Here is a 72,089-nt window from a genome sequence, read left to right as displayed (position 1 = left end):
AAGCAATTATAGGTAAGTTCAGATGTTATGTTAACCAAACAATGTCGTTAAGTTCAGGGGTGCCGAAAACCAAAAGAAAATGTCGGTAAGTTCAGGGGTGCCGAAAACCAAAAGAAAAGTTCAGGGGTTGAAATCATAAAACTTTGATCAGTGCTCGGAGCACAAAAATCATGCTAGAAACATGAATTCCAGTATTTTGATTGGTTTATTTTGGAGCATGAGTACAAACAACTGACTCGAAAGTTTTATGACTTCAAGGCCAGATGTGACGTTAACAAATTTTCACCACAAAATTGTAGAAAATTCAGATGTGACGTTAACCAAACAACGTCGGAAAGTTCAGAGGTGACAAAAACCAAAAAAATGCCGGTAAGTTCAGAGGTCAACAACACTCAGTCAATCAATCATAGCTGATTACTCACTAGTGTTTGTTTTGCCATGTTACGTTACGTTATGTTATGTTATCTTTTATTTTATTTTATTTGTTAGTTCTCATTATGGCTTCAATGAAAAAAAAAGGGAATTAAAAGGTGCAACCAGTACATCTTTCCTGTTGTTTTAACCATCGATATATGTATACGATTAATATTGTAATCAAAATCAAACAGGTGCTTTCGAAGGGCAATTTATTCACCGCTAAACCAGTTGCATTAATAAAAATCAACATTACTGTATTTTATATTTATATAAATAAAGGCAACAGTAGTATACCGCTGTTCAAAATTCATAAACCGATAGAGAAAAAACAATTCCAGGTTACAAACTAAAACTGAGGGAAACGTATCAAATATAAGAGAACTACGACACAACAGAGACTCAACACCGAAATGTAACACACACACACACATAAACGAACTATAATGTAACAATGGCCATTTTCCTGACTTGGTACAGGACATTTTATGAAAAAATGGTAGGTTGAACCTGGTTTTGTGGCATGCTAAACCTCCCGCTTAAATGGCAGTGGGAATTATAACATTAAGATGACAACATTACACGACAGGGTTACAATAAATAAACAGATAAATGGGAGAAAATATAGGACAGATATTTAGTTTGAAACCATTTACAAAAAGTTGCTTGTCATATATACTGTAACAGTATGTAATTCTACGCATGTGGCTATGAATATGTTAGGTTTTATTACAAAACTTTCGGCCTGATCAAAATTGTAAGATGAGATATGTTTACCACTGAGCCAATTCTTCAAATGACATAGAACGTTAGCAACTTAAATTCCCCATTCGGACTTCAACAATGAGAAAAATCTAACCCTAGTGGCAATCTTTAAAAAGGCCTTGAAATGAAAATACTGAACTAGCAAAAAGCAACTATTAGGTGTGAAATTTCAATAAAAGGTATAAAGAAATACAAAATTGATCTTTATACCCTAACTATAATATTTCAAGTTATTTTGATGCACTATGTTGTGTACAAGAATACAAATGACATCAAATATAGAACATGTAGTCTTTTTTCGTGAAATAACAATAAAATAAATTACTTTTCTAGGTCAGTATATTTGCCGGATCTGTTTTTATAGAACTTTCCCTAGGATGGAATACCTACGTATCAATCATTGCATTGTTAGTCATCACTGGATTTTATACAATTTTAGGTAACATCCTATAATCTTTCGTAATGAATAAAGCGGTTTGCAATTAAATTAGGTAGGCGTGGTAAAGTTTAATAATTGGATATGGAAAATATGTCATAGAGAAAACAACCCTGTCAAGGAGTAAATAACGGAGGCCATAAAATTGGTTTTCAACGCAGCGAGAAAAAAAAACGCAAACGGAGGTAGGCCCCAGCTGTAATGTATGTTAGTTCAGTTAAAAAGGACGTCATACAAAACTCCAAAACATATAACTGAACTAGGATTAAAAAAAAACATACAAGACTTACAAAGGCCAGAGGCTCCTCTCTTGGGACAGGCGCAAAACTGCAGCCCGGTTAAGCAAGTTTTGTGAGGTCTCACCTCTCTCCCTATACATTCAGCAAATGTAAAATAAAGAAACACACATCTTTAATACGCACAGTAACAGTTCAGTTTAAAAGAAGGTCCGATGTCAAAATAGGTAACAAAAGAAACTATGCAAAATGACAATGAAACATAAATTAACAAAGGATTTGATTTTTTTTTGATTTTTTGTGTTTTAGAGCCTTTTTAAAGCACCGCTTTTCGGCTATTTCCTGGGGACAGTTTTGTTGTTTTGGTGTTTTGTTTGGTGGGGGAAGCCGTAAGGCCCGGGGAAAACCGCAGACCTTACATAGGAAATCTTACAATTCTAGTCAATTAAGATTGGAGTCGAGTGCACCCCCGCGAGCGGGTTTTGGACTCACAACCTCAGTGTTGACTGGCTAGTAGTAACTACTTCGACCATTCGGTAACTGAGGCCCCTTATTATCTAAGTCCTACTAGCAGTTACTGACACGCCAGCTCCTGACCACAAATAAACTGATTGAAAGATTATGTCTTCATCATATGAAAATAAAACACATGTCGTTATTTCCGATGCAAAGACCCTATGAGTGAATTAATATTAATACCAAAATATGCCATCCTACAGACCTGTAAACAGTATCGTAACTATATCTCTTCTTCATAAGTCTGACAAAATGTATAACATTTTGATTTGTCAATAAAGTATATATTTTAACTAGTTATGGTACGTTTTAGGTGGTTTGACAGCAGTGATGTTTACAGACACACTACAATCATTAATAATGAACATTGGAGCTTTTATAGTTACTGGAATCGGTAAATTATATACAAATAGTTGTCCCCTGGTTATCTATAAACAATTTTATTTTTGTATGATTCAAAAGTTAGCTGGCATTTTTTCCGTATTCCTGAAAGAAGATTTTTAAGTCACCTGAATAATGATTTAATCGAATTTGGCTGATTGAACCATTATCCTGTACGAAGTCGACTTCTTTAATAGTAAAAACCTTTACAGAAACGACACAAAAGAATCTTTTGTCATCTTTGGTCACTAATAACAATCAGTCTAGATTGTTATTAAAATTGAAAATCAATTGAAGACATAAATCATATTTGGAACTTTCAATTCAATGAAAACTTAATAAGATTTATCTTATATATAGTAATAATTTTTTCAACTTCGAAATTTGTTGATCGAGCCAATATCCTGCAAAATATCTTAACAGGGAAATAGTGAGATCATAGCTTACGTATAACTTTGATATATGGATATTTAAATGCATTGTCGACGTCTCAGATGAGTTGGACAAACGCGTCCGTTGTCGTCCGAATCCACCGATTAACCCCGAAAAAAATGGTATCATGACAACATAAGACCAGGAATGGTAATGATCCCTCAGTAAAATAGTCAGAAGTCTTTGTCAATCAATGATCAAAATAAAAAGCTGTACATGTCATAAAGAGAAGTAAAGGACATATTCGATACTGAAGACAGAAAACCATACAACAATATATTACCTCAGTACGGACAATTGCGTCATTGGTTTTTTAATTGACACATATTGTTGTGTATAATGTTGTAAGATGTATTAAATATTACAGTTCATTGAATTATGGTCCTTTGGTTTTGTGTTTCTAAAATCCTTTAGCTTACAAAGTTGTTGTATCATTCTCAAATTCTGGATGAATCTATGAAATATGAAACTTGCATAAAACGTTTTGTTCGTTGATCCTCAGAAATGTATCGTTCTAACAGGCTTTTACAAAGTTGGTGGATACAACGCAATGACGGAAAAATATATGATGGCTATTCCGAGTGAACGAACTGATAATTCAACATGTGGTTTACCTCGTAGTGACGCCTTTCATTTGTTTCTTGATGCTGATGGGGCAATATTTCCATGGCCAGGACTTGTAATGCAAGCAACCATTGGATGCATATGGTATTGGTGCTTTGATCAGGTAAAGCTGGCATAAAGTCATGAACGTTCGGCCTGAATAAATACCGAGTGTTTTATAAATATATGTATCAATATGTTTTTACGTAAAGCGAGGATTCCATAGAATTATTGGAATATTCAAATAAATTTACTTTGCATGATCGTCGCTGGAGATCGTTCAAATTCGATTTTTTAGTAGAATGGAAATTAAAGTTCTAGGATATTATTTTAAGAAATGTTTGGGAGTTTTTTATTTCATAGTTGAAATATATCTGAAAGTTAGTTAAGCAACCAGTAAGAGGTAATATCTCATTTTTAGCAAATCAATGCATCTTAAAGAAAGGTTAGTTAAAAGTTAAAGCTTAAGTTTCAAAATATGCAGTTTCAATAATATATCAATTTAGGTTGAAATATTTAGTATTTGAATGTTAATAAAAGAAGGACAACAGAACCAAACGGACAATTAAAATTTACGAGCCGAAAAGTAACCAACATAATTACGAAATAGACGAAAAACAATAAAACATCAAAGACAATAGTCTACAAAACACTTCATCGAAAACTAAATCATTACTGTTCCAATGTTTTGCCTCCAGTCTGGAGACAAGAAAAAAATGTCCATGTTTCATAAAATAAAAAGATATAGTAGGTTGCAAATAAGATAAGTTTACAGTAATTTAATGTTAAATGATTTATTAAGTTATTTCTTTGTTTCAAAAGTTTTCTTTATTATTGAGTTAGCTTGAGATACATAATATTACTGTGAAATCCGCTGTCTGTTTTTTTTTCGAACAGACGTTTAGAAACCATAAAACGAATATTTTTCACTCCAACAAATACATATTTTGGCGACTGTTCTTGTTGTTGAACAGTCAATGTATTAACAAACCGTTCGCCAAGTCTCCAGAGATTGCTTTGTAAACCAATTCTGGAATATTGATTCTAATATATTAATTTTTGATGGATTTAATCGTAATCTAGAAATTGTCTTATAAATATCATAAATTAGCATTGTCTTCCTCAATAGTATATGTGTGTAAAACAAACTTCTTTTGAACTGAGTATATGAGTAGGGTTGAGATCTCAAAACACACGTTGAACCCCGCCGCATTTGCGCCTGTCCCAAGTCAGGAGCCTCTGACTTTTTTTAAGTTCATTATCACTGAATTAGTATATATTTGTTTAGGGGCCAGCTGAAGGACGCCTCTGGGTGCGGAAATTTCTCGCTACATTGAAGACCTGTTGGTGACCTTCTGCTGTTGTTTTTTTTCTATGGTCGGGTTGTTGTCTCTTTGGCACATTCCCCATTTCCATTCTCAATTTTATTGTATCATTTTTGATTTTAGTCTCTTGTGTAGATTCCGGAGTTTAGTATGATGTCCATTTTCACTGAACTCGTATACATTTTTTTAGGGGCCATATGAAGCACTCCGACGGGTGCGGGAGTTTCTCGCTGCATTCAAGACCCATTGGTGGCATTCGACTGTTGTCTGTTCTTTGGTCGGGTTGTTGTCTCTTTGACACATTCCCCATTTCCATTCTCAATTTTATTTTATTGCAGGTGATGGTTCAAAGAACGATAGCAGCTAAGAATATATCTCATGCAAAAGGTGGTGTGCTGATGACTTGTTTCTTGAAGGTGTTGCCGCTCTTTACCATGGTATTTCCTGGAATGATTAGTCGAATCCTATTTACAGGTATATTGTTTTGAACAACTATGGATTACATTTTTGTATTTAAAATAAAATAACGGAAACGTATTGTTGATCTAAACTTGATATTAAAAAGAAGTATGGAATGAAGCTGTACTTTATGAGAATATCTAGATGACTTTATGTTATTTTTGTCATATTTTTTTTTCTTTCTCGTTAACATATACCATTATTATATTTCTGAATTCTTTTTAATTGATTAAGTAAATTATATATTCTTTTATTAGATGAGGTTGGTTGTGCAGACACAGAAGTGTGTAAAAAGGTGTGTGATAATGAAGTTGGATGCTCAAACATCGCTTATGCTAAGCTTGTTATGGAAATTTTACCAAATGGTAAGTTTCTTATTATACATGTGCATGCTTTTCGATAACAATGTGACAAGACATCAACATTTTGATAGATTTGCGTGTGCCCTTAGTTTTAGGATCGATCAAATTGAATTATTTTCCAAATTAGGCCTCCAGAGAGGGGAGCATATAATAAACCTAAACTTTTTATATAAAGTCATACAGGATATTATATATTAGATATAAAAAGTATTAAAGAGTTTCAACTCCAGAGATGTAACAAACGTTGTTTCTAGCTAGACTTTATGATATTTGTGCTGTAAATGTAAAAATATAACTGATTGTTTACCTGCAACAGGTACCAAGGGATAATATGCTCTAGGATTTGAAATGTGGTTCGGTCAGAAAAAGAACAACAAAAGATATCGGTACCATTAAGGAACAGAATTGTTAATTCATGGGGGGGGGGGGTGGAAGATGTGGTGGTTACCAAAACCTTTATCTCACGTAGTCATCAAGACATCTTATTATTACTCAGTTATTAAGTGTTAGTTACTCTTAATCTAAAACGTATCAATATTATAAAACTAGTGCAAGCATGAAACTGGACTTTGACAATTATTATACTTACATTGGAAATATGGCTTCCAAAGGTGACTGATAACTAGATATATAATCACTTTTGGCATTCTTCCTACCGGCAGTTAAAACCCTTGCCGATGTAGGACGTCTGTTTGACTGTGTCTGATGTATACATACCCACCCTTGTCCGGTCAGATTTCAGACCCAATGGCTCATATATAGAGCGTTATTTGATACACATTATATATTGTCAACGAAAACTGCAGAGTTACCTGCTTAAACGATGGGGTTCATGTTGTTAGTCGGTTAAATCTGAATTTTATTTTAGAAATTGTGTTTTAAACATAAACATAGTATTGCTTGTTTTGAGGAATGTAAGATAATAGTAGTTTATGACATGGGGGTAAATTGGAACAGCTAAAACAAATTATGAAGTTGTCGATCAGCTGACATAAACTTTATTTGCATCTTACCTTTAACCATGGTGCGTCATGCAAGAACGTTTTTAAATGTAAATATAACAACAGATTAACATGATATAACTTGAATGTTTCAGGTCTACGTGGCTTTATGATTGCTGTGATGCTATCAGCTATTATGAGTTCCCTTACTTCAATATTCAACAGCGCAAGCACAATCTTTACTATAGATGTATGGCAGAAAATACGAAAATCTGCAGGAGAAAAAGAGTTACTTATAGTAGGAAGGTATGATTTATTGAAAAACTAAGGATTTTCTACTCAGGAATAGCTTGCATAGCTGTATATAGCAAAACCTTTCGAAATTTGCTCTTCAATTTCGTTTTTTTTTTGTTGTCTTTTTACCTCATTTTGTATTGAGCATCAGTTATGAGTCTTTTGTATACGAAACGATCATTTGGTAGGTTTGATGAGCTTATATACATAACTTGTTCTAAATTCAAATGCACCCGATATTGTAATTAATAAATTTGAATAATAATGTGGGTATTAAAACAAAATATAAAGTCAATTTCCCTTGTAGGTGTTTCACTACCGACAGTTTAACATTTTAAATAATTTTTACTTATAAATAAAGGCAACAGCTTATTTAGAGCAAAACCAAGGAATCAATTTTTTTTATTAAATTATACGGCTGATTAATTTTTCTGTAAACTTGCTTCAACCGATAATTCTCAACTTTCGAAATAACACTATTCAGTGACAGTTGAATCAAGATAGGTAAAAAAAGAGGCCAGATTAAGTACAAAATCAAAGAGCTTTAATGACCTAAAACTAAAAGCAGTTTTGCCAATCACAGCTAAGATAATCTTTTCCTGGAGAAGATTATTCTTGTAACATGTAATTATTTTTACAGGGGTGCGTTAACTGAATGATTTTTAATTATTTCACTCTCCAATCCCGCCGTTGAAGACTTCTCGTTTGAAATGCATAGAATGGGAGGAGCTTAAACCGGTGCATTAACTTCCATCTCAAAAGTTGTTAATGCACAGTCTGGCTCCGCCTCCTTGGGGTAGTAATAAGGGAGCAACCATTTAACTCAAGGGGGTATATTGGTTTTTTTTTGTCTAAGTCGAGAATTTTGCGCATAACGCGATCGCTTTTTTATGTTTTTTCAACGCTATTAATCAAATAATTTTTTTCAATATTTAACACTATAAGGTAAGGAGGGGGAATCTGGATTTAAAATATTTTTTTTTGTCATCTGCTTGACCAGAAGATTTTTTTTTATCAAATTGGGGATCATTCCCTTAATGAAAGATTAAAACAAAATGAAATAGAAATGACTATATATTTCCCTACAGTTTTTTTGCTTGGATACCTGTTTTATCGTGTTGAAATTAATAATAATCGAAAAAAATATATAGCACTTGATATTTAGTAATTTTCTTTATTTCATAAAGGTCTCTTTCCGTGTATTGATCATGCTTCAAATATTTGACCCTGACCCCTACACGCATTCAACACGCAACCATTGCAATCAATTAACCGATCTTTTCTCAGATGTTAGGAATGAAAGAAGATTATTTCAAATTACCTTCATCAGGAAATGTTTCCTTTTTATCACAACGTCCTTTAAAGCTACACGTCTTTTTTTTTCTGATTTGAGGGCAAATAAACATTGAATAAAATTTCAATTCCAATCAGAAGTATACATCAACGTCATAGTGCAGAAATATACATGGTCTTGAACAATGTCAAAAATGAAATTGTGTTTCTAAGTTCAATACAGATATAACTTAATAATCAAGCAAAAGTTGTTAATATTTCTTCAAAGAAAGCAATCATTGGAAAATTTTGAGAGGGTACACGAGGTTTTATTTTTTCAGAAACAACGATAAGAAGGATAGTGTTTTTGTTTTGTAAATAATATGATCTCGGGGAGAAAATTATATAGGACAACTGTTTAAATTTAAAGCTGAATCATATTTTTTGTGACTAGTATCTTTTGTTAAATAGGTTTTAAATAACAGTAGTATACCGCTGTTAAAAACTCGTAAATCTATGGACAAAAAACAAAAGTAAACAAACTAAAACTGAGGGAAACGCATTAAATATACGAGGAGAACAACGACACAACATTAAAATGTAACACATACAGAAACGGACTAAGCATTAGACAAAATCCGATGAGAATAACAAATATAACATCAAAACCAAATACATGAATTTGGGATAGAAAAGTACCGTGACACGGCTTATAGTAATGTGAATTCACACTCAAATATAAGAGAAAACAAACGACACAACGAAACACAACGTAAAAATGTTACACTCACAGAAACGAACTATGATATAACAATGGCCATTTTCCTGACTTGGTACAGGACATTTTTAAAGAAAAAAATGGTGGGTTGAACCTGGTTTTGTGGCATGCCAAACCTCGCACTTTAATGGCAGTGTTAAATATAACATTGAAATGAAAATATAATATTACAGGACTGCAATACAAATAAATAGGAGAACGTATTAGGCAAAGAAACACATGAATTTTAAAATCAACATAGTAAAAGAGGAAATCAACAGACATGAATATGCTCGAGATTGGCCGGGGTTTTTTTTATTTATAAACCATGCATATTTCTTTTATTTTGATCATAACAAATTCAAATGTATATTTATCAGGCTGTTTGTTACACTTATGTGTGGTATCAGTATTTTATTTTTACCTCTTGTAAAAGCTGCTGAAGGCGGAATGATTTTTGCTTACATCAATGCAGTTGATAGTATTTTGGCATATCCTATTGGCATGATGTTTCTTTTATCTATATTTTGGAAAGGCGCAACCGAACAGGTATAGCTTAATATAACAGTGTTGATTTTAGGAATTAACGTACATTTTTTCCTTTATTGCATATATTTCATGCACATTGTATAGTTGTATACATTTGACAAAACATGTTAGAAATGGGATTATTTCATGTTATCATGACAGTGTAAATCAAAGTAACTTTGCCTATATATATATGTATATATATATATATATATACTTACCATCGAGACTCATAATAGACACAAGGATTAAAACTGTTTAGGCCAGTCGCGTGTATCACACCTTCAAAATATTCATTAGTGACGCTCAAATAAACAAAAGTTAAAGAGACCAAATAAAGTCAGAATTGAAGAGCATGGATGACTCAAAATTTCGATTTGTTTTGCCAAATACAGCGAACGAAACCTTGTATTCGAAATATTTAAAGTTTTGTTAACAGTTAATTTATAATTTTGAAGATATAAATGATAATTCATATCAGCACAGAACTGCTCTTCAACTATTGTGTATGTGCAGTCAGTTTATTGACTGAGTGTAGGATATTTTAAAGGAACAAGTACAATAGTTATCAAAGGTACCAGGCTTATAATTTAATACGCCAGACATGCAATTCGTCTTCATCAGTGACGCTCAGATCAAAATAATAAGGTTGACCAATTAAAGAGTGTGAAAATACAGCTATATCTCTAAATTGTGAATCAAAAATGAAAATCAAGGAGCCACTTATCTTGAAACATTTTTTCCGTTTGATCTTTTTTTAAACAGATCATATAAAAGATAACAAAATACATAATATACCACAATCTCCAACAGCGAATCAGGCATTCAAATATTTTTTTTAATGAACTGGCAATCATACCTCATCTTCTTTGTAATATTTTTACAAACTTTTATCTCGATTAATATTCATATGGTTACGAACGATCACCAACAACAGTAAAAAGACGAATATGAACGTTACAAAAAAATTTTCACTATGACAAGCCAGAGACCAACTAACAATGCCAGTGCTAAAAATGAGAAGTAACAAATTAATACATAGTCTTACATAACACAACGTAGAACAAGCTAAGAAATGATTAAACATATAAAGATATTTGTTATATTGTAGGGTTGTTTCAATTGTATTCGTCTTTTGTATTATAGGGTTGTTTCTATGGTTTGCTTCTAGTAAATTGTGTTGGACTTGCTCGTCTTATATTAATGTTTGTATATCCTGAGCCTGCTTGTGGAGAACCGGACACAAGACCAGCTCTGCTGTCCAAAGTGCATTTTTTGTACTTTGGTGTTATTATCAACAGTATCACTATCATATTAATTATCAGCATTAGTTTCATTACAAAAAGTAACAGACGGACAGACAAAGAGGTATGGAACAATAACCAGAAGAAACAACCTTTTAACTGTAGAAAAATATATACAAATGATTATTTCCTATGTTCATTGTTTTGTGTAGTAAATGTGGGTTGTTGTGATGATATTCGGTTATTCAATCGTTCATATTCCCGTAAAATGTTTATTTTTTAACATTATCGTTCTACGAAGTCTCGTAGCTCAATCATAAAAAAGAATATGCCGTGGGATGATCGAAACAGCTTAAACATACATTCATAATTAACCATGTGTGTGTTCTCAAAGAACGTCTTATTAAAATGATAATTATTTTACATTTGATTGAATACGTGATTGCTAAATAGATCGAAATGTAAATTTGGATTTTCTTTCCAATTTACAAACAGCATATGAAAAAAATTACAATTGTTATTTTTATGCCCCACCTACGATAGTAGAGGGGCATTATGTTTTCTGGTCTGTGCGTCCGTTCGTCCGTCTGTCTGTCTGTCTGTTCGTTCGTTCGTCCGTCTGTCCCGCTTCAGGTTAAAGTTTTTGGTCAAGGTAGTTTTTGATGAAGTTGAAGTCCAATCAACTTGAAACTTAGTATACATGTGCCCTATGATATGATCTTTCTAATTTAAATGCCAAATTATAGTTTTGACCCCAATTTTATGGTTCACTGAACATAGAAAATGATAGTGCAAATTTCAGGTTAAAGTTTTTGATAAAGTAGAAGTCCAATCAACTTGAAACTTAGTATACATGTTCCCTTTCATTAGATCATTCTAATTTTAATGCCAAATTAGAGAATTTATTCCAATTTCACGGTCCACTAAACATAGAAAATGATAGTGCGAGTGGGGCATCCGTGTACTGTGGACACATTCTTGTTTTATTATATTTTTAATATGTTTTCAAATCCTCATTTATAGTTAAAAAGAGGCGAACGATACCAACAGGATAGTCAAACTCATAAGACGAAAATACAAACAGCAGTACTAAAAACACAAAATAGAAAACTATCGCCGGAGCAATACAAATCCAATCAAAAACCGGTAGTTATGTCATATGTTTTGGCAGGGTTTGCAGATCATGCGCTACATGTGACACCCGTCATGTTACTCTTAAAAAACTGTGTTCATAAGTTATATAAAGGGATTAGTCATCATATATAAACAAGTAAATATGTTTTCCATTCAGCTGCATGGATGCACGTGGTGGACAAGAATTCGACCAAACCAGTACGATGTTAAGCGATCAGATCAAACAGTCACGGCGGTTTTTTCTACTCAAATGGATATAGTTAATTCAGATATGTCAGATGGCGAGAACAAATCAACATCTGCAGATCATGCTTCAAGACCAAAAGGTTTGTACAATATTATGCCTTTCGTCCTCAAACTTTGATATTATTGCCAAAAGGAAAACATCTATATTGATAGTCGTCATCTTTTTTCTAGATCAAACTTCAAAATTGCCTTTCTGAAAAAGATACAAAACACGGTCAGTGAATTTTTGTGGTTAAATAGGAATCTTTACCTCAGGAATAGATTACCTTAGCTGTATTTGGTCAAAGTATTGGAATTTTGGTCCCTAATGCTCTTCAACTTCGTGGTTTATTTTGCCTTTTTAACTTATTGGATTCGAGCGTCACTTATGAGACTGTTGTAGACGAAACGCGCATCTGGCGTATTAAGAAAAAAATAATCCTGGTATATATGTTGAGTTTATTTACAAAATAATAATTAAAAATATCATTTATGTAATTTATCTTATCCTCAACAAAACAAAACAGGATAATAAGTGATTTTTTAACATCGTTAAAGGTATTGTTTACAACTCGCGACAAGTGCAGAAAGTTAACCGTTTCTTTCGTAAAAAAGGATAAAAGATACTAGACATTCAAACTCATGGCTAAAAAAGAAAAAGACAAACAGATAAATAATAGGACATAAATAAAAATTAAAGACAAAGCCCCACCAAAAACAGGGGGTCTCAGGTGGGTAAGCAGATCATGTTCCACATGTGGCAACTTTACTTAATGCCTTCAGTTTATGTATTTATTGATCACGATTATGATGAAAATTAACCTATAACTTACAATTATCATTATTAGAATAATTATTATCATTAATAATATTTCTTATAATTTAGAAGTAAGCGAAGAGATCAGACTCCCAGTTCTTCGACGACTAACGAATTTCCTGTTTGGGAACATGTCTTCCAGTAAATCGTCAGAATTCGGTATGACCCAGAGAAAAGAATTTCTCACTGAAAACAATTTTATAAAAAATATATTAAATGTGCTAGTGGTACTACTATTTTGTATAATAGCGCTCTTAATTGGAATATATCGGTAACATTTCTATACTGAGTTTATTTATTCAAGACGTCAAATACTTAATTTTAAGGGAAACATTAGCGCAGAGATGTAAGAATTGTTACTGGCCTGCCTAACTATGACATCAGAGAAAGCTTTTATTTTTGGAACCTTTGTCTGTTATTATCAGTTTATCCCGCGTTTTTGGCGGAGTTTGTGTTGCTTAATCTTTAGTTTTTGTATGCTGAGTCTCTTGTTCTATTATTTGTGTATATGTCTTTTTTCATTTTTTTTTTGGCCATGGAGGTGTCAGTTTATTTTCGATCTATGAGTTTGTGTGTCCCTCTGGTAACTTTGACCCTCTTTTATCATAGACACGCTCCTAATTATTTATGAACAATAATACCACTTCATGTAACAACTACTAGTATTTATGTATACAATCTAGGAAACTACACTGACTGCAGAGTACTATTATGAGATTAAAAAGTATCCAACAAAATATTTTTTCACTTCTATAGGATAATAGCATAAAATCTATAACACAATTAAACATCAGGTAAGGTTTCAATCTCCAAATTTAAGTATTTCCCAAAAATGAAATGACATCAGTTAAAGTCTCTATAAAATTTTATGGTAATATAAAGAACGTAAGGAATATACCATATTAACTAGAATTCGACATAAGTATTTAACTCTATGACACCTATCTATCCTAAGATACATTTTATATTTTCTTTGAATATCCATGTATGCACAGAGTTCACCTTCTAGATGAAAAATAGATTTTGTTCCGTCTTTAGATCTCGTTAATTTATTCGATTAAACGAAAAATTGATCAAAATTCGTCTTTTATTTAAAGAATAACTACTTGCATACTGCTCGAAGAAGTCAACGTTTATGAAGAATACATATAGTAAATTATGTCAGTGAATAAGTATTTTGACGAAGCTCTGTTGTTTATCTTTTTGGAAAATTGTGAACTATTGTTACAGTTCCAAAAAAAAAGTAAAATCACAAAAAATACTGATTTCCGAGAAAAATTCAAAAGTGAAAGTCCGTAATCAAATGGCAAAATCAAAAGCTCAAACACATCAAACGAATGGATAACAACTGTCATATTCCTGACTTGGTAAAGGCATTTTCTTATTTAGAAAATATCGGGTTGAATCTGGTTTTATAGCTTGCTAAATCTCTCACTTGTACTTCGAATTCGGTTTTAGAATGGCTTTACACTTATAAATTATAACTCACTACATTTTTGAGAGGACTGTCTAAGATATTTTTTTATTGATTAAGCAAATATAATATATCTGAATGAGAATAAAACGTATGTATTACATATTCTTAAATTTCTTATCTTTATAAATTCTCTGTTACATTGTTTATGAGAATAAAGAATCCTTTTCTTCTAATTGTTAAACTGTTTTCGCAAAATCACCGTATTGATCGTCTTTGAAAATAAGCTAGTCAAGAAGTATTGAGACAAGCCCTATAACAATTCGTATATATAGGTTCTTTGTAAATTTTACTGCCGAAAGGCTTGAAAATTGGAATAACAATATCAAACATATCAATAACAGCAAGTGCACATTTTTATATTCTGTGCAGTTCCTGTTTGAAGATTAGTTTTTGCCTTCTGGTGTTGTAGTTACCCCTTAATCTAATAAAACGACTTTCTGTTAGGACATTAATTTCATATTCGAGGTAGACGAAATAGACATTTTCGATTTAAAAACCCATAAACCTATTTTGAAAGCGGTTAACAAGAGAAAACCTCTAAAAGAATCCAAACGGAGCAAGCCAAGGGGATTTCAGACGATAATCAGCATGTATTGCTATTCGTGTCTTAACACACATGGTCCTACATTCTGTCGATATCAATATTTTTACATCCCATGATTATATGTTTATTGGTCTGTTTATAACGTCTTTTTTTAATTTTCAAAGGTGATCTTATGAATGTTTTCTGAAAATAAATTATTTATACATGTATGTAGAAATTGGGCTTTAAACTTACTTAGGAATTTTGAGTATTTCGAGATCGATAAATTGTGTTAAGCATCAATTTATATGTCAAATTACTAGAAACTGGTATATTTTAAAGGGGTCAGCTGAAGGACGCCTCCCGATGCGGGAGTTTCTCGCTACATTGAAGACCCATTGGGGGCCTTCGGAAGTTGCCTGCTCTATGGTCGGGTTGTTGTCGTTTTGACACATTCCCCATTTCCTTTCCCCAATTGTATTTCCTAGTTTGTTTTTATGTCACGTTGTTACATCACTATCCGAGGTTTAGAGAGCCGGCACAAAAATGCATAATCCAGCATTTTATTTGTTTATATATCCTTATTTAGTTAGGAGTGGAAAATTTGCGGTTATCTTCAGTTGATGTCTGTCATCATTTTGTTTGGTTATTCTTTAGAATAACTTGAAATGATGGACGAGTAACTCTTTAAATTGTTTCCCATTTTTTGTCATTCCTGTCTTATTTTGTATGTCCCACCTACTATAGTAGAGAAGCATTATGTTTTCTAGTCTGTTCGTCCGTTCGTCCGTCCGTCCGTTTGTCTATTTGTTGTTTGACCGTCCGTCTATCCTGCCTAATGTTAAAATTTTTGGTTAAGGTAGTTTTGGATGAAGTTGAAGTCCAATCAACTTGAAACTTAGAACACATGTTCCCTATGCTATGATCTTTCTAATTGAAATGCCAAATTAGATTAATGACCCAGATTTTACGGTCCACTAAACATAGAAAATGAAAGTGTGAGTTTGAGGTTAAAGTTTTTGGTCAAGGTAGTTCTTAATGAAGTTGGAGTCCAATCATCTTGAAACTTAGAACACATGTTCCCTATGATATGATCTTTCTAATTTAAATGTCAAATAACATTTGAATTCGAAATATTGTTTAGAAAAAAGTTTGAACACATTAAAACATGTTTAACTCGCATTCCTCTTTGGATATATATATAAAGGTCCTAACCAAGGAACCTGTGTTGATGTAGTTGATGTAACTTCAATCCCGTTCTTTTTTTCCGAATGTGACCTACCGAATTAGACTATTTACCGGGTTTTTAATAACATGAGCAACACGATGGGTACCCAATGTTGAGCAGGATATGCTTATCCTTCCGGAGCACATAAGATCAGCCCCAGTTTTTGATGGGGTTCGTGTTACTTAATCTTTAGTTTTCTTTGTTGTGTCTTATGTACTTTTATTCGTCTGTTTGTCTTATTGTTTTTTAGCCATGGTGTTGTCAGTTTATTTTCAATCTATGCGTCTGAATGTCCCTGGTAACTTTAATTTCGCTCCTTTTTTCTGTCTTCTATGCTAGCTTTTTAATTATTGGATTTTAAAATCAGTCGGTTTTTTTTCTTTTGATGCGTTTCATATTTGTCATCCTCCCATAGCCTTTTATATCTAACTATATGGTATACGTTTTTATTAGGGAGGGGGTTGAATATTATTCATAATGTCTCAATTCTTTAAGAACAAAAGAACAACGTTTAGGACTGCAATGCATGGTTAAAAACATTCTCAGTCGACAAAAGGTAACTGAACAGATTTGAAATATCTTGATATTGAGCTCTTGCAATACATTGCTAAACTCTTTCTGAATAATAATAAAACAATAATAAGTACAATTTCTTTTAATTTCTTTAAAGCATTTAGACGTGTGAAAATATCAATTATCAGTCGGATTTACATCTTTTAATAAATAGCAATATTTACATAAAATACTGACACAAAACAGAAATAAGACAAGTAATCATAATTCAGGTAAGCAATTTTTGTTCATACGTTTATCAGTTATTGTATGAGAATTAAATTATATATAAAGAGAGAGAACAGATGTGTTGCAAATAATTAACTGTAGCGACCGCATTTAAAAAGGCTAAATACCTCGTTTACTATTTTTACATGAAATGTTGGTTGTTCAGGCCCAAACAAATAATATGTAACAACAAATGATTCGTAAGCGTGTCTATCAAAAAACAAGGAAATCAGACTCTTTCAAATATGTTGTTCTTGTAGCCTTAAAATGTTATTATTAAGGTGGTACCAAACAGGTTGATCAAAAATAATTTGGCTCTTTTAATTTTCATAATATTTTGACAACATATTTACCTTGACACTTTGACATAAATATAAAATTTTGAAAAAAAACATTTAACCACACACTTTATCGATTATATTTCATTGAATATTTAGTGGTTTGGCACTATTCTTTATCATTGAGAAGCTTACTATTTCCTTAACAATGGAAGGTGATTAAAACGTTCAGATGATATTACAGAGTTATCTTGCTGTAGTGTTGCGTACCAACTTATTCAGAACACAAACAATCAACTTCCCTGTAAATATTATTCCATGCTAAACAATATCAGACCTGAACAAAAATATTTGAATATTTCATTGATAGCACAATTATTGAATGAAATGTTCGAGTTATAATATTTAATAGCAAAATATGAGAAAAATGCACACACTTCAATCTTAATTCCATTGTATACTAAACAAAAATACCCTCAGTGTCTTGATTCAAACACAATTAACAAATAAACGATTTCAAGTGATAAGTGTCTTACACAAATCCAGCAATCATGGAACATACAAAAATATCACATTCTTTTATGATAACATATTTATACATAATGAAACAAGCACTCAAACATATATGTAAAAATATTAACATGAGTAAAAATGGAATGTAAAAATAAATAGATAACAAATAATGAAAGGTATTTTTATCTGCTGCCTTTACTTCTACCTCGACTTTTCCTGTGAGAACCTGAAAAAATCATTTTAAGTTTCAATCACGTGGTTGACCTTTTATTATTTAATGTATTTTAAGATGGAAAAAAACACAAAGGAGGTGTTTTTCTAAACAAAATAAATTTGAGTGAGCCACGTTTCTAAAATCTGCAATTTAAACTTTGATGTCGATGAAAGAATGCGTTTACCCGATGACATATTTGACAGTGAGATATGTCTATTTGCATAAAATTCAGAAAAATCAATCTGATGTACAGTAACATTCCTTATTAGTCATTCATTGGATCATGATATGATGATCTAGTGGACAGGACCTGAAAATGGTCGACAAAATGAGATTTACATACAGTAACATGAGTAACGCTACTTTATAGAAAGTATCGTAGTGTATTGTAAGTAGTTCCCATCAATATAACTTAAGCAGAAAAACTTAGCATTCGAACTTGCTATTTTATTCCAAGTCACTAGACCATTTCTTAAGTGACAGGGCCTAAAAATAGTCGTCATACTAGAATGTACTGATAGCAGGGCAACTTCGTACAAAATATCATTTATCTATAACAAGTAGTGTCTATTAGCATCACTTAAGCAGAAAAACTAACATTAAAAGTTGCTTATTAATTCAAAGTCACAGAACCAGCTCATAGGGGTACATCTGTGATATGTAATGAGTGATTATCTATTCGCATCTTGTACCATTTCAAATACAGAGATGCAACGAAATTCCTCTCATTCGAGTAGATGTCATGTCATTTAATTCCTTTGTAGTTATTGACTTTAGCCTCAAAAGTTAAGAGCATTTTAACTGATGTGTTATACATTCACTAATTATATCGCTTTTCTTTCTTTTCACCTTGAGAAAATAATTTATTTGCAATCAGTAAAACAATAGTTAAATAATTTTACATACCTGGACATTGGCAACATTTCTCTACATTTTTGTTTTTCGTTCTTCTACAATCATCAGGTGTACACTTCTTCCGCCTGCATTTTACTTTCCCATTCTATAAATTTACAAAACAAAAGTTACAACCTGTATCTTTTTTATTCTTAATCAAACATTCATATATTTTTTGTATCGTGCTTCCACAATGTGTAATAGATCTCTATTAATCTACTGCACTGAAAAGGCAATAGCACATTGCTGGCAGATAATGAAAATATATTTCTATTTGAATACAACTAAATAAAGACTGTTTCCTAACAATTATCTCTGATAAAAAAAATAAATGGTACTAACCTTACATCTGCATTTCACACATGCTACTTCTTCATTATCAGACAGTTTAGGGTGCCATTTCGCTCTATGCGGAAAAACTTCGTCTCCAAACTTGCATGCTATAATTCAAAGTAGGTATGACTAAAACAATCGTCTACAAAAAAACTTATATCAAGCAATTTTTATGCCCCACCTACGATAGTAGAGGGGCATTATGTTTTCTGGTCTGTGTCTCCGTTCGTTCGTCTGTTCGCTTGTTCGTCCCGCTTCAGGTTAAAGTTTTTGGCCAAAGTAGTTTTTGATGAAGCTGAAGTCAAATCAACTTGAAACTTAGTACACTTGTTCCTTATAATATGATCTTTCTAATTTAAAAGCCAAATTAGACTGTTGACCCCTATTTCACGGTCCATTGAACATAGAAAATGAAAGTCGGAGTTTCAGGTTAAAGTTTTTGGTCAAGGTAGTTTTGATAAAGCTGAAGTCCTATCAACTTGAAAGTTAGTCCACTTGTTGCTTATGATATGATCTTTCTAATTTTAAAGCCAAATTAGATTTTCACAGTCCATGGAACATGGAAAATGATTGAGTGGGGCATCCGTGTACTTTGGACACATTCTTGTTTTCTATTTCGCTCAATTTTGGCAATTCTGTTGTATGTTTGTTTAAATTGTTTAAGTAAGATGGGTACCATGTCTGCGATGTATATTTTTACAATATTCGCTGATCGATTCCAATTACTGTCACGTTAATAAATAAATTCATCATAGATACCAGGATTAATTTTTTGTATTTTAACGCACAAGACACCTTAAATAGACTGATCAGTGACGCTCGAAACAAAAAAGTTAAAAAGGCCAATAAAGTACGAAGCTGAAGAAGCCTTCATTCATGTGAGCTAAATTGGTTATACAAAATTTGGAATTAAACATTATTTTACAATTTGTCTTACTTTACTTTAAAATGTCTACATGATTATACAAACGTACATTTTTCTTTTGATGCAACAGCGTGGTCAGCTTGACTTTCACTATTTGATATCACAAGTGTTTGTTTATCTGGAATAGAAAGATAAAGTTATTTTAATGATTCATGAAAACGTTACTTTTTTGTAATGGACTCATAATATATAGAAATCCTAAAACAAATATTGTAACATTGGTAACGCTCCTTAGTTTTACAGCTAAGAAAATTGAGAAATAAACTCATAAAATTTTACTCAATCTAAACTCATAAAATTTTACTCAATTTATCAAACCATCACAACAACATTTTTACTTATGCAGTTTCAGATGAGAATATAACTCAACTGAAGAAAAGTGAAAAGTATATTGATCATATTTTCTGGCCAAATGTAAGAAATTTAAAAAAAAAAAAAACAATTGAAGCCTTTATGAAAACATTTATCATGCTACATAACATTCTTACCTGGACAAACCTGACAACAATCGTTTGCTTTGATACGAACTGCCTCAGATTTAGAACAATTCAATGCAGGACATGGAGATCTTTTACAATCATAGCTACCATCAGTCTGAGTTAAAAAAAAAATAGAAATCGTTTTCAATCTACTGATTTATTGTGACACAAATGACTGTTTAATGTTGATGGTTTTGTACGTGTTGCTCAGACTTTTTGTATGCTATGTTGTGTTCTTCGTATTGATTTTGTGTTTTGGTCTTTTTCGGTTTGTTTATTGCCATGGCGTTGTCGATTTATGAGTTTGAATGTCCTTTTGATATCATTCGTCTCTCTTTATCTCTAAAACTCGGTGTCTCATGTATGCATACGTTATTGATAATAAAAGGTTCGTTCGGTAAGTTCCTTCCTTCGTTCGTTCGTTTGTTAGTTAGTTCGTTTGTTAGTTAGTTCGTTCCTTTGTTCAGTCGTCCATTTATTCGTTCGGTCATTCAGTCATACATTCATTCGTTCAGTCATTCATTCATTCATTCGTTCAGTCATTCATTCATTCGTTCAGTCATTCATTCATTCGTCCATTCATGTATGTAGTAATTAATGTATAACTACTTTTGAAAAAAGGCAATGGCTGTTTTCAACATTATGTTAAATTTTCAGAAAAAAAAAATAACAAAGAGTAGACATAGCTTTAGCCACTAAGAACTACTGTATTATTTGAATCGTAACATGGATACTCCTGCTTTCGTTTTTGAAGAAAAAAAAACAGATTAAAAATCTCTCTTATATTTTTCGATTTCAAATATGTCAAGTTAGCATCGGAGTCCACCTAACAAAATATGGCAGTGTTTGTGTGGGCGTGCGCGTATTTCTTGTTTAAACTTATAAATGTCTTACCATACAGCTACACACAGCACATGTGACATAGCCAAATGGTGGCACATAGGGATGCCACTTGGTTCCAGCGGCATGCCATCGTTTATCACCATCATAATAACAGGAACCTTCAGAGTGTGTATTGTTTTGTAAGGTTAATGGTAAACGTGTTTTGTCTGGTTTTTCTGTAATTATAATTGCATGAAATTAATGAAAAAATCAGTTTTCCATATCTTTGCTGATTGCCAACCGGTTTAAATCGTATCTAAGTTTTCCCAAAAATTAATAACAAAAGTAGTATGTAAAACAACGTGTACTCTTTTTAAAACGTAAGAAGCATTCGATTACATGTGATTCAGATTATAGCACAATATTGACTGCTGTACCCCAATTTTTGACATTTTTTTTTGTCTGTTTGTTTTTCTCTCAAATCATTTCGATATAATGGAATTTGATGAGACTTTCGTACAAGTGAGTGGTTTACCTAGCTTTAAAACCAGGTTTCATCCACAATTTTCTACATTAAAAAATTCTAAATAGATGCCGTGTCAATTCGTGAATTATTTTCTTTTTTATAATCGTTAACATTTTTATTTCTTTTTAAGGCTGATTGAGACTGAAAGATAAGTAAATACTTGGTTGATTTGGCCTTGCAATAATTCTATTCGATTTTCAATGACAGTGGTTCTTGGAATTGTAGACAAAACGAGCGTACCAAATAACTAGGTATAATTGAAAAGTTTCCATCTCATTTTAGTCAAGTTTCAAGCTACAGTACAAGATTAAAAGGTTAAAGAATGAATTCGGTAAATTAAATACGCCCTAATTTGAAATTTTGCTTAAAAACAATCATATTGACTATCTCTTATTCGTTTACAACAAGTCAATCAATAAATATAGAATAAAGAACTTTTTGTTTTTGATACACACTTTATCACAGTGAAATATCAGGTGAGCCCGAAGCCATATCTTCTTTATATTTGTCAGATGGTTTCACAAAAATGTGGGAAATGTTTTTTTGTTTTTTTTTCTAGCGGCTCTGATGCGATAGTGTTGTGTTTAAATACGAATTGTAACACTTTATAGTGGCTGAACAGGTTAAACAAATACTTCCCAAGAAACAGAAAAAGACGACACATAGGAACAGCACCAGACTATGAATGAATAAAACCTCGGAGCCTAGCATGGACGATAGTGAGTACGACCTCCTTGTGAATAGTAAATAATTTTGACAAGTGTTTCATTGATTCACCAAAAAACTCGTGCGTTTCTGCGAAAACAACCACGCGCGATTTTGTGTATGAAAGGGAAAGTAGATCCTTACGCGGTGCATTCGCGCATGTCAATTGGGAACTAACCCAATAATTTTATTATCACCACCATTCCACTGATACTGACAAAATCAGCGAGTACACATCAGAGGAAAAATGCACAAATTACCGATAAAAGAAGTGAAAACATACCTGCACACTTTGGACAACAAAGTCCTGGAACTTTGACTTTATATTCACATTTAAGTCCAGGACACACAACAACATCACATAGTATTTTCTGTTGCTTTAAAAAAAAACAGAATTTGTAAAAAAACATGTTTAAATACTTTGTTTTTTTTTAGACGTGACTGTAAATAAGCACTAAAATAGTACTAAAATATATTACAAGTAAAGGGGCAATGCAAAAGTAAAACACCTGCAGTTAAATCTTCAGCCTCCTCATCAGGTTTTTGATTGTGTGATTACTTTTTATAATGATTATTTGATTACAAGACCAAATATTCCATGATTATCTGATTATTTGATTATCTTGTTTAAAAAATATTTAATGATTATGTATTGGCAAATTGTTTTTGATTATTTGGTTACTTGAACACCCCATGAAGGGTCTCACTTTTATATATGGCAAAACAAAAAATGTTGGTATGAATCAAGGCGACAATACACCTTATTTCTATGTGTCCGCTATTACTGGATATCACACAGGTTCCCGTAAAATTTTGACGTCATAAAACAAAATATCTGACGCCACAATGGAAAAGTGATTGTTGTATGCGTCAAAAGTTCAAGCGGCCGGGTCTGCCGGCCGATAAGGCTAATAGCGATAAGGTGTATAGTTTAACCAATGTTCAAATCTCGTAAATTGATGGGAAAACGACAAAGCGTTAAAGAAAAAGGATTAATGGTAATGATACTATACAAAAACTATTTGCTATGAAACAAATGTTAAACAGTGGTAAACAAACGATACTCAAAACTTAAAAATTAATTTGAGACACCAAAAGGTAAGTTCTCGTTGTCTGTAAGTAAACGAAGTATTTTTAAAAATTCAAAGTAAGAAATATTCGATGCAGTTAATAAAGGCAACACTAGTATACCGCTGTTGCATCGTAAAAGATGCAATGATTGCGCATAAAAGGATAGTAACGTCGCACAGAGGCTGATAGAACAAGGTACACATTGACGTTCATAGTTAAATCGAAAGCTCATACTGAAAGAGCAATAAAAAATGAGCTGCGTCGGATAGAAATCGACCTTATGCAAACGAAAATTAATACCTCTGTTAACCTATTTTGGGTTGAAATAATTTTTACGGAAAGTCTTTAATTGTTCCAAAGGTAGATTTGCAGAAGAAGACAACCCTTTTAAACGGACCAAAATGCATCTTTTATATCTAAAATTATTCCAAAATCGATCAAAGTCTTATACATGAACCTGTGTACTTCCACTTGCATAAGGTCGATTTCTATCCGACGCAGCTCAAATGATAGTTGAGTCATTAATTATAAATCATAATTAAACACATGTAAACCAAAAAACAAACCCAGTATTTCATTTAAGTAAGGAATGCAAATGAATGCATCTTTCAACACTTCTTTTAGATATTGATTAAAGAGCTATTAATTTGAATATGTACAGATAATAATCAATTGATATTAACTTTATGTTATGCCTCTTTCAATGGAGAACTGATGGGTATAGATCTAGAACTAAAAGCAAAGCCATAGCGCTTTTATTGCTTTAAAGATGTTTTCATATATTGACCTACAAACCGAAAGACAAATGAACACACAAAAGTAACGTAATGAAAGTATCTGATTTTTAGTTTCACCACAATTTATATAAAACAATTAATAAGAAGTGCTTCAATGGTTAACTTTTGATTGAATAACTTTAAGTCATGAATATGACAGTTGTTATCCATTCGTTTAATGTGTTTGAACTTTTTAATTTGCCATTAGATTAGGGACTTTCCGTTATGAATTCGAAGTTCGGTATTTTTGTGATTTTACTTTTCATTTGAAATGTCTATTGAACAGTAACTTAGCATTATCAGTGCAATCATCTATAAATTTCTCTGTTCTAAAATAATTAGATTTAATGTTTATTTTAACTCTCATGTCTGCTTTTATGAATAATACAATACAGAATAAATCATGAGTGAATTGGTATAATCGACGATTGATGTAAAATTTGAAGTTTCAATCTTATAATTGTACTTCATGTTCTTTAAAAAAACATATATACGCTCAAGTCTGACAGAGATCATTTCGTATTTCTAATATATACACCTGATCACACTCAATATCCGACAACAAAAGATGCTTAATTGATTCTTCTTGGACATAAAATAATCAAACAAAGAGTCATTATTCTGAAATTTAGTGGTTGTCGTTTGCTGCTGTATATCGTATTTGTTTTTCGTTTCTTTCTTCTTAACATAAATCAGATCTTCAGTTATTTTGTTTGAATTGTATAACATTTGTCATTTCATGGCCTTTAATAGCTTGCTATCCGGTATTGGTTTTGCCATTATTTAAGGCCATTCGTTGACCTATGACACATATAGTTGCTAACCTTCTACACAGTGTAATCTCTTGTGGAAAGTTGTTTAAATGACAATCATACCACATGTTCCTATTTTCACAAAGAGACAATGCCAGCACAACAATATTCTAGACCGGAACACTCACCTGGCACGTGCACGTATAACACGAATCATTTCCCACTGGAATCCATGTTGATCCGTCATTGTAGATTCGACCTTCATAATTACACGACGTAATAGGATTTCCGACCGGAACTTTGTAGCCCTCATCTAATAACATGTTATAATTATTTCCACTCGTCTTCTGCCAGCAATCATTAACAATGCTTAACTAAAAAACGAAAATATATAAACATCTTCATCTATAGCCAAATAACAATTATAAAAAAGTATAACACACAAGTTTTCTGAAAATTGACATAAAAAATCATTGAACATTCTATACAATTGAAACGTCATGATTGTTGAAATTAAGTCCAACAACTGACATATTCAAAAGGATATTTGACTCTAACGAACATTCATTAGTTAAACGCTAAGAGTAATAAAACGTAAGAATCTTACTAAATTATCAAGAGACATCTACCTTCATTGTTTAGAGTATGATAGTATATCAATAGATTAAAACAGTTAATGGGTTTTAATTCGATGGGACAACAAAGATGACATTTCATACTTGTATCAATTGAGTGTACGCCCTAATGTAATTATCTTGATCAAAGTGGCATGAAAAACTGAAACACTAATAGGTGCAATTAATTCAACGTCTGTTTCACCAAATACAGTTTGTGCTGATTGAGATTACTACATAAAACATATCTTAATGGATGAAATAAATTGCAGGCGAAGTTTCTGAAAAAATTAGTAGACGTGATAGGGTTGACAAAGAGACTATAATCCACCAAATACTCAATGGTGAAGAATTTAAACAACAAAAGGACGTTGTACCGTCTCAGACAAACAAAAGATACAATAACGTAAAATATCAAAACCCAGCATTCGAAATGTAAATCAATTCCAGAGATATCCAATGACCAGATTAAAGATAATGTCACTAAACATAGAAAAAAATATATATAAGACAGCCACCACCGACAATCATTGAATTAAAGGCTTCTGACTGTAAGGTGTTAAACATAACTAATAGGATGTGGCTTGATTGCAAATGATTAAATATCTAATGGAGACTAAAGGGCAATGATGCTAACATCTGATGGTTGCCATACGAACTTTAGCAACATAACGTATAGAAAGCTGTAAACGGTCCCGGCAGGACAGAGTGTGAAACAATTCAAAATAGAAAACTAACCGACTGATATAAGTTAAAAACACTTGACCAAGAAGGTGACATGCTGTACATGACTATAAAAAGTGCAGTTTTATTCTTCATTTTTTGGGGCCCTTAATAGCTTACTGTTCGGCGTGAGCTAAGGCTCCATGTTGAAGATCGTACTTTGACCTATTAGGGATTTCTTTTACAAATTGTGACTTAGATGGAGAGTTGTATCATTGGCACTCATACTACATCTTATATATATATTTACAAATGTACTGAGAGAAACATTTTGCTATTTTTCGTCATTTTCCAAACTATAACAAAGTTATCATAAACATTATGATTGTACAAATCAGTGATTCTTATTTTTTTAATTTGCACTTACATTTGAATATATACTCCCTTTTGTCACACCAACAACATCTATTTGCATAAAGGAGGTTCCTCTGTCAAGACTTTGGAATACTTCTCTAGAGATGTCAGAAATACGCCCGCTAGCCTGAATAAAAAAATCATATTAATCTCTAATTAGCACATGACAACATACGTACTGCAATAATGAATTTAAAGAAACAAAATTAAGGAACAAAATTATCGGTTAACAAATAATATACTTATCGTTCACAGATAGCAATTGATTAAGCAGGAGCTGATAAATAAGACAGACTAAATTTATAAGAATTTGACATATAATTTAAAAGTTATTACCAGTACAACTATTTACTACAATTCGTGTTTTCCTTGTTTTTTTTTATCTTTTTATACCTAATTTTATTCAGCAAATCAACGAGAAGCTTTAAAAAAGGGAGGTTATAAGGTGATATATATAATTTTCGTTCAGAATATTATGTTATTGGTCATAGTTCCTAATTTATAAAGGAAAATAAAATTAGATTTGAAAATCCCTTCAATTCTCTACCGATACTGTTTCTTACCCAATTCTTTGTATTTATTGAATAAAAAGTAAAATCACAAAAATACTGAACTCCGAGGAAAATTCAAAACGGAAAGTCCCTAATCAAATGACAAAATCAAAAGCTCATACAGATCAAACGAATGGATAACAACTGTCATATTCCTGACTTGGTACAGGCAAATAAACAAATACTCACTATTCCATTTTTAAAATCCGTTATGATAATTGTGTAAATTGCGTTTCCACTATATGATGGAGCTGAATCATATTTTCCTGTGATGAGAGCTGTAATTGTAGTGTGGTCTCTTAATCCGGACAGCAATATCTGATAATGCAATACACATTTATCAGTAACAGCTAACCATGCATGACCAGCGACACCAGTTGATTGAGTCTGTGGTTGTGCCATCAGAATAAAAGGCGCATCTAAAACGGTACCATAATTTATATAAGTACAATTCATTTTACAAAACTTTGCATTTTTGAAATACTAAGGCTTTTCTGCCTCAGGAATAGATTACCTTAGCTGTATTTGGCAAAACTTTTAGGAATTTTTGGTTCGCAACTTCGAACCCTATTTGGCCTTTTTCACTTTTATTTATTCGAGCGTCACTGATGAGTCTTTTGAAGACAAGACGCGCGTCTGGCGCATATATAAAATTTCAATCCTGGTATCTATGATGAGTTGATCATTAAAATTGGTCAAAGTGCAAGTGTATTACGTATATCTTTAAATCATCAGGGGCCGCGGTGGCCGATTTCTCAAAGTAATGTATATGCGGTATCACTATCAAATCAGCATTAATGTTGCTAGTTTGAACCTCACAGTTGCGTTCGAGTCCTGTCTTAATTGCCCAGGATTATTAGTTCAACTGCCGACGGTTGGTGGTTCTCTCCGGCTTCCTCTGACAAGAAATATCTTTACCCTTATGTTTCACATGTATAGGACTAAATAAAACGTACTTTTTTTTCTTAATCACAAAATTACATACTTCTTAATATATCAATTGTACTGTCATGCTCAGTTCTTTCTATCTTTCCACGAAGAGCACTTATTTGTCTGTAAGATGTTCCCACGTTAATGTACAACTTTCCGGTCAAAAACATTGTTAGGTCTTTTGCTGTTGGTTTCTTGAAAATTCCAACGGCCTTTGAAACAAAAAATATAAATTGCATGTAATGTTAAAAAGATTAAACGTATATGCGTATTTGAGGGATCATACAAAATTCTATGTAATTTTTATTGTTTCATATGCAATTAAATTATATAATTATCATCATAACTTATTTCATGCTGGTGTTATCATTTGCAACTAATAGAATTTGCATTTTTTACTTGGCATAAAACAGTTTTGACAATTTATTGTAAGTAATGTTTGATATTATTTGCAGAGGTAAACAAGTTTTTTTTTATTTTATCCGTCATCTTTTGATTTCATTTTTAATGATAAAGATTATGTCATTTACCATTTGCTTGGTACCTTTGATGATTCTTTTTGGTGAAATGAAGTAAATTAAATATGACATTATAACATTCGTTAAAAATAACTTACAAAACCGTTATCCGAGGATGTGTTATATCTGAATGTCTTTGTCAGATCTTGTATAACCCTTCTCCTTCGCCGGCGTGTTGGTGTTGATTCTAATGTTAAGGATACTAAATTCTGTTTCATACTATACAGCCGTATCTTTAAAAAAAAAATACATAGTTATAAAAAGTAACTTCGTAAATACATTTGTTCTATTGTAAACATTGAAATCTTGAGTGGAAAACAAGAGTCACCTTTTTCCAGTTGATGAAAGGAATAGTGGTCAACCCATAACAACCTGTTCAGTTACTCATGTAGGACATATCAGATACACAATATGGTATACGACTTCAACGATTTGTTTGCAGTTCTCAGTTACTTCATTTCTATGTAAAAGCTTCGAAGAACAATTTACGATATTCAATTCGAAACTTATTATATAAATACCACCCTATTCCTTCGTTATTATCGATATCTCGTTGTTTCAACTTCGGAGAAAAGCGCGAATTTGTGACATTTTGACTACGTATGTTTTCAAGTCAGGAATATGACAGTTGTTATCCATTCGTTTGGTGTGTTGAGGCTTTTGATTTGTCATTTGATTATAGACTTTCCGTTTTGAATTTTCCTGTGAGTACTTTTGTGATTTTACTTTTTTTGCACGGTGGGTGATGCAGGCACATAACAGAAACTCTAATGACGTCGTCGTACCTAGACTGACAAATTTTGCGATTCGCACTATCCCCTCGATGTTTTGTGATTTACATTAAACTTCTTCCTATTAGAATTATGAGATTTGAACATCGTTTAACAACTGTTGCATTAAGTTAAAATGACTACTTTGTTGTATGCGATTTTCAAAGGTCTGACTTTAACAACAAAAATGATGCCCTCGTATTGTATTTACGTGAAATCTGGTCAACTGATCAGAGAGAACTATCGTACATACCATGTATGCTATTTGCCCATTATCATGAAGCTGGAATACAGCTGATCCAACACTGGTCAGAGGGTGGACTGAGTCTGTCAATGCTTCACTGCTAGACAACACTGCCTGAAAAACTATTTTAATTAAAATTAATGACAATTAATGTGACTAAAATATATTCGACGAACTATTCGACAAGTATAATTCTTAAACGTATTTTTTATGATAATTTGTGTATTGTTTTGTTATTTTCCTTTGGTCTGTTTTGCTTTGATAAATTTGAGTAACTCTTTTTCAAAAACTAATAACAACTACATTTTTGCACAATCAATGTTCACGTGATTTTTATATAATTTCCTACAAATGTGTATCATATGATAAAGTCTAGTTTAATCACTCCACAAATATATGAAAGGTTTACAGAACATAATTACTAACATAAAAAGAATGAAGAATAAGAGCAAAAATAGTAAGTAAGAGAAAAGTCCCCAAAAAAATAATGAAGGACACCCTCTTTATTCACGACACGAATATATATATAAATCCGAAACAAGCACCTACTTTGACATGTGAGTACTGGTGTTATGTCCCCAATCATTGTTGTCCCTCCTTTAGAAGTTAACCTTAGGCGAAGTTTTCGTCTCGTCATCAATCGCCTTTCTCTTTTATTTGGTCGCTTCCAAGATCCATTTAAATTGGCTTTCTAAAACGAAGTGGTAACATAAGGTAAAAACGTAATTTTCAAACGAACTCAAATTGTTTCTGTAATCTCCAGTTAGTAAATTAAATATTTAATGTCTAATAACACATAAATTTATGATGTTTTTATGGTGCCTATTTCTATGTCAAACAATTAGGAGTCATGGTATTGTGTTTCAAGTACTTGCAACAATCGTTTACCTTGTTTGATTTGTACCGTATTCGTCGTGTATCTTGATGGATAATTTTCGTATTTTTCTCGATGGTCACAAAATATTCAAGTTTTCTTCCTATAAAAATAAAAAAAATACAATTGTATACTTAAGTTTTAGTTCATGACAAAGGTATGTTTATATTTGTTTAACAAAACTCAGACATGCAGTAACACTGAGTCTAGTATAATTTTAGAAAAAAAGCAAAATATTCGGACATTATACTTTAAGATTAATATTTCAAAAGAAAGCAAAATATCAATGTACATATTCCTTTGAAGAACTGCATCTTCTAATCATTACTACTATCAAAGACTGTGGAATGTTCGTGCATATAATCATTCAAGTCTTTTAAGATAGAGAAATATGCCAATACTGCCTGCGACACATTTTTGCATCTAAATTGTATGTGTTTAATGTTCTACAACTCTATATTGAGTTTTGCCCTCAACGTATTATGAACTGAGCGCCACTTTTTGCATTAGTTGAAACGCACGTCTAGCGTACTTTTCATAAGCAATGGCGTGTATCTTTGACAATCATGACGCAGAAACTTCCTTAAGTTTGCTTACGGAACAAATGTAACACAATGTAATTATCAAACTTACTTTTATTATCCAGAAATCCATCCTGATAGATAAGATAGTCAATAACCTTTCGTCTGCTGGAATAGGAATATCTAAACTCAACATAAGCTCCTATACCACGTGGTATTGGTGATATAAGTAATGCTCCAAATGTTCCTAAAACCATTGAAAATAATATTAAAATTTGAAAGCTTAAATATTGAGTGATCAAATGTATTAATTATTGAAATAAATGCTGTTTAAGTCGTTAACTCTACATAAGATTCTTAACCACGTGGTATTGTCGAAATAAGTAATGTTCTAAATGTCCCTAAAGACATTGAAAATAATATTAAAATATGAAAGTATATATATATTGAGTGATCAAATTTATGAATTATTGAAAAAATGCTGATGAACTCATACATTGTAAGTGCATGATCAAAAACATAACCTTTCTATCAATTTACTACAAAAAATAATAGAAAGAAATCTGTCAACATTGCAGGACATGCAAAAGACAAGAAGAATCACATTATCTTATATAGTTTTAAATGATTTTCTCAATAGTTAAAACAAAAGCAAAATATAATTCCATCAATGTGTATAAATCTTTAATAAGTATTGCATGAATATCGGTAAATATGACCCCGGTTGGATTCATTGCAAGACGCATTTATATATAAAATAAATCGCATGATGCAGTTATATATGAAATAATTTACAAGACTTAGTTATATATGAAATAAAATGCAATACGCAGTTATATATGAAATAAATTGCAAGACGCAGTTATATATGAAATAATTTACAAGACTTAGTTATATATGAAATAAAATGCAATACGCAGTTATTATATATGAAATAAATCGCAAGACGCAGTTATATATGAAATAATTTACAAAACTTAGTTATATATGAAATAAAATGCAATACGCAGTTATATATAAAATAAATCGCAAGACGCAGTTATATATGAAATAATTTACAAGACTTAGTTATATATGAAATAAAATGCAATACGCAGTTATATATGAAATAAATTGCAAGACGCAGTTATATATGAAATAAATTGCAAGACGCAGTTATATATGAAATAAATTGAAAGACTCAGTTATGCATATATGAAATAAATTGCAAGATGCAGACATATATGAAATAAATTGCAAAACGCTGTTATATATGAAATAAATTGCAAAACGCAGTTATATGTGAAAGTAATTACAAGACGCAGTTATATATGAAATAGATACCGTGATCAAATGACGTGTCATGTTCCGGAATACCAGCTACCTCTCCACGAGGGTATCTTTTGGTCGTTATCGTCAGGTGAAGTTGCTTTTTAGCTATATAGTTTAGGTAATAGGATGGGACATTATACCATTCTCCACAGAACTTTCTGTCTCGTGATTGTTTGAAGTCATGTGACAGCAGTATGTTTCCGTTACTATCGACAACATTTATTTGTTTCGGATTCTGTAATCTGTTTCAAAACAATATGAGTAAATTGAGAATGGAAATGGAAAATGTGTCAAACAAAGAGACAACAACCCGATCAAAGAACAACAAGAGGCTGTCACAACGACAGCAAACCGGATTTATTAATATTTATTTGTGTCCTGGCAATATCACAAGAACCATTACTGATGAATGGTGAAAGTGAAAATCGTAAATATCAAATTTGACCTCCATTTTGTCATCAGTATCAACATCTTAAAATTTGAAAAGCTTAGATTGAATGGTTCATGAGTAAATGCAACAACGTGAATGGAAACGCCATTTCACAATCTTTCAAGAACCATAACTCCTGAACGGTAAAAGTCAAAATCGTCATTATTGAACTTGACCTCTATTTTGTCATCAGTAACAACATATTAAAATTTGGGAAGCTTTGGTAAAACAGTTCATGCGTAAATGCACGAACACGACTGGAAACACCATTTTTCAATCTTTCAAGAACCATAACTCCTGAACGGTAAAAGTCAAAATCGTCATTATTAAACTAGACCTCCATTTTGTCATCAGTAACAACATATTAAAATTTGGAAAGCTTAGGTAGAACAGTTCATGCGTAAATGCAGGGACACGACTGGAAACTCCATTTTTCAATCTTTCAAGAACCATAACTCCTGAACGGTAAAGTCAAAATCGCCATTATTGAACTTGACCTTCATTTAGTTGTCAGTAACAACATATTAAAATTTTAAAAGCTTTGGTTGAACGGTTCATGAGTTAATGCACGGACAACATTTGATTCCCGCCCGCCCGCCCGCCCGACCGACCGACCGCCCGCCCGACCGACCGCCCGCCCGACCGCCGTACATCCCCAAATCAATAACCGACATTTTTGTCACAAAAATCCGGTTAAAAAACAGATGTCTAATGAAAATCGCTTATCAAAACAGATGTACATGTACTTAAATCAAACACAGTTTGTAATACTATCATTTTCACTGTGCTTTTAACATACAAAAAGTAAGACTTGTTTAAGCACATTCAAAAGTATAGCATTGTCTCAAATAGTTCTCAATCACAGTTTCTCATGTTTAGATTTTGTTGTTTTTGAAAAAATGTTAGAACAAGAATGCAGATGATTTGCGTATGTGTTTTAAACCAAATATCACATCCAGACAACCATTAATATCAACAAACGGTTCTTCAACAACAGACATGAAAACTACAAAAAATCTGGCTTCAGAACAAATTCCTAATTGACAAAAAACAAACTTTAGCTAATATTGAATTTCTCATTCAAGGATGTTTTGTTTCTGTTTGCGTTTTCTTTTCAAAATAGTTCATATTTTATCAATATTTTAAATGTCTTACTCTGCATATCTTATGGAGAACTGGAGTGTAGCATCTTTCTTAACCAATACATATACCATTGCAACTGCTTTTGTCATAAGTGGTGGGGAACCAACTACATTCTTACCGACCAACAAAGCTGTGTATCCTGAAGAAAGAAAAATAGTTTATACGAATCATACAACGGGAAGGTTTATATTGGAGAATAGCCAATAACAGTTTGATTCAAATTCCAGCATTGTTTTTTTCATCGATTGTCAGATGTTTAACGTCCAGTGGAAAATATTTCAGGCATGTTCAGAACTTAAACAACATAACAATACACACAATATTTAGGTAATGTAATAGAGTCCGTCCGAGCTAGGTGAATGACAGGAAATTTTACTGCCAATGGAATATTGGACAGGGACTTACGAACCCCTCAAATTGATGATTTAAGGGTTCTTAATGTACAGAGAGCGTGGTACTCTCTTTACACAAGGCATTGTATTAACGTCCTCATTCTAACCAGATGGAGGTATGTACTTGTACATCCAGAACATTTAAACGTTAGCATATCGTTGACAAAGGTATTACAGAAGATGAAATACACGAAATTCATTTAAATTCGACAGGTATAAAACAGGGCAAGCTTAATTCTCCCATGTAATCTTTTCAGGTAGAAGATATTGCGTTAACATTACTTTCATAAATTGTTGAAGCTAAAATTATTGCTCTCGGTTGTTGGAAAGGTTTGGAATCTAAATCCTACTTTGTAAAGGATCACTCTGATTCAAACAAAAAATTCTCTGAAACTGATATTATCAAGATGCTTGATTTCTTGATTGAACACATATTTGTTACGTTCGAAGGACGCGTTTTTCAACAGACTGTCGGCATTCCAATGGGAACAAACTGTGCCCTCTACTTGCCGACTTGTTTCTTTATTATGAGACCGACTTCATGCAGGAACTTCTTAGGAAGAAAGATAAGAAGTTAGCAATATCCTTTAACTCTACTTTCCGCTATATAGATGATGTTCTTTCACTAAATAATTCAAAATTTGGTGACTATGTGGAACGCATCTATCCCATCGAGATAGAGATAAAGGATACTACAGATACAGTTAAGTCGTCCTCATATCTTGACTTACATCTAGAAATTGACAATGAGGGTCGGTTGAAAACAAAACTCTACGACAAGAGAGAGGATTTCAGCTTTCCAATTGTGAACTTTCCATTTCTAAGTAGCAACATTCCAGCAGCACCTGCATACGGAGTATATATCTCCCAATTGATACGATATTCCCGTGCTTGCATTTTCTATCATCATGTTCTTGATAGACGGTTGCTGCTCACAAGGAAGCTATTAAACCAAGAGTTCCAAATGGTGAAGTTGAAATCATCCCTTCGTAAATTTTACGGACGCCATCACGAGTTGGTTGACCGTTATGGAATAACCGTTTCACAGATGATATCGGATATGTTTTTTACGTCGTAACTACAATCCCCTTCCCTTTCATGAATGTGACCTACCGAATTAGACTATTTACCGGATTTACTATCACATAAGCAACACGACGGGTGTCACATGTGGAGCAGGATCTGCTTACTCTTCCGGAGCACCTGAGATCACCCCTAGTTTTTTATGGGGTTCGTGTTGTTTATTCTTTAGCTTTCTATGTTGTGTCATGTGTGCTGTTGTTCGTTTGTCTTTCTCATTTTTAGCCATGGCGTTTGTTTTTGATTTATGAGTTTGACTGTCCCTTTTGTATCTTTCGTCCCTCTTGAATTAATCAATTTATTTGATGTATTTGGTAAAACTTTTAGGAAGCTCTTCAACTTCGTACTTTATTTGGCCATTTTAACATTTTTTTTATTCGAGCGTCACTGATGAGTCTTTTGTAGACAAAACGCGCGTCCGGCGCAAATATAAAATTTTAATCCTGGTAACTCTGATGAGTTAACTTCCAAGGGTGAATCATCCCTAAAAAGTGCTGCAATTAGTTTCCAAGAATTGAAATCCACAGTGTGTTTTTACTAATGATTATAAATAAGTTATTTAATGACTACATACTTTGCTCTTTGTATTCCTCTCTTGCTTCTTTATCGGAATTCACAGAGCTTTCATAATGGTCATTAATGTCTTGTGGTAGCAAAACATACTGGTCCTCAAACGGTACTGAAAACATTAAGATAAGATAGTACACGCGATGTCGTGCAAAACAAACCTCAACTCGGTTATTAGATATCGACAATAGATTCCATGCTAAGTGTGTTCTGTGTAAATATTTAAACTTCAAAGTGTCGTCAAACAATTAGTGATAGCTCTTGAGATCATAAATTCGCTAACATGGTAAATGGTACTACGAAATATTATAAAGCTGCAAAATATTTATATAAGCGTTCCTTAATACAGAATCTGAATAATATGTTTAGGAATGTCGCATGTTCATTGAAAACAAATCAAACATCGCCAAATAGGAGGTCTCATTTCCATTTTCAATTTCAGCAGATGTGATTATTGCTAATATTTTTCCATAAGGTGAACTACAGTTGTACCAATACTTATCTACCCAGCCCATATGCACTTTTTTAATCAATAAAATGAAAAGAGATTGTTTTACCATAATTTTATGTCAATAACGTGTGTATGCAATTAATCTCATAAATAAGTATATTGAATAGATTAAGCAGAACTCCAAGGATATTAACTTTTATGTCTAATTCGTATCATAAACGAATTTTGGGTATTTTGATTGACAGTGAAATAGATGTTTAGTTTTTATTAAGTACAGGTCCTTCCTTTTATTAAGCACTAGTCTTTATAATGTAACCGTGTATGTTATGCAACGTTATATAATCATATAAATAAGTTATAAATATTTTAAATGAAATATGTCTAAAGTTTCAAAACATTTTCTAAATATTTTCGCTTCCGAATATTTTAAAATTACTTTTCATACAATGCTTTATTAAGATCAACTACCCCTTCCTTTATTCTTTGTATCTTCTTTTTTTATTTACAAATATTTATGAATAACCATTGAACTATGTTATTAATGTAGACTATTTAATTATAACTACTCTCATCCAAAATTGTATATTTACTTTTTGACAAAAATTTAAAGAATATCACGTATCGTTTTAATAAATAAATATTTGATCAATATAGAACTATTTGCCCCTAGTCTGGACTATTATATTCTAAGTCCACCCAGTATACGTTGACAATGATGTTATATCACCATCTAAGTATCTAAGAACCGTATTTACCTAGTCACTAGCCGCAGTGGTAAGAATTGCTACTTTTAACAACTTTAATATCCATCGAAGGGGTGAAGTATTACTTTGACACGGTATTTAAAAACAAACACTTAAGTATGTGATTTATTCATCTAATATTTACAAATTTGTAACAAAATATACTGTTAAAATAATACCATTAGGGTTTTTGTTTTGTTTTCAGTACTTCTAGAATTGTTAGTATTTGCTATCGTCACATTTAACAATGTCAAAAATGTAGAAATAATTAGTCATAAATGTAATTTAGAAAAAAATTCTAAAAGCTAGAAAGTTTCTCACGTTTTTTGTTTGTTTTGTGAGTGCCTTTTGGAAATATTAAAACTGAAGAAGCATAATTATGGTATCTGAGTGTGCTTCAGTGCGAAAAATAGTTCCGTATTATAAAGGTTCTATTTTTATCACAGTACATTATTTGTCTGACAATTATTTACTTTTTTAGTTCTATTTCAAATTATAGCCAGGTACTTCAACCCACCATTTTTTCTTAAAATGTCCTGTACCAAGTCAGTCAAATGGCAGTTGTTATCTTATAGTGCGTTTCTGTGTGTGTTACATTGTCGTTGGATTTTTTGTTGCACTTTAGTGTTTTTGTTGTTTCGTTGTTTTCTTCTAATAGTTGATGTGTTTCTTTCGGTTTCAGTTTGCAACCCGGATTTGTTTTCTCTCAATCGATTTATGACTTTAGAACAGCGGAATACTACTGTTGCCTTTATATATAGTCCCACAGCTTACATAAATGAGAAAAGTTTGCTTTACAATGTATGAATTAAAAATTATGCATGAAACGCGTCAGTTATATCTGGAAAAAATATACGGCCTACGTAATTCCGTTAAACCATAATGCGGAGATACACCAAGACCGTTTTGTTCGTGGAAAGTCGTTAATGTGCTTAACTCTTGGCAACACTAAATCAGCTAATGTTTGAATACGTTTGTATCTGAAGAAATATGCGATCTATGTAATCTTTCAAATTATAATTGCGTTGATACACCAACACCTGCAATTTGATCGTAGACGGTCGTTAATATGCTTAACTTAAAGCAACAAAACAAAAGCCAATTACAATACGGCAAAACATGGATATCATCAAAATGAAAACAGCTCTAACGATTCAATTTAAACTGACGGAATACTAACCTTGACCTTGGCAAGATTTGCAGCATTTTCCGGGAAGCAGTATTGGATTGTGACAGTTCGGTAAAGGACATTTATCCTTGATATTGACACATTTTGCTTTTCCATAATGTTGAATGATTCCTTTCCTCGTCACCTATAAATAAAATGTTACAATATAGTTCAATTACTTGCTTGCTTATACATGTACTTACTTACTACCTACTAAAAATTACTTAAATATTCAAAGAATACAAAATAAAATTAATTTTGAAACACCTATGGACTGCTTGTAATCGCATCACATTATTTTCATTACAGAATTAATGCAATTAAATGAAATTATGATTCATTGAACGTTGTTTTCTGTACGTCCATTGGGCATGCATGTTCGGGGCGAGAAATAATTTTAAAAACAATACGCTAAATGAGAAATGAATAAACCCATTTGTGTCAATTTTTTTAATTTTTAATTTATTTTTTTTTAAATTCTAAACTCCTGCCTTACAAAAACTATTAAAAAGCCTTTCAGAAATACCTCCTAGTTATAAGTCATGTACATTAAGTATATGGTACAACCAATTTCAATTTCAATTCTTTTATTTTTAAACTCAGACACAAAATATGAGCATATACCTCGGAGACCTTTGTTTCGGTAAATTGCGCATTTGTTTTTCTCAAAATACACATTTTAACACTGTCTTTTTGTCTAATGAATTGTTCTTACCTTATTAACTATATAAATTTACGAGTATATTGTAATTTATTCTTGGACGGTAAACATGATGCACGTAAAAAACACTTATTTTACCCCTTTTAGAAAAGACCAAATGGATGTTAAAAGATTATTCAAATTCCAAATCAACGTAAGTATTTTTATCGTCTCAATTGTGTGCACTACGTCAATTTATTGCTATTATAAATCAGGTGTATACCCAGACGACTAGTTTAATATAGGTATTGTTTTTATGGCTGAACTTTTTTAAGCAAAGCCAAACTGAAATTGTTTTGCATAATGTTATGTAGTATAATTGCGAATAAAGAGGATTATTTGAAATGAGACATTCTAATAAACAAGGAAATATCAGAGAAAAAGAACAGTGCTCGTATTGCCGTTCTTCATATTGAAATTCAGCATTAAAATCTAAGATGACGGTTTAGAGACACTTTAACGTCAAATCAAGCTACATGATACTAAGTTGTATATAAGAAAAGAGCACAAATATGTGTTAATGAAGGGTTTTCATTTTCTTCTTTTAAAAAATGCACAAAAAAGATTAACTGGAAACAGGAAGACGGTGAACTGCAAATCTAAAATGGCCAATGATATAACATCGTCTAGATGTACGTTTTATTACGCGTAAATTAATTTATTATAGATTGTCTTTTTTCCCCCTCTGTTTTATGCTCTTTTTTAAAAGTCTCGCCAGTGTTTATCAATTGATTCTTTTATTTATAGGAATTCAGTAGGTTATAGTCAGTACAGCAGCAATTAACGCCGTATTTGATGTTTCTGTCCCATAAACTGTTCGTCCCTTTGAAGTTCGTTAAAAGTAAACAGAACGTTTCGAAATCTATAACAACAGATGATGTAAAAACAATTTATTGTAATGGTTGAAACTGATACTTTTCAAGTAATAAATTAAAATCTAACGACCTAAACGTGCTTAATCAGATGCATAGAACATCCTTATAAACGTTTAATCTACGACTCAGCAATGACAACTTGATTTCAATCAGAGTGATATAGTCAAATCATATACTCGCACCAATAAAAGAAAGAATCTATACCACTATTCTCAAAAGGTAATCATTCTTTTATCCATAACCTTTTAACCTGAATCTTACGGGAGTTTTAAATTCTTCGATGTTTATTTATTCATTTTAACACCTCCCGTCTAATTTTCTCTTTTCAATTGCTCTTGAACAATGGTAAGTGTTAAGCCCCGACGATCGATTTAATCCGGTCGTCTTAAAGCGAAGTCATACACATGGTCGTTTATGCGGTATCCAATTGAATAAAAAGGTACAAACTATTGCTTGCAGGAAATCCGTTTCTTTAGTATACCTATGTACAAATTTAATCCTGCATTATAAATTATTTAAATTGATAACTTTATTTGGACAGACGACAAGCTGTAGGAAACGAATTTTAACCATTTTCTGGTACACGTTGCTTTGAAAATTTCAAGTGGTATAATTAAAAACTATTTTACAATCGTGTTTCGCTTTAAAATTGGAATAATTTGTCATTGTAATAAATCACCGACTTATTTTTGTCTGGTATGAGTACCAGTCTAGAAATTTTTTAAATTACCCTTTTTGCAAAAAAATAATGTACGTGACAGGAAAGTAAGTCACATTCAATTTTATATCAATATAAGTAATACATCAAGGCACCAACATAAGAGTCTGTTTTGCCAAATAGGAAGTAAATGTTGCTTGTATACAAATCAATGACAGTGGGTAAATGCAAGATTAACGTTATGTAGAGAGCAACAAAACGACAAAAAATCTATGCCTAAAGGCGATCTTAAACAAGAAGCAAAAATTTGAACAAACACTGACCAAAAAAGATTGCTGTAAACTACAAATAGTTGTTTAGCAATTTTATGCGTCCGAAACGCTTTTCTGCTTTCACTTTAATCAGTAACGATCATAGCCAAATACATTGTATTTGAAAGCAAAAGATTTACATAAGTACCGAAACATGTGAGAGCTATTTGACCGAAACGGACATTAAATGATAACCAAATGTATCTTAAAACTTTCTCTTGAGTAACCTATAAATTTATAAACGGACAATATAATCTATCTGTGGTCGACTTTGCCCCGGGGGATTTGGAACCTTAGGTCCTTTATCATTTCTCATTTTATAAACGGACAATGCACATTGTTAAAAGGTATTTTCCAAATCATGAATGTTTGACATGGATATTAAAGCATATTTTTTGTGTGCACTAAGAACAAGAAAGATAAATCAATGTGGTTTTCTAGAGTTATCAAAAGTCATATATAAAATCAAGTTTGTATTTAGGTTTTTACAGCAGACGGCGTATACAAGTACATTGGTCCATATTCATTTGTCTTAAATTATATCCAAAAGACATGACAAGTTTACCTTAATTTTTTTTAAATCATCACCTGTGAAATAATAAATAAAATAAAATATGTATAATTCAATAATAATTTACATGACGATGTAGTGTGTCCAGGTGTTGATGAAATGCTTGGCCTATTGTAAACTAAAATCAAACTGTGATATAATGTAAGATTCGGGTATTGACATTTTTTTTTATAAAGTTACAAAACGTTTTGTCCCATTGATAACATGACTTTAAATCAGTTTTCGTCAATTTGAAGCTTCCTGTAGAGTACTGTGGTTTTTATTTCTTGCCATCTTGATTTTTTTTAGGAGTTTTTTTTCTGCATTTCTTTAATCTAAGATTTCAAATTGGAAGCATCAGATTATAAAATAAAAAATTGAGAATGGAAATGGGGAATGTGTCAAAGAGACAACCACCCGACCATAGAGCAGAAAGCAGCCGAATGCCACCAATGGGTCTTCAATACAGCATGAAAATCCATTATGCATTGTAGGTGAATAATCAATGATAATTGATAACTGAGCGGATTTAAGACTTTGAGACATACTATAATTGAGAATGAAAACTACCCGTCATCGACTTAGTATTTGAAAATCAAACGAGCTTCGAGGATTTCTTTAGACATTTTTTCAATATCGAGTCAAATGATCGTTTATAGATTAATCAAAGAAAAACATGAGAGGAATGAACACAAAAAAATGCGGAGGAAAATACGCAAATTTTTCATACAGCGATACCTTTTTTTTTGCAAAACAGGTCTTTTACATGTAGAAGGAAAGTTTGCTCATTGTTAAAGCCCGCATACGATGATCTATAGTTGTTAACTTCCGTGTCATGTGGTCTCTGTTGGAGAGGGGTTTCATTGGCAATCATACAGCATATTTTTATTTTATATTATGAGAAATTTGAATGATGTTAATTATGATTGAAAGTGGCTTTCGTTTATATGTTATAATGTAGACTAAATTATCTCCGATATTTTGAAGTTATAACTGTTATTTTATCTATCAAACATTTAATGCATTGATGTGTATCAAAGACTATTTGCATGTAATTTGTAGAAGAAAAGACGTAACTATTGTATAGCAAAAAATATGTAGGTAAGTAAGCATGGTAAGCGAATCAATAAAATACAGACTAAACAAATTAGCGGGAAGAATAAAATTGTTGATTACAAACCAGCATGCGATAAGTTAACGCGCGTGCCATGCTATCGGATGAGAGATGTGTATTGCCCTCGTTAGCAGGAACTTTGACAGGTTTTATCATTATGACAGGTATAATTAGCTGTAAACAGCAGATATGATTTCATTTTGTAATGGTTACTCCCAATGAAAACACGGATCTACAAAGATGAATTTGAATTCCTTACGAGAAAAAATGGTAAAGCCATTCTGATCGAAATGAATACCTTTACATGTGTAATGACTTTCATTGAAACAGGTGTCGGAATACTTTTTGATTATGTGAGTGGGCGAATTGGCGATAAAATTCTTCTAGAAAATGTGTATTATGAAAAAATGTAATGTTGATGTTTTTACACCCAAAAACCCTAGCTACAGATACTTTTCATAGGGACAGCTGCAATTCTGGCATATTTTACAGACTATGTATCTTTAAAAAAATAGTATTCACAATAATTCACAATTTACTTTGATTTTTTAGTATTAAAATGTGTTGATGAATGGTCAATGTCCAGCGTGTTGTGATGTATAATATTTGAACAACGTCCACGAAGATATTGCCAATTTGGACAATAAGTCATCCAAGATCATGACAAAATATCTTGATGTGAATCAATTTTATTGCTAAAGAGACCTTAACGTCCTATACTCAGAAACTACTGTTTTTAAAATAGACTTTCGTGCAAACCATGCAATATAGGTTTTATCATGCATAAAAATATATCAATCTGGTACCTTATATTTTCAACCATGTACACTAACGAAAAATAATCTCTTTATGGTGACCTATGGTACGTAGCTACTTTTTAAAGTATGGACTTAAACTTAATCATTGTTATTCAGTATAATGAAATGTAGATCGAATTCACACAAAATACCTCTTAATTGTTCTATTTAGACCCCGTTTTTTCTCTCTTTTATTTAGTGTTTGATTTCTTACAAAGCCGAATGACTTTACGTTGAGGTGCCAATTTGTTCAGCTTTTTGGTATTTCAATTTCAATTTCGATTTCGATTTTGAATTCTTTAAATAAAATTCGTTTTATTTCAGAACTGCATGACAAAATGCATATTTCAGAAATTCAAAATAGTTGTGTATTCACAATTAAACATTTGCAAATATTTCGGTTTAAACAGCGATATAAGTACTCATCTCTGTTATATCAAATGCTGGGCCAATCTCGCCTTTAAGTTCAAAACTTATATAAAGTACTTATTTTTCTCAATCTATGAGATGTGATAGAAGGGAAGTTTTGTATAAAGTAAATTGTTTTCTACAATCCACAAAAGTTAAAGCATTGATTGATTGTTACTTGCTAAACGTCCAGTAGCAAATATTTCATGCACAATGAAACAGACATTGAATGTTTTTAATGATAAGTTATGCACTTCTTTTACTACTTAATAAGTTAATGAAACTCTGGTGTTGATGGTTTCATATACACATTTAATAAAATCTCATGAGTTCTATAAAAAGCACGGACACAAAACTTGTTACAATTGGTATTGTCATGGCGAATTCCGAAAAGTTCAAGTCCCCCCCTTATTTTCCCCTTCAGGATCGAATTGTTTAGAACATTTTTCAGATTTTTGACTGGAGAGCATCCTTTAAGGTAAGATTTCTGGTCTCGCCCATCCCCCTCTTTCAGTTTATAAATCCTTGCTCTCAGGACGTCTTCTGATGAATTTTTTATTAGTGGATTATATTCATATCTGATATATTTTTAAGGAAGGTAACAGCCAGTATCTACTCATAAATCTAAACAACCTCATTACATTTTAAAAGTAATGCAATATCTATAAGTAGTTATATTTACCGGAATACACTGACAGAGTATACAAACAAGTCTTCCATTAGGTTCCAATGCAGGTGAAAACTTCTCCATAAGTTTGTAATGATGCTTCCCAAGCCAACATCCTAAAATAAAACCACATTTTGGTACTTTTTTTTTGTATAAAATATATCTTTATAATTGTTTTATAAATAAACATAATAAAATACATGTAAACTATTTAATATAAGCAAAATAACTACGAGACCCCTGACCTCAACCGCAAAGACTATAATTGATAAAAGAAAAAGTTTTTTTCACTCTATTTATATTTGAAAGATTTCGTAAGACCACTAGTTTTTCAATATCTGAAAAATTTGTAAATATAGGGTTATCTATAGAAATGTCATTCAAATATGTATAGCCATTTTTAATATGAATTAATTTTTTTGACAGTATTGAAGAAAGCGATTTTCATCTGTTATGGTTTAATAAGTTAGACACGTTCTTTAATTTCGAAGTAAATTGATATATCATTTCTATTCTATAATAAATTATCATCAATGTTTTTTTTTTTTTTTTTTTTTTTTTTTTTGTAATTGTACGTCTACCAAAGATGATCCCTGGCAGTTCTTCGTGAAATATTGTTCCATATCTAACAAAGATGAATATATTTGACTACTTAGAATGAGTAGCGAAACCATATTTTAACTATATTATGATCAGTTAACATATTAGATAAGAAATGGTTGTCAATGAGACAGTCACCCACAAGAGACAAAAGGACGAAGATTTAAACATTTTTGGGACACAGTACGACCCTAAAAATACGTAAGATCATCTATGGCTGTTTGATGTTCAGTTAACACCCTAGATAGTTATAGTAAAGGAAATATAATATAAAGTTAAATTTTAACCGTATGAACATGCTACGTACTTGATTATCAAATGTTCGGATGATATTACTAGCATACAATAGAATTTCACGTCTTCGTCCGAGTCCAGAACAAAATAAAGTTTAATTTTCTCGTATTTGATATGGTGTCTTCCATGATGCGAGACCTTTGAACAAAGATGTCAACATTTTAAACACATCTTATTACATTTCTTCAGTTGTTATTTTGTTAAATATTTTATCTTTTCTTTGTTTCCTTTAAAAGTGATTCGAATTCAGCACGATAAATAGCTATTATTTTTCTGTTAAACTTTGTATTTTAATGAACTGAAATATCTATTTCTATAAAGTATTTCACCTCAAACATGCGTACAATTTTTATATTCTTCAAAGAATTTAAGTGCACATTTTATTTTATTTAATGTTGTAGTTTTATAAAAGAGCATCAGCAATTTAAAAATATTTAAAAGCAAGATTTTTTTTATATAGAAAAATTAAACTGAGAAATATTCCATGGTTCTCTTGGTCGTTAGTCGGTGGTATCGCCTTTAAGAGTTGTGAGACATCAGTACGACTAACATTACAGGTACCAAATTTAACGTTTTGTTTCTGTTGTGTCGTTTTTCTCCTCTTATATTTGATGCGTTCCCTCAGTTTTAGTTCGTAACCCGAATTTGTTTTTTTTCTCAATCGATTTATGAGTTTCGACCAGCGGTATACTACTGTCGCCTTTATTTACTGCATGCATTAGATGCGCATTTCAAAATTTATCAGTGAGACTCCATTCCAAAAGTTTGAAATTCTAAAATCTGTTTTAAGAGCTGATCATTTAAAAAGGACCAAAACAAAAGCCTTAATTCTTTCAGAGAATATGAAATATGAACAAATACGGGACTATTTGGCAAAAACTAAGTAAACATTCAGTATAAGATAAGGTATAAGGTACTGACATGAAAATACGGATTTTTTGTGTTATTAAACTTGCTGTTACAAAATATTAAAAATCATTATAAATTAAGGAATGTATCTCCATCATGCAAAGCTCTGATTCCTTTCAAGGATTTGGCTATACTTTTTGGAACTTTTGGATTATAGCTCTTCATCTTTTATATAAGCTTTGGATTTTACATATTTTGGCCACGAGCATCACTGAAGAGACATGACTGTATTGTCGAAATGCGCATCTGGTGCAGAAAAATTGGTACCGTTAATGTTATAACGGAGTCAAAATTGTGTTGTTGTTTTTATCTCAAGCGAAGGGAATTGACCCAAAAATCTTATTTTGAAGGTCAAATGAATTCTTGACAATGTAATGTCCGTTCTTTAATTTTAACTGTTTTTTTTTTAAAGTAGTTGAATGATATGATTTGTTGCTTCCTTGTTTAACTGTAAACAATTGATCTTTTTGGTCACTGAATGGGAACTGAGTAATATTTTCTATTACATTTTAATTTAAACCGAGAAACATGGTTCCAATTGCTGCTTTTCATTATTTGCTAATGCGGTTTCTATTTAAGTATCTCATTGCTTCTCATGAAATATCTAAGCCAATTGTGTTGTCAATTTTAGACCGATTTAGTATCAATATATCATGCTGATGTCTGGAATTGAATATCTTTGTCAGTCTTCTGTCAACTGGAAGTTGCTTTTTAAAAAAATCTTACTAATTTAAACTTCAATAAGATTAAGAAACCAAATAACAGCTAATATCACTGATATAATGTTATCACTCAATATTTCGAAACGACTTTTGAAATTACGGTCAGCGTCTTGGATATGTTTCTTTAAACACAGGTCCTTCCCCTGAAATAGTATTTGTGTTGATTCGTGGGCATATAGGTACATTGTATTTTGTACCTATTTCCCCCTTGAATGGAACAAGAATGTTATTTGTTAATTAAAATCTGCCAATGACGTTGGCTTTAACAGAATTCGAAGGCTCTCTATCTTTTTTTTTTTTTTAAATCTTCAATTCTTCAATTATGAATTGTGTTTCGGAATCCATTGTTGAAACAATTTTACAAGTTCACTTAAAATCGGAAAACATTCAAAAGATATCCACAAAGGCATATTGTGAATTCTATAAATAAAGATGTACCGATTGTGCAAGGGGAGAGAAAACACTATAAACAACAACGAAAAGCTTGTAAGTAGGAACTGATCGATTTAAAACAAATAAAAAACGACCTCGTTTAAATCTATTAATTATTCTGTCTTTGTAGTAGAGAATAAAATTGGACAATACAAAACACCTACACAATCAATGTACTGCACTATATATCACTAGCAGACTGGTGTTTTTACTTGTTATAAATTCTGTCAAAGCAGGCTTAACATGCTATTCAGAAGACATAAACTGGAATTTTATGGTAAGAACTGACACTTATTCTGAATGAAACATGCTGGCTTTGTCCTGAGGTCGGGAAGTTAACCGGTTTGTAACCACACCTATCATTCCTCGAAGACATTCTTACTTTAAAAACACAATTTATGAATGGAAATGTATAATTCTATAACATGCTAGGAGACAATTGTGATATTTTATGAAGAAATAAATCATGCCATCGTTATTATATCCATTTATAGTCTGCTTCAATGCCACGAGGTCTATTCGACTAGCAGATACTGCAGTGCTAAATTACTTGTTCGTTTTGTAAAGTCATAATGATCGGTCGTACTTTTATTATGCAAGTCAGATAATAACAATTTATATCATTTTGAAATTCAAAATATTATCTTGTATAAGACCTTTTTACAAAAAATCTTAAGTGCAAAATTAATCTCACGATAACAATTTCAGTGGCGGATCCAGCCATTTTAAAAAAGGGGGGGGGGTCCCAACCCAGAGTAAAGGGGGGTTCCAACTATATGCTCCCATTCAAATGCATTGATCGTCCAAAAAAAGGGGGTTCCTACCCCCGGACCCCCCCCCCCCCTTTGGATCCGAATATCTAGTTGAATTGTGAAGGAATAATTTAGACTTACGATAACTTATACACTTAAATTTTTTTTGTAAAAAGGGCTACTGGTCCTTTAAAAATTACAGCAATAAAAGCGATGTTACTTAGTTTTTTGTGTGTTTTTTGTTGTACTGTTTTTGTGTTTTGAATAGATATCCCAGATTCTATGTTTTTTTCTATGCTATGAACTATTTTTCAACGAGTCGCTGTTGTAGATATTCAAATAAAATCTTTCCAGGTATTTTCTTTGTCATATATATTGAACTTGCATCTATCTGTTTACCCGCAATCAGTGTTTAAAATTTGGCACACAGATAAATAACAACTACTTAATTTAAGGGCGTATGACACTTGCGCCGATTTTGGAAATTTTCATTCTTTCATTTGCGCCGATTTTATAATTTCTCCTATTTGGATTTACCCGGAAAGTTAATACTTTTACATGTACTATAACTTGAGGGTATATTGGTTAATCTGGTTATCGACGTTGTTCACTTATCTTTAATAGGTATAGGAAGATGTGGTAATGATGAGTGCCAATGAGACAACTCTCCATCCAAGCAACTATTCGTAAAAGTAAACCATTTCTAAGTTTATTTTGATTCACATTGTTCTAGAACTTCGTTGTAACACGATGGACATATTGTTCACTTAAAAGAGCCGAGGAGTCAATTCTTTTATCATCGACGGCCATACCTATTGGAAGGCGAGTGTCCTGAAAAATAACATATCTTACCGATGTACCACCAAATCGTGAAATGCCAGAGACACAAAGGATTCTGATGGGAAGACTATTGTTAAAAACACAGAAAGAACATAACCATTTGGCAGTTAACCGAAGTCAAAGACCGAGGATAAAGAACTACGGGTACGGTCAAGGAAAAAGTCTGGAGATCTATCTAGTAGGCCTTTAAAGACTGGGATGAAGAGTTGTCTCATTGGCACTCATGCCACATCTTATTATATCTATTCACCTGTATTTACCTGTAATTTACCTGTCAAAAAAATCGGCGCAAATGCAAAACGCCGGAGTTTAAGTTAAACAGATTTGAATTGACTGCAATGAAGTGTCTTAACATTCTTGACTTTACCGAAACGAAAATGTCTGAACATTGACGGACAGATTGACTCAAACGTTGTTGTTCAGTCTTAAGGTGTAGATTTTTATTAAATTGAAGTTTCAGTTTAAATTCTATTAATTAATGTTTTGATGTCCAACTTGAACTTATAATCCATGCACCACTATAATGAACCGCTGAAGGACTTGCGATCATTGCAGAAACATTCTTGAAAATTCTATTAAATAAATTAATCATTATATGAGATAAGATAGGAGAGCATTTTTGTCCTCTGACATAAATTAGAAGTTCCTGTATAAATCCTACCAATTTTCTGAGAACCATTGCCCCCTAATAGACAATCAAATGTAACTATCATGACTTTTATGTCGAGTTATTCAGAACAAACCAGGATAACGTATATGGCGTTCATTATCACTGAACTAGTATATACTTGTTTAGGGGCCAGCTGAAGGACGCCTCTGGGTGCGGGAATTTTTCGCTACATTGAAGACCTGTTGGTGACCTTCTGCTGTTGTTTTTTTCAATGGTCGGGTTGTTGTCTCTTTGGCACATTCCCCATTTCCATTCTCAATTTTACAGTTTACAAATGAACACCACTGTCACTTTATTTGAACATAAAACACAATAGCTTTGTAACCTTGAAATTACAGAACGTAACATTGAAGGTATGGTCAATTGGGTTGTGAATTACTAGAATACTCATAAAGAGACTCGGCGATAATAAATCGTGTTTAAATATAAAATGCTGACATTTCTCTTTGAACAAAAAATACAGCAAAAGTGTCGGGTCGAAAGTTAGTTTTAAGACGAATGCGTAATGCATGTTCCCGAAATTATCCCGGGATTCAAAAAACGGGGAATGAAAATTTTGAAGTAAGGTAAATATATTTTGTAAACAAAATATTGAACCACAGTAAAGAATAAATATAAGTCTCGTTAAGACATGAAAATGCTGATTCAAAAATAGTATACAACAATTAAGTGCCTATATATATATATATAATAAGATATGTTACGTCAAATACGGATGGTAATATTATATTAACATAAATATGCTTTTAAAAAAAACCTAGTCAGTGCACCCTTGTATCAATGGTAATCATTTCAAACGATGGCTTGAAATAAAATGTTTCAATAGTCGCAGGTGCGCCCCTGAATTGTATATAATGAAGTTGCATCATTCGAAAATAAATTAAAAAATAACAAACAAAATCAGACAGCGGTTACAAGCATATTTCATTTTCAACAGCATATGATGCATTAATTTTAGATCTATGGTGTAAAACTTCAATTTCAACAGATGTTCTCAGTTCATAATATGAATTTATCTTTAGAAAGTTGCGAACTAAAATTTTGAAGTCTTACATACACTACATGTACTAGCTAAACAAAGAGATTACAGCTAGTATTGGTAATTTAGAAAAAGGAAGAGGTTTCTGTCTTTCAATCCCGACAAAACAAAAAGCGTTTTTTTAACTGGTAGACCAGATATGAGATTTGTCTTACATAATGACTAAAGGTATGAAAAGGGCCATTATTTGGTCCCTATGACTAAAAATGTAGTTGATTTATGACAGTCTTTCAAGATGATGTAATTCAATAGATAAATTAAGAGGGTGATTTAATCTAGACACTGGTACCAAAAAAAAAACTGGTGAAAATATGTAATGCAACTATTGCGAAATTGACATTTTGACCGGGTACTAACATGATAATTTTGCACTTAGTTTTCATACAAACAAGATATGAGCAAAGTTATTTGGCACACATTAACAACTTTGTAAACAATATTTTTATAATCAAATTTTTGTAATAACTGAGAGAAAGTATATAATGATGTTAAATGGAAATCTTATGGTTCACCCCACCGTTTTTTGCCTTAAAAATGTCCTGTACCAAGTCAGGAAAATGGCAGTTGTTATCTTATAGTTTGTTTCTCTGTGTGCTGCATTGTCGTCTGTTTTAGTTCACTTCAGTATTTCTGTTGTTTCGTGTTTTCCTCTTATAGTTTATGTGTTTCCCTTAGTTTTAGTTTGTAACCCGGATTTGTTTTCTCTCAATCGATTCATGACTTTCGAACAGCGGTATACTCCTGTTGCCTTTATTTATGTTGGAAGGCAGAAGACTAAAGAAAGGAAGGTTTGTAAAAATTTACACATTTTGTAAAAATTATAGAAAGAAAACAGATGATAAAAATAGTTAATTGACATTTTTTTTTAAAAAAAGATACAAAAATATAGCTCTTATCAAATGCGACTGGATAATTAAAAGAAATTTGGTCGTCGTACTGTCTATAAATTAAAAAAAAAAATTAAACAAACTGAGTTGTCTCCCCTTATGTATTTTTTTTTTAGATTAAATCCAATGAAAAAAAAATAATCTGTATTTGTAAATACAGTCCTTGTGATAAGATAAAATTCAACAATTTTATTAACTAAGATGAAAATTTTAAACTGATGAATTACGTTTCTGTACTAAAAATTTCCTTTTTTTATTTAATATATAGGCTGGTCGATTTCTGCTATTGTACAATCCAAGATGGCGGAAGAATTACATTTACATCATGGTACCTTGAAAAGGATAAACATGTACAATCTGTCAACAAAGACAAGAAATACAATGTGAAGACATTACCGTGAAGATAAGTATGGTATTAAGAGGGGGCAAGGGGTTTAACTGTTATGCTGTTATGGGGCAATTTAATTCTTTGTTATCTGTTATTTTGAAAATATATTTGCTGTTAGCTGTTATTGTCTTATTCTTTGTTAGCTGTTATTGGGCTATTAATTTTTTTGTTATCTGTTATTGTGATAATGTATTTGCTGTTAACTGTTATTGAAAATTGGAATGTTAGCATTTTTTTTTTTTTTTTTTTTGACAGCCAATATTCGGTAGAAATTGAAGATCATTGTACATTGGGGTCTACCACTACTAATATGTTTGTCCCGTATTCAGAGAAGGATTCCATTAACATTTAACCATCACAGAAGTGAGGTCCAGGACAATTCAAGTATATCTTATGATTATCCTTTGTAATAAATTCCATTTTTTTATGAATGTGTATTTAGAATTATCTTATTTTTTTGTATGAGAATAATGTTCCTTGTTTCCCGTACGAACATATTAAATTAAGAATAATTCTTAATATGACAAAAAGGAAAACATATGGCCAGGAATATCTGACAAGGATCTCAATTAAGGACTAGGTCCTAACAACCAGTTAACCTTTTATATAATATGGTACATAGACTCAGCTCTGATTCTTTTCAAAGCAGAACCAAATGCATTGTACAATGAAAGTTCCAACCATGTACTTGGGTCCGAAGCTGCACATAACTCATTACAAACAAAGATTTCTTTTGTTTCAAGCCATTGTTTCCCTACTAAACTATGTATTCTACTTACTAGTACACTTGGTACAATCAAAAACCTCAGCTGATAAAAAATTGTTCAAATAAGGCCTTTGAAAATAGTGGAATAAATTGCTTTTGGAGTGTCAAAATTCGTTCGAAGTACTTGATAAATTGCATGCTTATAATTGGTGCTTTTGATTTTGCTACCCTATATACCACTTTGCCTCATAGTCTTATTAAGAAAAATTCACACACCTCATTAAATGGTCATTTAGAAAAAGTCGGAATATTCAAACTCTTTTAGGTCATTTTTTTATTAGCAACAAAGGAAGCTTCAGTCAATATATATAAACAATACACCAACGTTTCATGAGAACTGCTGAAAGCATTTTTGAGTTATTTTTGAAAACTAGAAAAAACTCAATAACATAAAATCTAAAATTAATAAAAATCGAAAGGGAGTTTACAACAATAGATATAAACATTTCAGCAAAGTTTCATGAGAACTGCTGAAAACATTTTTGTGTTAATGTCTGAAAACTGGAAAATACCCCCTTTTTAATTAATAAAACCAGTTAACTCGGAAACGTAATCTAAAATTTATAAAATTTGAAAGTGACCTCATGTTAATAGATATAAACAATTCACCAAAATTCCTTGCTTTGTGAAAGCATTTTTGAGATATTATCAGAAAACTGAAAAAAACACCAATTTTATTGAATAAAAACCCATTACCCAGAAACTTAAAATCTAAAATTTATAAAAAAAAAAAAAAAAAAAAAAGGGAGCTCACGTCAATAGATATAAACAATTTCCCAAAGTTTAATGCAAATTGGTTAAAGAGTTTTTGAGTTAATACCGACATGTTGACGACAGACGGACAACAGTATACATGTACCATAATACGTTCCGTAAACGAGCGTATAAAAAATATTATAATATATTGAGTAGTAATTTAAACACATTCTAGATATATAAATTAATACTAAAAACATAGTCATAGAAAATGGAATGCATTACAAAGGATTATATCCGTAATAAGAAATACTGATTTGTCAAAGACTGAATTATTTTAATATTTCATTTACTGTTATCTGTTTTTGTCCATTTTAATTCCTTGTTATCTGTTATGAGCCAAATCAATTTGCTGTTTTGCTGTTATTGGGACCCCCCTTGCCCCCCTCTATTAAGCTTGGACAAAGGATAAATCGAAAGGTAAATCATCAAAGGAAAAGGGTAAACTAAAAGGGGAAAATTCAAAAGAGACAACCATTGTACATATCTGTTATCGATGCAAGGAGATTTATGTCTAGTAAAATTAATTATTTATCAAATATAACGCAAAGGCCACGTCAATCAATTGAAACTGGTTCCTAGCTAAGAACAGGCTTCTTTTCCTATGTTCTCCCGTGGATAATGTTGTCTCGTTGGTAATCATATATACCACATCATTCTCCTTATTTTGATATTATATATTACCAGAAGTGTGTTTTTCAACAGACTCCTTTCTAACCTATCTTTGAATTATATATGAACATATATATAAGTAAGCAGACGATGGTAAACTTAAATGAGGGATGGCAAAGAGCTTGTTGAAGGGAGGTGTGTTTATATGCTCTATTTATGGGCATTATCAATTTATGTTTTCTGGTCTTTGCGATCGTTCGTCCTGCTTCAGGTTTAAGTTTTTAGTCAAGGTAGTTTTGAAAAGGTTGATTTTGATGAAGCTGAAGTCCAATCAATTAACACTAAGTATACATGTTCCCTTCCAATTTCAATGCCAAATTACAGTTTCGACCACAATTTCATGGTCCACGAAGCATAGAAAATTATAGTGTGAGGCATCCGTGTACTATGGACACATTCTTTTTATAGAATATTTTAGAACAATTTAAGGCGATGAAGAGGTAAAGCTGATGTATCTTATAATTTATCCTGTAGTTGATTACAAAGTAGTTGAGACAGTTTACTTTAAACAAATCAAATATTTAGGCATCGTCAGACGGCCCGATCATTCTAAAAATGCTTGGGATATTTGCCACTGGAGGCTAAGCAAACTTCAATCAATCAATTAATCTTTCGGAGGGTCATTGGCATTTCAAGAAGCATATAAAAACAACACAAATGAAGTACACTTAAATGAAACGGAAAAATATGTCTATCACGACTTTTATACAATTTAAAATACAATATTTTCCTTTTTAGTTAAAGTAAGATTAAGAAAAATTATAAACTCGTTAGTCCCTATCGATCTTAATATATACGTTCGCAAGTCCGCTGGTAAATGTTAAATTATAAAACAGGCGCGGATTCAGAGTGGGGTGCACGTGTCTATCCAAAAAAGGGGGGAATGTAAACAATGAAAAATTACAACAGTATTTGTGTCAAAATAAATTCTCTAATGTCTTATTCTTAAGTCTACCCTATTTCCCCGTTCCAATCACATCTTGGATTCACGCTTGTAAAATGCTCTTAAAATTGCACTGCAAATACTTTGTGATAACCTTGCGAAAGTATTTCTTACTGTAACTAATTATTCTGTAGAAATGAGTTTCATTCAAGGCCAAGTCTTTATGGGATAAGTCTATAGTAAACAATTATTCGTTGTAGGTCAGAAGTTTTTTCATAATTAAAGAAAGAACAAAGAGAAAATATCCATGTAAAAATGCTTTTCCTGTTATCAGATGTACACTTTTAATAAAACTTCCTTTGCGTTTTGAGATCAAAACGAGAAAAAACGAGAACATATGGCCAGTTCCACAGCCAATTATGTCAAATCATACATCTGTAAATGCATAAAGCAAGATTGATTGCTAGTCGGTGTTTAACGCCACTTTCAGCCCTATTGGCTTTATCATCGCGATTAAATTTAACTGGAGAGGGGGAGCGAAGTGTTAAGAGAGAAATACCGACCGTCGGCAGGAGAACTTGCTATCTTAGTCAATTATAAGATTGGAATAGAACGCATCAATTAACACATTGCCAATTCCACAGCTTATTATGTCGAATCATACATCTTAAATTATATACAGCTAGATTGATTGATTGATAAACGTTTAACGCCACTTTCAGCCCAATTGCTTTTTTCGTGTCAATCAGATTTTACTGGTGGGTCGGGAAGCCGATGTGCCAAAATGTAAAATCACAAAAAATACTGAACTCAGAGGAAAATCAATACGGAAAGTCCATAATCACATGGCAAAATCAAATAACAAAACGCATAAAAAAATGAATGGGCAAGAACTGTCATATTCCTGACTTGGTACAGGCCAAGAGAGAAACACCGACCTTCGGAAGGGGAAACTGGCAGTCTTAGTCAATTATGATTTGAATACATTTTGGTGCGGGTCGAACTCAAAATCTCAGTGCCGACAAGCTTGTGATACATTAGTTGAACTATTTAGACCTCTCGGTCACCCCAAATGTATACTGGACAAACACAAAGTTGTGATATTCTCGTAATGTTTAATATGGAGATCCGGTCAATCAACACGCTGTTGCAATACTTCGATGAATGGTCATTTGTTATTGTTTCATTCAGATAATTTATCACTCATCTCATTTTCAAAACTTTCTAATGTTTAGGGGGAAAACAAACAATAAAATTGTTATCTGCAAGAAATCTTAAAGTCAGAGACCCGGTTTGAAAATTGTTCCATTGTCTACACAATGAATAAATAAAAATCACAGGGACTGACCAAAATTGGATGTCAACACTGAAATCCTTATAAGGACTAAACAACACTTACTAGATGAAAAGAAAAAAAAAAGAAAATTTGGTGATATTCCTATCTTTGGAGATTCACGTATGAAGGGGTTATTATTATTTTTTCTTTAATTAAAAAATCACTACTAAAACAACTCTAGCTCCAAGTAAAAAAAAAACTAAACCACAGATGTCAGGTTTTTTATTGTACGGCAACCTTTGATGTTTTAAAAATTGATAGTTGTATGGCAACCTTGGATTTTTTAAAAATTGATAGTATAAAAATAAAGTTACAAAAAAGCAGAAAAAAATGAAAGATTCGTGAGCATGCTTCCGAGATATAAACCATTAAAGATTTGGCGGGTAATGTTTTTCTCTGAATTTTTAATACATTTATCATTGACACCTTTTCCCTTTCAAAAACTATGAAAAAGTAAAAAGGATTTTATAAGATTTTCAATTTGTCTTTTAAAACTATTTGCAATAGAAATATGTAAAAAAAGTAGGGGTTTGTAGGTAAAGTTTTTCAACGGAATTACATGGATAAAACCAGAGGGTTCCGAATATCTGGCAAAAATTTAAAAACAAAAGGAGCGAACATCCATAATCAAGTTCCGAAAGGAAATTTTACCACAATTGTCTCTAAGATTTTCCCCGTTTCGATCCCACTGCTCGATAAGATTACAGTGACGAGATTTATCGTATTGAATTGATCCCCTATACTTTTTAATGGAACCAAATTGATCATCATTAACAAAAAGAAAATGCTTCCGCTTATCCTTTTTCTAGAGTATGTAATAAATTGAACCAAATGTCTGTGGGTGATCAGATGATGAAATTAGTTCTGTCAGATTGTGACTTCTGGGTAACCTTTCAACTTTTGTGTTCAATATGGGTTTTTTCTTCAGCTAAGCAATGTAATCTGATACACATCTTTCTTCGTAACAAAAGGATGGTACCTAAAATTTACAATTCTGATTCCATTCCAATATTATTTTTTTTAAACTTGGTTTATAGTAATCCTGATTTAAAATTATTAACAACATATATTCTCAATGTGCTGGTACTAATACATTACTTTGACTTTTAAGCGATAAGTAGAAAAGGGTCCAACTTATGGGACGATCATGTGATTTTCTAGGGTCGAGGAGGATTTTGAAAATGAATGGTCTGGGCTGATAAAGGCTGTAAATAAATAAATTTTTATAACAAAGAATAAAATTAATATTATGCAACAAAAATACAAAAAAAAAAACAGTAGCTATCGTGTGCAAAAGTCAATCCGCAAAAAAACCCGCCTTCTCCTTTCTCCTCCCCCCACTGGAGATATGGTTCCCACTGGAGATATGGTTATGTCCTTTGTATTAAATTCTAATTTTTATTATCAATATAAGATTGAATTACACCTTATTTGAAAAATCGGATATACAATCTAAACATGCATGCTTACTAAATTGGTAGTATTAATACAAATACTTTGACTTAATAGCGACTTGGAGAAATAGTTATGAATAAAGTATAAGAATGATTACTCCCTTGCACTACTTTTCTTGTCATATTTATCTTGTTTACCCTAAAACAATCTAGATTATCTTTAACAGAAAGATTAAAAATAGATATAGGAGAATTATAAATATCAACGAGACAGTAAAAACATAATTAAACTGTAAACAAATGATTTAGTTATCAAAATCCTAGTACAATGAAGGAAATGCATTTCATAGGAATATGAATTTAAGGATAGAGATATGGGTTTATACGTCATGATTAGTCTAGACAGCAACCGAACGACACAATGAAGCAAAAATGAATCTAGAGGTCTAAAAAAAGATTGTATTCATAGAAGTATATATATAATAAATAAAATTGAAAAATGGAGAAAAATATCATCATAAAAATGTTATGTTAAGGTCGTACTATGACTTATAATGGTTTACTTTTATAATTTGTGACTCGGATGGAGAGTTGTCTCATTGGCACTCATAACACATATTCTTATATCAATATATATACCAACTTTAAATTTTATTTGATAAATGCGGAGGGGAAGGGGCGACAAAAATATTTCTCAAATGACTTTTCTTGTCTGGTAACACCCAGGTAAAAATTGAACATACATTAATTTTTGTACCTGGGAGAAAATGAATATTTTGTCGAACAAATATTCAGAAATAAATATGAAACCACAGTTAAAACAGAGTGTTGCAAAAAAATAAGAGGGACTTAAAAGAAGAATATAAGAATTCCGCCACAGCCCCCACCCCACCCCCACCCCCTAGGATATTCATTATTCGTCCCCTAAATTTCAGGTCTGTTGAAATTGGCCGAACTATTATACTGCATATAAATACATCTAAGAAGATTTCGGTAACGCCATGAAAAAATAAACATAAATTATAAATCGACCGTTCTGTACCATCAGGTTTATAGTTCATAATTTGAAATGAAAAGAAATTTTATTCCGAAAAAAAAATCTACTTTATATTTTAGAAATGAAAGTTGAGCAGTTATAACATTTACTAGGCCCAAACCAAAGTAACCCATTAAAGAGAGAGTCTGTTCACACATTTTAATTTACTTGAGAACATTCTGTTAATGCAGTAATAATGTTGAGAACATATTTAAATTGTCAATCAATATACAAAATAATTATATCAACTAAACGAAATTATGAGGCTTTTGATATATGATCAGGGGTCGTAAGTGCATTTTTTTGCAATCAAATAATTTAGAATCGCATTTGTTCAACACAAAGTAATGTGTAATGGCTTAAAATTTATATCAAACTGGTAGAAAAAAGCGGAAATGATATAGACGTTATTTTTTTTTATATGATTATATTTTTTTGGAAAAAGTCTTACATGAAAATGTATTATCGCAATTGAATTAGTTTCGAAAACTGTACAAATTTTCTAAGTGAATTTTTAAGAAAAAATGAATTTCAGTGTCACAATCGGGCTTACATTTGTATCTTATAGTGGTTCCATGTATTAAGAAATACAATAATACTATACAAGAAAGATATTATAATTAAAACTTACATATGGAACTGATCCAGATTATTAAAACTGATCATACAGGTTAATAACCCTTAGCAATAACCCCGATTTTTTTCTCTTCAATAAGTTAAAAACTTCTTCAACATAACTTGATGTAAAAAAAATAAAAACATGAAAATAAACCTATTTTTTTTCTTTAAGAAATGAAAATGCTCTTACCTGGTTGATAATTTTCCTTCTCCTTGATTACTGGTTCGGGACGTAGTGCTGAAAATCTTATTTCAGCAGCTACGACCAGGTGTGCAAACCCAGCTAGTAATAAAATCTCTCTAAATAAATCAAACATGTGTTCAAATCTACTTCAATCTTATAATAAATAGAGAAAATATCCAATTTCTATTGAAATCTACACGAACTTATTCACCACTTGACGATTTTTATTCATCAAATCGATCTTTTTCTTTGTAATTTTACGTGACAAACAAGAATATTTCTTATTTCTTCGTAACTAATTTTTATTTCTATTTAGTTTTCACAAATTGAATGTTTTTTAAGATTTGATGAAGCGCTCTATCATATATATTTATCAGAGTTTGCATTGATAAACCATGATACCCACGTTGATTGGTTAAGAATAAAAAGGTCGCAAGTTTGAATGAATAGAAAACGCAAAATGGGAGGATTTTTATATCAAACATTGCATAGAGAAGTGTAACTTCCAAACACCTACAGTTAAGTTTTTCGGTAAACACTCTCGCGTAGTGACTAAACCCTACGCTCATTCAATTCTTCTCTAGGTGCTAAAATTGGTAAACATTCACTATTATATCCTATGTGGAATGAAGTCATGATATTAAGTAGTTAGCGATAAAAGATAAATAAATTTTGATTTTAGGTGTTAAAGGTTAATCTACTTCAAACAATACAGACGTATCGAGTCTGTGGGCTATTTGTTAATAAAATGATTACTTTTCGCAATTGGAAAGATTAAATGTTTCTAACTACATATCATTATCAAGATAAGAATGGCGGTGTTTTAATTGATTTCCTGCTGAGGAATGTGGCATGATGGTTTATTAAAATAAAGTTAATGGCTTGATGGGTTGTTCGACTACTATATGACTTAATCTTGTTCTGCTACTGTTTTTTCTTTGTAACTATTACATGTATGACATGTAGTTTTATACGCTTCAAAATCAAAAATATTTAAGTCGACTATATATTATGGCATAGTGGTTATATAAAAAGAATTGATGGTTTTGTTACATGTTTTACTTTTATATAGATATAGGAAGATGTGTTATGAGTGCCCATGAGACAACTCTAAAATTGAGAAAGGAAATGGTGAATATGTCAAAGCGACAACCACCCGACCATAGAGCAAACAACAGCCGAAGGCAACCAATGGGTCTTCAATGTAACGAGAATTCCCGCACCCGTAGGTGTCCTTCAGCTGGCCCCTAAAATATGCATAATAGTACAGTGATAATGGACGTCATACTATACTCCGAATTATACACTGCATTCATGTAACAATTTAAAAAGTATAGATCAAATAACCTAGTATTGTACTTATACTACTTTTTTTTTGTAACTTTTACATGTAGTTAATTCGCTTCAAAATTCGGAAATATTAAAGTCCACTAAATATTTTGGCATAATGGTTATACAAAAAGATTTGATGGTTTGGGAGATGTTTTACAACTATATGACTTAATATTGTACTGCTACTGTTTTTTCTTTGTAACTATGACATGCAGTTTTTAATAAGAATGAAATCAATACATTCTCTGATTCTTGAACGTGAAGCTTAATGAAAAGGGTGTCTACATGTATACTATAAATGCTTAAATAATGTGGCGTGATGGTTTATTAAAATAAAGTTAATGGCTTAATGGGTTGTTCGACTACTATATGACTTAATCTTGTTCTGTTACTGTTTTTTGTTTTTTTCTTTGTAACTATTACATGTTATTTTATATTCATTCACTGGTTCATGAATGTGTAGCTAAAACAAAAGATGCTATCTGGCATTTTCTAAAAATGCTCTTCAAATAGATTATATTTAAGTCGACTAAATATTTTGGCAAAATGGTTATTCAAAAAGATTTAATTGCTAGATGATTTTCGCCCTACTATAAGACTTACATACACAGATTTTTGGTTACCACCGTTACATTTTCAGCATTTTGAAAGTTTTTCTATTTAAAATTATGATTTTCAAACATGGAATATTGTATTATTTCTGTACCAAAATATTTAGTACAAATCAAGTTCTGTAAAATACAAGTACCTAAATATTACAACAATTTTAAAGTAAAGAAATAGTACTAAATACTAAAAGTAAATTTCCAGTACTACATATTTTTAGCACACAAATAGTACCTATGCAAAAGTAGCTGTGTATGTAACTTTGTACTGCTACTGATCATTATGTGTGACTATGACAAGTATTTTTATAAGAATAAAGGTCATTTATTCACTGATTCTAAGGCTTTTCTACCTCAGGCATAAATTACCTTAGCTGTATTTGGCATAAATTTTAGGAATTTTGGTCCTTTATGTTCTTCAACTTCGTACTTTATTTGGCCTTTTTAACTTTTTTGGATTCAAGCGTCACTGATGAGTCTTTTGTAGACGAAACGTGCGTCTGGCGTATATACAAAATTTAGTGCTGGTATCTATGATGAGTTTATTCATGAACATGTAGCTTAAAGATATGTCTAAGTATATTTTGTTCAACCTAACAGATGTTCCACTAGAAACTTTTTTATAAACAATGTCATGATACATATTCCTGTTAAAACAACATTTCTATACCATGTATTCCGTTAGAAACATATACTCTAATATTTATTCAAGAGGAGATAATATTCGTGAATACTTTTTCATTTGGAACTTACATGTATGTTATGATGAAACTTCTATTTCGCATGCTATCTATCATTTACTATAAGTGCGCTTTAAAATCGAAAATACTAAAGTCCACAGTGACCACTAAGTATTTGGCTTAATGGATATTTAAAAAGAGTTAATTGATGGGTTGTTCAACCACTATGTATCTTAATCTTGAACTGCTACTGTTATTTTCTCTGTAATTATGACATGTAGTTTTATAAGAATAAAAATCATCAAATCACTGATTTATGACTGATGTGTAGCTTTAAGGAAAAGGAAATAGATATAAGAAGTTGTGGTATGAGTCATAATTTGTAAAAGTAAACCATGATAGGTCAAAGTACGTGAACTTCAACACAGAGCCTTCATCTTTGCAAACATTTACTTTAAGTTTTGAAAAAAAATAAAACTTTAACATTTATAAAACATAAAATAAATCTGTTTTCTGGTTGATGGGTTGCTTGACTACTATTTGACTTAAAATTCTTGCAGTACTACTGAAGTTCATGAACGTATAGCTTAAAAGGGGGATCCTATAGCTACATGTACATTGTATGCATGTAAGTGTAATATTGAAGTTCCATGATGTATGCAAATATGTTTTGAAATAGAAATTTGTTTCTTCATTTTAGTTCCAATTGGGCGAAATATCCTGTAACATTTTTTTTCCACTGAAACAAATATTCAGTATTCGTCCCTGATAACGGAATACATTGACATTACTGTAAAGCGGAACAAATGTACAACGTTGACAAGCAATAAGTTGAACTATTTTAACAACAACTTCAAAATTTTTTATTATGAAGCAACATTTTTAATGTGTAACATGGGGTAAAAAGATAATAGGAAGATGTGATGAGAGTGCCAATAAGACAACTCTCCATCCAAATAACAATTTATAAAAGTAAATCATTATAACCATTATGTAAATGTACATTTATACCATAACAAATACTATAAACATGAATTTTAATAAATGAGTTTCAAAATGGAAATCTTTACGTTAACTTAACACTTTGCTACCAAAATATTGTGCGATTTTGAAAGATTTCTTTGTTATCATAAAAAAATATATGTGTCAAAGTTGACACATTTTTATTTATGGGCCTACTAAAGCCCACCTCCGGGTGCGGAATTTTTGCTGTGTTGAAGACCCTTTGATGACCTTCATGCGCGTAGTTACGTTTACGTCAAAACGCCCGGGCGTACACTTGAATTTTGAAAATAAAACAAATAATCGACATAGAATAAGATAAACTGGTCAAAAGCACATCAGCCTTGTGCTTCTTCTTTTTTTGGATTGCAATTTTGAATAAAAAGGGACTAAATTTACTCAAATAGATCATTTAATCAATTTGTTCGAATCTTTTGTAAAAGTCTGAATCTACTATGAATTCTACGTCTTTTTCTTATATTTAAAGCAATTCACTATCTGATCAGATTCGATATGCTGTTTGTATTTTTGTCGAGCCTGTGATTTATGTCCCAAAAGCGAGACAAAGCGACGTTAATATTTAGGTTCCGAATGTGGATAAAGTCTTTTAAATGACTCTCCGTGAAATTTTACGAAAGTTGGACAGAAACTGTTTATGATCAAAAGAGTATTCAGAGCAATATAATAATGCAATTATATCTTTAATTTTCACGCATTTTAAGGACAAAATGTATTTCTTTCTGCAATTAATAAATGGTCGCAGTTTGGGCTTACATTTTGTAATTTCTCAATTACCATAACTACTTGTCGAACCTTCATCGAATTTTATGAAAATGCCGAAGAAGCTTTTTCTATGACTAATGTCTAAAACTAAAATTTTGAAAGCATTTGTTTTCGTTCATATTTCTGTTAGACAGATAGCCGGACTCTTCTTTACGCTATTAATTGTTTTACATGCTCAATTTATAAACCTTCATAGATTGTCGTGAAATATTCCAGATCAAGAAAAAATTATCAAAAGAAAATTTAAGATTTTTTTTAAATCCCTTTAAAGAACTGATAAATTGATTCACTTTTTTGGGGAAGAAATCCTAGATGTTCCAGAATTTTTTATATTGAACCTCTTAGAAGTATTTTTTTTCGTGTTCATTTAAAGGTGCTTTTGTCGATTGTATGCTTACTCACGGCACCCTTTAAACTTATTTAAAAGTTATATTGGTTTAGACGTTTTCTCTAAAACAAATGACCATTAGGCTAGCTTCCAGTTTAACACGATGAATAAGTTAACATATTACAAAATTAAACCAAAACAAATAAACCATTTAGATTCAAAAGTACAGTCATGTATGTTGCTATCAATGAATTTTTACTGACAGGAATCATTACGGTATCTTATTCTCAATAGCTTTCGGGGGCTTCGTCCCATTCGAACCAACTACCAGCATGTGCTTCAACATTGAGCGGTTGGCACCCCTCATATCCCTCGCTAAGGTTCGGGCGTACACGTAAAAATGACCCAGCTACGCCACTGACCTTCTGCTGATTTCTGCTCTACAATGTATGGTCGGGTTGTTGTCTTTTTGAAATATTTTCTATTTCCATTTTCAATTTTGATTAAAGTTTACATTCAATTTTTTATGTAAATTTCTTGAAATGTAGTGAATGAAATGAATTTAATGTTGACTTTTTCGACGTTTTTGGTTTGGGTTCGTATATCTAAAGTTTAGTTTTCTGTTCTGTGTTTTATTTGTTTTTTTATAACTTTTGGTCATTTAATAATAAGAACATTTAAATGAACCCGCATATAATGAGAAAATTAAAATTCAAATAAGGTCGAAAGTCATAATATTGAATAACAGCCATGGAATATATAAAAAAAATATATATATAAATCAGTAAAATCTTGTCATATATTATAAAATAGTTAAATATTACAGCTGTTATCCATTCGTTTGATGTGTTTGAGCTTTTGATTTTTCCATTTGAATGGGGACTTTCCGTTTTGAATTTTCCTCGGAGGTCAGTATATTTGTGATTTTACTTTTTTTCTGTATACGAAAATGGAAGCATATCAGCCATAATGGGGTTGTATAGAACACAGGGAAAAAATTAATATGTATATTCCTAAGATTTGATTTCTGCTTCGTTCGCCTGATACCATTAATGCGGTTATAATAATAACAACTTTATTGTTAAGAACTAAACTTAGTTTATTTCATGTATACTACTGTAACTAAAGAAATGTTAATTTCAACTGAATCTAGTTACTTATTCAGACAATTTGTTGATAATAGATTTATTTGCTGGCATGTCAGTTAACTGCTAGTAGTCTGTTGTTATTTATGTATTATTGTCATATTTTGTTTATTTTCTTTGGTTACATCTTCTGACATCAGACTCGGACTTCTCTTGAACTGAATTTTAATGTGCGTATTGTTATGCGTTTACTTTTCTACATTGGTTAGAGGTATAGGGGGAGGGTTGAGATCTCACACACATGTTTAACCCCGCCGCATTTTTGTGCCTGTCCCAAGTCAGGAGCCTCTGGCCTTTGTTAGTCTTGTATTATTTTAATTTTAGTTTCTTGTGTACAATTTGGAAATTAGTATGGCGTTCATTATCACTGGACTAGTATATATTTGTTTAGGGGCCAGCTGAAGGAAGCCTTCTGGTGCGGGAATTTCTCGCTACATTGAAGACCTGTTGGTGATCCTCTGCTGTTGTTTTTTATTTGGTCGGGTTGTTGTCTCTTTGACCCATTCCCCATTTCCATTCTCAATTTTATTTATCTATTTTAAGGATTCAGCAATATCCAGGAGATTTATTCAAATTAAAGAAAATTATGAAAAGGAAAGCTGACAGCTTTATTCATATTGAAAAAAAAAGAGAAAATTATGACAGGGATGAATGTTATTGACATTTAGAGAAACAGAAATTGTTTAGAAAGTTATTTGCAAGTGTATATTCTTGGAACTAACAAAAAGTTACCAACACATTGAGGTATATTAGCAAGAAGGTATACTAATAATCTCACTGGGTTTATCAACATTATAACACCGATGACAATGGGCAGATGGAGTCAAAGGCTTGTATTAAAATTTAAAAAAAATATTTGTCGCTGGACGTCAAGTAGCAATTGATGAATCAAATCAATGTATTGGGGTTTTTTTTCTCTCCACTTTAACAGTCCACGTCTGCTTAAATGTTTGGAGTTATACAAAAGTATACATTAATTTGAGATCTTTGAACAAAACTATGTGTTGAAAAGAATAACATTATTCGCATTTATTGTATACACAATCTATGAAAATACATTTAAAATTTCTATTTTTAAATCTTATTCTTCTTTGCAGTATTTCTTTGTTCACTTGTATAGGCTTTGAAATTGTTAGGAGTTTTGAAGATTAACTGAATCAATAATCATCAAGTTAAAAGTTGTAAAAAGATTGCCGTTATGAATATGCATATATATATATATATATATATATATATATGTTTGTAAATTCACTACACGGTTTTTTTATTTTAAGTTAGTTTTCATTTAAGCAGCCGAGGAAATAAATGAAACTAGAAATGGACACTTAAACGTGTGAATTCAAAAAGTATATATACTGTACAAACACATAAGTAAATGTATATAATAACTTTGTATTGCGGAATGTTTATTTGCTCCTGCTGCTGATGTCCAAAATAATTTAGAGATTACAAGAGGGACATTGGTTTTGCATATACATGGCAATCAAAACAGAAATTGTGTTCATGTACATTCTCAATGCCAAAGAATGGTCGTTTGTATATACTCTAAACAAGTCAATAAACAAGGAAGGCGAATTCTGTCTTAACAGAGGTATAACAATGTAAAGATCCCTAGGTCATTAGGAATAGTATAAACACAGGAAACAACGTTATGCAATGTATTTTTTTAATTAACTGAAATTTAAATGAATATGAATAAATTTAGATATGGAGCAAACGTCAAACAGAAAGCAACCCAACGATGCGAATAATCAAAAACCATCTACAGGGCAAATACAGTCTTCAACAATAGGTAGGTCTCTATATAATATGCTAAATTAGTCAAACTCTTAATCGTCCTCCTGGCCTAAAAAGTTAAGGATACTTTAAACTGTAATTACTAAATATAGTTATGAAAATATGATACTGTATATGGTATTGACAGTATAAAAAAGTCTGATGAACAACGTTGAAAGCAAATTATGTGGACCTACGAAGGCTTATATTATAGGATAACACACATAATATGTTATAAGAATTTTTTATCTAGAGGATTTATGGAGAAACCTACTTGCACTAAGGTTCCAGCATCGTTTTAGCTTTCCAATCTATAGCGATTGGTTACCATGCAAGACCATCGGCTCATGGGTAGGCAAGGTCGTTAATAAAAACCTCGTCGACTATATTTAAACGATGATCGATTACAAATATGCGCTTTGATCCTAGTGAATATTATGTTATATCCTAGGGTTGTTCATCAATATAAGTACTGTATACAGAAACGAACTGCATTTGTTTATATCAATGACAACACAAGTCTAAAAAGGTCAGATTTCATACTTTATAGATTTAATCTTCACATTTCTCAAATATATGAGATCAAGTTATCTGCCAAAATGAAATGCAAGTATATTTCCATAATTTAACTAGTACCATACAATGTAGAGAAAAGACGAAGCGACAATGTTGTAGTCTATCAATTTATTTTTCTTTAAGACCCATTTTATTCATGCTTTATTACGACTAAGCAATTTTGTAGAATTGAAAATTAGCAATTCAGTTTATTATTCTATAGAATCCCTTATTGGTACGATATAATGAAATCATGAGATAGAAAAAATACTTCCGCGTGCTGATTCATAACTCTTTTAATATACAGTCGTATTACAAAAACATTTTTCACTACTAACTCTTCAGTTTACACATTATTCTAGACTAGTACAAATACGTACTCTATAATACAAATTGTTATAACCAAATGTCCTATAAGAAGATGTGATCTAATTGTAAATGATACAACTCTACATCAAAGACCAAAATGACGTGTAGAAGGTTAGCAACTATAGGTCACCGTACATGTAGCCTTCAACGACTATAGTTGTTTTAATTTATAATGTATACTTCTTAGTTATTTTAGATTATCATGCAATGAAAAGGCTTTTAGGGTGGTATGGGAGTATAAATAAAAAATGATAGGATTTTTTCATACTTTGCCAAATCGAAGTATATATTGCGATATGTTCAAAAATATAATAAGAAAGATAGGTTAAACTCGTTCAAATATTTATATTCATAAGTCAAAATCTTACAAATTTGTTTTTTAAATGAAGATTCACATTTTTTATTAGTTATCTGCATTTCTCATAAAATTTTGCTATGTTGATTAAAAATTAGGTTCTCTTTTATTCACAATCTAAGATCGCGAAAGACACCAATGGCACCTTAATTAATACGAACATTTTTAAACCGAAAACATAAGACGGTGGATCGTTAGTCGTTTCCTCTATGATACATTATTTTTAAGGAAGAAAATATTCTTCTTTATTTTTGAATTCTACGGAACGCGATTGAAAACTCTTGCTAATTGTATGGAAGAACCACCGTTCTTCAAATCGTACATGTACATGTATAAAAAAGTGTTATCAATTTTCACCAAAACTTGAAGGTATGACATTATACACAAGACATGTTTAATGAGCTCTGATTCTATCATATAATTAACAGGGGAAAAGTATATGTTGTGATGACAATGTGATTTAACCAATGAAGGTTTATTTTTTAGATAGATGATAAAAACATAATGAAAGTAAGTGTTATTGTGTCTGTTATTTTCTGTTTCAATCATTTTATGAGCTTTATAAAGATTATGTTTTACTTGTGTGTTCCAATTCGTCTTGTCAAAATCTAAAACACTTTGTGTTATCTCATTGTTCGTAATGAAAATAACGTCACGTCATTGGTTGAATTTCCATTGTTTAGAACGTTAAACTAATCATAACGTTTTGGTGTAGGCTTTAGAAATTATTACCTAGAATGCATTAGATTCTGAAATGGCGTAACATATTCCCGTCCTCGTCGATTGTGAGGTCACAAACAGTTACTTATCACCTGTCCAGGTTTGATCTTAAAAAGAGTAAAAAAAGGGAGCGAAAGATACCAGAGGAACAGTCAGACTCATAGATCGAAAATAAACTCACAATGCCATGGCTAAAATAAAAAAGACAAACAGACAAAAAATAGTACAGAAGACACAACATAGAAACCTAAAACCTAAGCAGCACGAACCCCACCAAAATATGGGGGTGATCTCAGTACATTTACATGACGGGTGCCACTCATTGAACACGCTGAGACTATCCCCATATATTGGCAGATTTTGTGTTGCTCAGTCTTTAGTTTTCTGTTTTGTTGCTTGTTCTTTTTTTCGTCGTCTTTTGTTTATTGCAAAGGCGTTGTACGTGTCTTTTTGACTTGTGAACTTTGAATGTCACCTTGGTATATTTCGCCTCATTTTCCTTAAAATTTTATAAACTGTTAATACGTACATTACTTATTTGGTATCCAGCCGAACTTTGGTCATTGACTCATCTGGATATATAAAGGAAACAAAAGTAATTAATTGCCATTATTTGTTGGATTATTATAGAAATTGGCATTTTATATACTGATCAATTATAAACTTAGTAGTTAATATGAATATGTATGTGCAGTACAGCAAAGTACAATTGTGCTGCATAAGCCAACCGTGATAATTGTAATATCGATACAAAAGCCTTATCAAAAACCCTAAACTGTATGGACATCATGTACAATTGAAAATGATGTTAGTTCTGGTTGCTAAGGCATCATTAAACCTCTCTTGACTGTATTACATTATATGTCATGGAACATGTGAAGATTACATCTTTCCAACTTCATATTTCTTAGAAGTAACAAAAACTCTGCTCCTTTCACAAAATCCCTCCAAAAGAGTTGTAAGGAAGAACGCATACTATCGATATAACATAAGTTTTACCATCACATAGAGGTTAATCGATATGATGTGTCGGTTTCTAAAATCATTGACCACATGCTTTCTGCGTCTTAGATTGGAAGATACCAGAAAAGTTATCTAATATATAATGTTACCGAATGTGTGACTGTCCTATTCAGAATTGGGACATTTTGACTGAGGGTGGCAAATGATGCATGCATATCAGGATAATGCGTCTACCCTGTTTGCACAACCAATCTTGCTCAGTTTTGACTTCATACGATCCCCTTGTGTGTGTTACCTTGTTTGTATCTTCTAGATAGATCCAATAGCTTAATATTAGCTTTCTACATGCCATTGTATCTGTCATTAGGGGAGCAGATTCACTTACCCATTTGAGCATGTGAATTTCCCTTCTGATTTATTGGTTTTCACTTTGCTCAATCTTTTTACTTTGAAGTGTTTACCTTTTTATTCATTTTCGTTTAGCAATTTTAAAAAACGTAAAATAACAGAAATACCGAAAACCAAGTAAATCCAGATTAGAAAGTTCCTTATTGAATGGCAGAATAAAAACCTCAAACATAAAAAGCAAATGGAAAAACCACTGTCATATTCCTGACTGGTATTTGCATTTTCCGTATGTAGAAAATGATGGCTTAAACCAGGTTTTGTAGCTAGCTAAACCTTTCACTTGTATGACAGTCGCATGAAATTCCATTATATTTACAACAATGTGTGAATGAAACAACAGACATAATAGGTAAAAATGTCAAAAATCGGGGGTAGTCGTCAGCATTGTATTATTATCTTAATCACTATAAAAACAAACAGATATATCAACAAAGAAAACACAAATGGCACCTAGACGAAGCACAGAAGCAACAATGAAAGACATGTATACAAAAAAAATGACCACAGCACAAATTGCATTGGCGGGATGCATAATCATCGAGCGACGGCAAAAAAATAATACCAAAAAAATGGACAAATATGGCAATAACGTGACCTATAGTTGTAAATTTCTCTGTCATTTGGTCTCTTATGAATAGTTGTCTCATTGCAATTGGCAATCATACTACATCTTCTCATGTAATAACTGTAATGGTTAATACTTTACAAAGACAAACAAAAGAATACTATAACACTATAAATAAGATGAGAAATAACGTCAGTACCTAGAATCAATACTTCAAGACCAAAATATATGATTTGTGAAGTTGAAACGGAATATTTATCAATAAGGTCTTGGTATCTTCCGAAAACGGACGAAACGTTCTTTGACATCACAGAGGTTCAGCAACTTGCTGCTAAGACTCTGGTTGATGTTAGAGTAGCAGCTGTAAGCTCTTGAATACCAAATAAGTTGGGAAATGCATATCACATATGTAGGCGAAGTTGAG

At 31.7% G+C, this 72,089-nt stretch overlaps 2 protein-coding genes across 3 annotated transcripts in view; one reads left to right on the top strand and one right to left on the bottom strand.

Annotated features, from left to right (window-relative positions):
- LOC143056565 (sodium/mannose cotransporter SLC5A10-like) overlaps positions 1 to 13,424 on the top strand; it is a 23,097-nt gene extending 9,673 nt beyond the window's left edge. For both annotated transcript variants that reach the window (XM_076229667.1, XM_076229668.1), the window contains 10 exons: positions 1,513 to 1,618; positions 2,681 to 2,761; positions 3,702 to 3,907; positions 5,447 to 5,582; positions 5,825 to 5,932; positions 7,026 to 7,176; positions 9,574 to 9,742; positions 10,868 to 11,089; positions 12,257 to 12,425; positions 13,211 to 13,424. In XM_076229667.1, coding sequence (XP_076085782.1) covers positions 1,513 to 1,618; positions 2,681 to 2,761; positions 3,702 to 3,907; positions 5,447 to 5,582; positions 5,825 to 5,932; positions 7,026 to 7,176; positions 9,574 to 9,742; positions 10,868 to 11,089; positions 12,257 to 12,425; positions 13,211 to 13,416 — 1,554 coding nt within the window. In that variant the 3' untranslated portion in view covers positions 13,417 to 13,424. The remainder of the gene's footprint in view (positions 1 to 1,512; positions 1,619 to 2,680; positions 2,762 to 3,701; positions 3,908 to 5,446; positions 5,583 to 5,824; positions 5,933 to 7,025; positions 7,177 to 9,573; positions 9,743 to 10,867; positions 11,090 to 12,256; positions 12,426 to 13,210) is intronic.
- Positions 13,425 to 17,009: 3,585 nt separating this feature from the next.
- Positions 17,010 to 60,680, bottom strand: LOC143057667 (chordin-like). The gene is made up of 22 exons (XM_076231022.1): positions 60,086 to 60,680; positions 44,917 to 45,017; positions 38,834 to 38,966; positions 36,467 to 36,571; positions 34,433 to 34,559; positions 32,860 to 33,089; positions 31,649 to 31,783; positions 31,030 to 31,118; positions 30,691 to 30,832; positions 30,151 to 30,263; positions 29,226 to 29,360; positions 28,665 to 28,821; positions 27,869 to 28,098; positions 27,142 to 27,255; positions 25,626 to 25,811; positions 23,122 to 23,215; positions 21,680 to 21,843; positions 20,795 to 20,900; positions 20,356 to 20,424; positions 19,391 to 19,488; positions 19,061 to 19,154; positions 17,010 to 18,166 (listed from the first exon to the last, which is right to left on the bottom strand). Exons 1-22 carry the CDS (start codon positions 60,210 to 60,212, stop codon positions 18,123 to 18,125), a joined length of 2,793 nt encoding a protein of 930 aa, XP_076087137.1. The 5' UTR covers positions 60,213 to 60,680; the 3' UTR covers positions 17,010 to 18,122.
- Between the last annotated feature and the right edge of the window lie 11,409 nt (positions 60,681 to 72,089).

Source organism: Mytilus galloprovincialis, chromosome 13 (genome assembly GCF_965363235.1).
Source record: "Mytilus galloprovincialis chromosome 13, xbMytGall1.hap1.1, whole genome shotgun sequence".
Taxonomy (NCBI): domain Eukaryota; kingdom Metazoa; phylum Mollusca; class Bivalvia; order Mytilida; family Mytilidae; genus Mytilus; species Mytilus galloprovincialis.
Note: the sequence above shows the minus strand (reverse complement) of the source record. Positions and strands in the feature narration are given on the sequence as shown.

What these genes read in the sequence shown, in the direction of transcription:
- LOC143057667 (XM_076231022.1), bottom strand. Translation starts at nt 60,212, where the DNA reads ATGTTTGATTTATTTAGAGAGATTTTATTACTAGCTGGGTTTGCACAC. An exon ending in AAGGGAGTATATATTCAAAT is followed by an intron (nt 25,812 to 27,141) that starts GTAAGTGCAAAT and finishes TTCGTTTTTTAG; the next exon opens with TTAAGCATTGTTAATGATTG. An exon ending in GTGCTGTGTGTAGCTGTATG is followed by an intron (nt 20,901 to 21,679) that starts GTAAGACATTTA and finishes TTTTTAACTCAG; the next exon opens with ACTGATGGTAGCTATGATTG.